A 66993-nucleotide genomic window follows, 5' to 3' on the forward strand; every position below is an offset into this window, starting at 1 on the left:
TCGGTTCTTTTTGATGCAGATCTTTTATTCGATCTCGAAATGAATCCATATATATAGAGAGAGAGAATGTAGTGTTGTCATGATTCGGTTCTGTTAGTGTCCAGCAGGTGGCAGAGGTGGACTGATTCATTCCAGCTGTGCACCTCTCGTCGTGATTGTATATATTGTATCCATTCATCGTAGAAAATGAATGGATGGAATTATAGGCAGAACTATACGCTCTTTCGGTGAAAAGGAGGTTCATGAGAGAGACGTGGTTGAAATTCACTCTTTAATCAGTCAATACTGTGCAATTCAGGACAAAGCGACAATGACTTAAAAATGACGGCATCTTACAAACGACAAGACGACCGGGCCAAAACGAGCGCAGAAGTGGAGCATCGATCTCTCATCCCCGCAATAAATAATAAATAAACAAGGAGCTGCAGACCGCTGGTGTACCTCACATACGGCGTCATTCCTCCGGAGAAACATGCACGCAAGATGACTCCGCTCCGCTGCGCTCAGCACCTGTATGGCAAAGCAGGTTGCCCCATCTTGACAGGGTGGGCAAAAACCCCGCCAAGCAGCACTCTCTCCCCCCAGTCCAGCAGTTTGTTGAGCGTGCAGCTGAGCGGCGAAAGCAGGCCCTGCTCCTTCGCCTCCGAGGTGTGGTGTTTTTCCGGCGAAGGACTCCACATCTCCCCCGCATGCCTCCCCAAGGCCTTTGCCTCCCGTTTTTTTTCTGCCGCCGCCGCCGCCGCCGCTTCCTCCTCGTGGACACCCCCGGGCAAATCGGGACCGTTGGCTCGCGTGCCGTCGCGCGTCGCCGAGGGAGGGCCCGTCCCCAAGGGGGTCAAGGAGAGGCTGAGGCTTTTGCGCCTCTCCGAGAGAGAAGCAGAGACCGCCGCTAGGTGCGATGCGGGCTTTGGAGCTGGTTCAATCAATACGCAGGGACTCGGATCGGGCAGCCTCCGGGGTGTCTGGATTTCCCGCCGGTTGTTATTGTGAGTCCACCGTTTCCCTGACGAGGAAATCTGCCGGTTCCCGTTTGCGTCCGGATTCGAATGTCTCTGCTGACGGAAATTCTCCGGGCAGGTTTGCATCTCTTCCGCCGATCCGTCACTCTTGCCGCTGGCCTGATCATTCGTGTTGGGAATGGCGGCGCCGCGATCGTTACCGCCGTCCGCGGACGGGAGGCCGAAGTTGACACTGGAGGCCTGCCGACGCAGGGTGCCCTGGAAGTGCTGCAATTGACCCAGGAAGTTGAAATTTGGCGAAATGGAGGGTCGGCGCTCTTTCACAAACCTGCCGAGCGAGCGGACACGGTGAAGACGGTCAAACCCAGAGAGACGTCCTTACTGTGACTACAGGCGCATTCACTAGAGCAGCGTTGTCCAACTATTTTATGTTTTGTGAAAGCTCTTAGTTGAAACAACACCACCCACCTCGTTTACAGAAATACGAAACAACACAAGATATCATCTTAATGCACTAGGGTGATGTGTAAAATGCTCAACCTGTACGCGTGGTCCAGATCCATTCCCGAGCTGTACATGATGTAGGCAACGGCCAGGGCCGGAGAGCGAGAGATTCCGGCTGCGCAGTGAACCAGCACCGAGTCGCCGGAAGACATGGCCGCGTCTGCATTCGTTAGGGATCAAAGTGAGATATCGCTGTCCGAATGACGCGGCGTCTTCTCCCGAGTGGCGAGTCCTGACCGATGAAACGTAGAGCCTGAGGGATCCAGGGCAGCAGGTCATCCCACAGGGAGTCATCGATGGGGATGCGCAGGTATCTGGAGCAGGGCAGGAAGGAAGGTCGGGGGCTGCAGCGGCTCACGCTCAGCACGTAGGAGATCCCCAGAGAGGCCAGTCCATCCTGTACGCACAACGACACCATCAATCGAGAACACTTGGACGGTCTTTTTCTCAAAGTGAAAGGCGCTCTTTTGAATGAAGTCGGAGGAAATGTAACGCGGGCCGCGCGGTTGCATCATCGATTGCCTTATTACCTGCGTCACATCGCTCTCTCCTCCCAGGTAGAGCCTTGGCAGGATGATGGACAGAGGAGGACGCTCCGTCTCTCCCTCCGTGGACCACACCATATCTACAACATAATAAACAACACATTCATTTCATTTTACAGACTCTGTGTGTGTGTGTGTGTGTGTGTGTGTGTGATGTGATATACAGTATATGATGTATATAAATAGATAGATGCAGTCTATCCCAATCTCTAATTAGAGAACAGTGTTTGCAGTTTTTCCAAATAAGCTTTTGAGATGAAAAGAGTAATAATTAAATTTACTTGTGCATACATATTTATATAATATATATCTACATTATACATGTTTTTTTTTTCTTATGCATGTATGCATTTCAAAGGGTTTTCTCACTCTTCACCTTTTAATTTAGTGGGTTGTTATGTCCATGTTGTAGTTGAATGTTCGACACAAACAGCAGCAAGTACAAGACATTCATGCTGCAATGAAGCTTTAACGTTTTCATAAAGGGCTTGCATTGGGATTTTTTTCTTCCAAGAGGATATTAGTCATGCAGTTACTTACTGTGATATTTCTTTCTCTAAAAACGGCGTTTTTGTTCCCGTCGGTGTCAGTTGCAGTTCTGCAGATTCTTTCACTCCACGACAGCGACGTAGCGTTCGCTCTCGCTTCTCCTCCAGACTGATTCCAAACGATGAGATCATCCTACCAACAATAAACCTTGAGCGGTGATGTCATTTTCGGCCAATCCGCTCCGCGCTGGACATCCACAGGCGCAGGCGCACAAGAGTGATATGCACCCCCCCCCCCTTTCTCCGAACAGGGATGCCTGCCGAGCGGAGAGTGGGCGGAGCGTGGCAGACTAGTCAGTGCTGCCTCATCACCGCCACTCCGACGTCGATATGCAAATAAGGGCGGCCTTGTGCATTTTCCACCACTCGGCCAATTGTGTTCGAATCAGATGACCGCGGAAATTGCACACATTGCTCATTGCATTGAACGGGTACTTTTGTGCCGCTCAGCAACTGCGCACACGCGTCCACAAAGGCGGAATGTGTTCTCACGCGAGCTCATCAAATTCGCGGATTCAAAATTGAACTGGAGAAAGGATGTTCAAAATTAAAAAATTGCAATTGCAGCTTGCGATCACAGCTGTTGCGTAGATATTATCATCATTCCAAGTTTGTTTCATGTCCAAGTCATCAATGGCAATTGTAAAGAAGGTGAAAATGGAGAAGCGTTTTCAAACGGTGCGCGCACGTATGCCAGTTTGTGCACTCAAGACGCTGCAAAAGTGCGTCCCGTGCCTCCGCCTCAGGTCGCGACGAAGCTAGGCGGGGATTTCATTTTCACCAACTCACAAACTCTGGTGTTGCCTTTATTTTTCTGTTGCTCATCATAAACGCACGTGCGTGTTTTAACACGGGGGTGTCCAAAGTCGGTCCTGGAGGGCCGCTGTCCTGCCCGCTTTCCAGCTCTCCCAGGAGCAACGCAGCTGATTGACATCATCAGGATTGTTCGATTGCTGCTCCAGAGCTGGTTGATGAGCTGATCATTTGAATCAGGTGTGTTCCAGCTGGGAGAGCTGGAAAACAGGCAGGACAGCGACCCTCCAGGACCGACTTTGGACACCCCTGCTTTAACAGGTCGCTGGCGGGAGGTTAGGTGCTTGAAAAGTAGCGCTCGGGTCAAAAAAAGTTGGGCTCCCCCTGCTGTCCGTAGTCGCGAATCACCACAAATGAAGAGTTGACTTCCTAAATACAGTACGGGCTTTGGATGCATCTGAATGTAGGCCCACTGCTGATCTATTGTTGTTTGCCGGTCCTTGACATTCTGTTGCCTAGGACACAATGATGTCATGCTGTAAGAGCGCAACAGTGAACACAGGAAGCGTCATTTTCGATATATGGCGTAGTTTTACTTTCACATTTTTCATTACAGAGTAAATCTTAATTCTAACACAGGTAGTGGACATTTTTTTCTTTTTCAAACATCAATACATGAGGCTGCTTTAGCTAGTGGATACTGCATAGACACGCACACACAAACACACGCTCACAGAATGACACCCCCCGCCCCAAAAAAAAGGATGGACTAGGCTTTCCACTCCAATATTTTGCAATTTCTCTGCAGCCGCATCTCGTCATGTGACGATGTCTCCGAAATGTTTAAAGGATTTCTTCTTCTGATCTGCTTCCAGCCTTGTTCAAATTCTCATACAAACGGGGTCCGCTGTCGTTATGATGTATGATGACAACTCTAATTTAGCCTTCCACGACGTCGCTACCGCCAATAAAGAATATCAAAGCTGTGGATGTGTGACCGAAATATTTGGAGGTGCGTGGATTCACGAAGCTAGATGACAAGGGCCCCCGATTCCTGACTTGTTTGTGTTGCACTTATTGCAACAGCGCACGCCTTCATAGAGAGAATGTTCCGGATGTACTTCGGAGCGGTACATCAAATCAATATCAGCGTACTTCGCATCATGAGGACCGTGTCTTATCTGGTGGCCAAAAGACAGCATTTGAATATAGTATCCTAGGAAGTGAAGCTTTAAAAAAATGGAGAAGGCGTGTCTTAAAAAGACAGTTAGGTCTCACTCCATAAACAATGCTGAGGGAGGCTCGTCGAGCAGCTTTGAATGTTCCAGCTGGACAGCAACTGAGAGAAGTCCTTCTTACCGTTTCAACTGTGAAAAAGTCAACCCCCCGTGTCAGTCACCCGCCGTGCCGTTTGCTGCCATTGGGCAGCCTGGGCTTGATCGTCGAAGCCGATCGCCAGATGGGAATGTCTACAAAAGCAATCAAGTCAAACACTGCCGCATATTTACAGACACGTCAAACAAACAAACCATCTAGGTCATTGAAATGTAGGGTTACTCCTTAGAGAGGATTCCGCCGATTCACACTAATGGGTAGGAAGGGTGGGGGCTCATGCCGAAGGGTCTCACAGAGGATCCCAAAAGCCTTTAAGTGCAACTTGACTGGCCTATGATCATGGGGAATGCTTGAAATGAGAGTGCTGGACCCTCAGGTCTCCCTTCATTATGGGGCCCGACGAGGGTCACGGGGAACCGCTTGTGTCAATGTGAATGAGACGGGAGAGAATGGGGCTGATGAATACTGTCTCCCGTTTGTCTTCAAGGAATGATCTTCCATTTGATGGCAAGAAATCAAACAAACACGCACACGCACTGTACATATAGCATCAGGAATACAGAACAGCCAGGATAAAGCAGAATCGGACCACAGCACACTGTGGGCTGCACGCACGCACGCGCAGTCCTGGTCGCGCACACCAGCTACACAGGTAAACACCATAAAGAAAAACGATAATGTAGCATTATGTTAATCAACAAACTGAAGATGAACTTGAATTAGAATAATGACAATAATATGGTCACCGCTGCTAACAGTGACTGCTTTTTCCCTTCTGTAGGTTACACCTTCTTCTTGTTGTTGTTGTAATAAAGAACCTTATTGTTGGGAGAGGAGGAAGAGAAATGTGGCTTGAGAGGGAAGGGCTCGCCGGTGGGGGGAGGTGGGAGTACTGGTCGAGATAAAGTTCTGCAACTCTGGCCATTCTAGAACTGTTGGGCCAGCAACTCACAGAGGCGCCTCGACACAGAGTCCTTGCTGCAGCGCAGAGTCAGTCGGTACATCTGCGCACACACACACACAGACATTGGATCTATTCAAATGCAACTGCACAAGCGATGACAAAACTGAGGTACAGACAATAAAAGTCGTTGAAGGAAGCAAGCATACAGTGATCTCTCGCCACTTTACTTTTTTCACGCTGAAGCGTGAGAGAGAAGATTTCCCCGCATGCCGAGCAAAAAGCTCACGTGAGCTTTCCACATGGCCACTCAAACAAGGCGCGTGATCGGTTCCCGGCAATGAGAGCGCGGGTGGATCGATGCCGTGATCCGATTGGCTGTGCATCATCAGCACCTTCTCTTCTTGCACGTTGTGTTAGTTTTGACACATTAACTTTTTTTTTTTTTTTGATGAAGTGATTTTGTCGCCGTTGGGGTCCCCCACGGAGACGGCGCCATCAAGTGGGACACATTGCTTCCATGGCAGCCTCATTTTGAAGTGCCAGACGAAACCGTCGGCTCGGTAAGAGGTTTAAGCCTTAAATGTTTTTTTTGAATGAAAGTGCTTTATAAATGTCCAATTTGGACACCCTCCGATGAATTTGTGGAGTCAACCAATAAAAATACGATCAACTTTTGAAAAGACGGAACCGTCACGCTAACCCAATGTTTTATGAACAACTGTAGCTTGTACCTGTGCCTGGGCGTTGGGCTCCAGTCTTAGCAGACAGCCAACCTGCTGACCCTTGGTCTGGATCACTCCAGCAGACACGTAGTTCTCCGGGTTTGGGTCGACATTGTCCAGCAAGGCCGCTCCTAACCCCAGTAGCTGCAAGCAAGCATGAAACTCGATGGGCGCGTCTGCTGAAAAACTCGACGGTGGTCGACAAGTGCTATGGAGACAAAGCAACTCTCATAAGGAGGTACAACGAGAATATTGCCATACCTTAGCCTTGAGTACTTCTGTGTCCATGCTGTGGTTGGCCTTGAAAATCTTTTGTGCTTCTTGCTGAGGCCTGAGGGTCGCAAAACGCGCAAGCTTTACCCGTCAACCAAAAGAAAGAGACAAAAGACCGACTGGCCCCAAACTCACTGGCTAAGCTGTTTCCAACGCTGGAAAAAATCATTGGAGGACATTTCAGTAGGCTGAAAAAACTTGTTGATGGTGACGGGCAGCTTGAGGGTCAAGTTTTGCAGAGCGCCTCCATATCTGTAAGGCCCCATTCAATACAGTGCATTTCTGGTCGAACATATTTTCCAAAAAGTTAACGCGCGGACCGAAAAACGGATGCAGCGCAATGCCAATTCGCAGAGTTATTTGTTTCTTTCTACTGTAATCTGATTCAAATCGTCTGCGAGTGACAAGCGGTAACGTGATAGTTATCAACGGCACATGTTTTAAAATCAAATCACGGTTCGAGTCTTCGCGGAAAGTATTGCGGTCGTACACGGAGGGACCGCTGTCCTTTTCTCACATGGGTTCGCTCACTCCGAATTTGCACTTTGTGCTCACCTGAACTTAATGTTAAGTAGCGGCGCATCGGAAAAGTCAGTCAGACACTCGATGTTGAGGACCTGCTGGATCTGGGCGCCTCCCTCTACCAGTGGTTCCACTGGTTTGGTTTGAACGTTAAGCTGTGGCTTTCTGTCAAGGAACATGAAATGGACGCTGCAAAAGGTGCAAATACATCAGACCGCAAGCTAAGACCAGTTTTGTTTTGTTTTGGTGGGGGGGGGGGGGGGTCGAATCCATGAGGAAGATATCTGATATTCAGCCAAGACGCACTGGTTCGCAAAGGCCAAACATGACCCTGGTGTCCAAATGCAAGCGTTGCATCCATCGAGCGTCAAGAGAAAAGAAAGGATATGGGACTGGAGCTCTCCAGGACAGCTGACTGTGGTGGCGAAGCTGGCAAACTGCACTGACGTCTTGTTGCCATAGAACAAGTACATCCGCCCTATGAGAAAGACACAACTTGTTGATGAACAAAGGGCAAGCTCAGTCTAGAAATCAAGCAGCCTATATTTGGTTTCTGTGTACAACGAGTACAATTACAGAGGGAGTTTGAAGACAAAAGTCGGTCTCTACATGAGTAAATTGACGTGGGGGTTCGGGCCCCATCTTTTGTCTCGAATTTGATTGGCCTGATTGGGGGGGGGGGAATCATACGGCATCAGGCGAGAAAAGAGAAGCAAAGACAAGGGACCCCAGACTGACTCTGACTGGATGCACTGTAGTTGCCCACGCGGCGTTACACGCTGAAAAGTACCCGAGCGCGCCTGGCTCTGACCAATTATCTGTAAAGCTTTGGAAGCCGTTACTCACCAAGATTTTGACGATATTCGGACTTGATGCCAATCTGGAGGAGCTGATTTTCAAACAAAACACCGTTGTTCTTGCACACAAACCTGTTGAACGAAAACAGCTCAAAGTCACTCTTTTGTGGACTGGACAGACCCTCGAAAAACTGATGGATGACATTCACAACGCTTCCCCGTGGACAAGCTCGCCCGGAGACGCTCTCGGCCTTGCGCGCCGCCAAGGCCGAGATGTTTGCCAAGGCCGAGGCCGCTTCCGCACGCCACGAAAACCAAGGGCGGTGTGAAAAGCCCTTCATTCCGCGTGTCCGTCGGCTCGACGTTTTCACACGGTGGCAATCGTCGCGACGCACCCCGTCACAAAGCGAGGAGCACCTTCGCTTTGTCGCGAGGCGATCGCTACCCTGAAAGGCAGCGCCTTTCGGGTTGAGGAGAAGCACACCTCGGCTCAAATGCTTGTGCAACTTTAGCTGTGATTTGTTCGAATGGAATGGGGAAACTCTATTTTAGATCGCATGTGGATGGAGAACCGCTTCAAAGTGGATTTCACAGCCAAGTGGGAAAATATTCTTCCTTGATAAGTCAGCCACACGCAACCCGTTGCGATCACGCAGAGCCCGGGCGCACAGACAAAGCAACAAAGCTTTCGAACGGAGAAAGAGCTTACTTGTTAAGGAGTTCATCGGCCTCAGACAGAGGGGGAGCGGGATCCTCAGAGGGAGGAGCAGAGCTGAAAGACGGTGCAAGGATGTCGACAGCCCACAGAAGAGAAGAGAGGAGTGAGATGTAGGAAGACGAGAAAAAGGGCATCCCATCAACACATGCGCAATGTGGCAATGTGAGAAGAAAAAGGAAAAGCAGATCAAATGCGCAGATGGTTAGTAACAATGTCCAAAGACCGTTTGTAAAAAAAACAACAAGACATCAACAGAAACCAACGCCTGCAAATGGGCACCGCTGATGTAGATTTTTTTTTTTTGTGTCGCTCTAAGCTGAATGGTTGAGCAAGCTACCCATTCACAGAAACATCTATTAACAACACTAGGGCACATTTTATCAATGCCATTATGACAGCATGAAGATGTCATAATTGTGGTTTTCTAGCTGAATCTGTCGTTGACTACAAGGCCCTTACTCCGAGTCACCAGAACCCTCCACCAATAAGGAGTCAGAGGTCTCGGTGGGCTGTTCCAGATCTCTGCCAATGTCCAATCACGGTACAGTATAGGGCAGACATTCAACCAAAACACACACACACACACAGACAGACAGACACACACACATACATACACACACACACACACACACACACAGGAAAAAGGAGAGAAGGAAAAGAGAAAAAGATGAAAGACAAGTCACATACACGGTAAGTTAAAAAAATACATGTAAAGAAAAGACAAGTAAAGAAAACCTGCCAACCAGGGAGAAGAATAGACATGAAGTCTAGCACTTGGCCTTCTTGAAAGTTGCACTTACAGGAGGTCCCCGAGTTGTCCAATTCCAATGACGTCGGGACGTTGTGTTAAACGCAAGCAACAACAGAATACAATGATTTTATTCAATTAAATATAGGTTGAAGATGATTTGCAAAGCATTGTATTCCGTTGCTATTTATGTTGAACGCAATGTCTTTAGAATTGGATTTGTAGTTTGAGGATCATTTTTACACTCGCGTTTCTACCATGAGATAACGTTACCGTGAGGGGATGACATTTTTTTTTTTTCTTCAGCCATATCCCTCAGTCGTTAATCGAATTTGGTCGGAATGAGGGGAGAATTCAACAGCTCTCAATTTTTAAAAGACACTTTCCTCCAGGTTGGCAGGTCCAGAAGACAAATACAGAGTTGAGCAACAGTATGTCAAGCAGCAGACAAGCGCATGTTAAAAAGCGGTCTTTAGGGACAAAGACGGACACAAAAACCAAATCCAATCACGTTAAAAGACAACAAAGTGACAGGCCAATATTTCTTTGGCTGAGAAAACAATGTTTTGTTTTGGGGTTTTTTCTTTTAAAGCCCTTCGGTAACGAAGTAACCTGATGTCACCACACGGCTTGGAAGCAGCATGCCAATGCCATCTCATCAGTACAACTCGAAGGAGGCAGAGGAACATTTCTTAGCCTGCCTGTCACCACTTTTGAGTTGGCAGATGAAAGGAGATCTTTTCAAGTTTTCAGATGTTATTCGTGTGAGCTTGGACTCCATCTGTGATTTGAACTACAACAGGAAATTCAATGAGCCCATAGGGTGTCGGTCATCTACCACCCGTAAGCGTGTTACTTAGGGACACGTCAACGCAGAGAGGGGACAGTCGACCAGACAAGATCGATCTCTTCAATTGGCCAACCGACGGCACACGTTGACATTTGCCCTACAACGTGATCATAAAAACAACGGGGCTCAGGAGCAGCTCCCGTTGGACTTTGGCTAACGGGCACAAATGCATTCTACGTCTGTTCATTAGGATGACCTTCACCTTAGAAAGCCGTCGTCGTGAACCGCAGCAGAGGGTGCGGCGGGCCCCGCTTCAGAGAACACATCCACCAATAGGCTGCCAGCACCGGTTGGAGCGGTGCCAACAGGCGGCCCGGCTCGAATCCCAAGGAGGTCTGCTGATGGTGATGGGGTGGACTGGAAGAAAACGGACACTTTTGCATTGAGAGCCACGAGGGGAAAAGGTGTTTGACTGCCCACGCGCAATAAATGACCCTGCGACGGTCCACTCACAGCATTGGAGGCAACCATCGCTGATGTGTCTGGAGCCCGATCACCACCTCCGTTCAGCTCCCCGGCCTCCCTTTTGCTGTCCTCCAGGTCTGTCACCGACACGGCACCGGGCCCCTTTTTCTTCTTCAGTTTAGCCAGAATTGAAGACTCCCTCTCAGGGAAAGGAGGCATCTCCTCCAGAACAGTGGCCTAGGAGAACAAAAGAAAAATAAATCAATCAAAAAACGAGACAGGAACTACTTTGGGGGTGCACGTATAATTTGGAACAGTGCTCACTGCCATACGAGCCAGAAAAGAGGATCCTCATTTGTAAGAGCCAGAACGACTGATATCGCTCAACACAGCGGAAAGAGCGATTTCTTGTCCCTCTGAAGGCAGCTATGTATTTTAACTGCAGTGGCAATGAGTTACGTTCAAAAGTTATTGCCGGAATTACCAAGACATCGGTACTGGCGATAGAAGAGAGCTTCAAATACTCCACGGCACGCTGCTGGAGCTCCACGTCAGAGTTGCGAATCTGGCTATCGCAGCGAAGAACCTCCTGAATCGTGGCCTTGGTCTCTGGGAACAAGTTGATAAACTTGATGTAGGCTGACAACAGCAGGGCACGAGTCGGCACAGAGCAGAGGTGGAACTTGGAGTGAAGAAGGTTGAACTGCACCAGGGGGCTGGATAAGAGAAGCCAAGTTACTTTGCATCCTGTCAACTGAACATTGGATTGCCTAAAAAAAGGCGCCTACCTAGAACGGGGGTCACCAGCAATGAGGTTACCAAACTCTCCGAGAATGTAGCCTCCGACTTTCACCATGTTCTCATGACAGGCGGGGGCTTGCAAGGCCTGGAAGAAAGAGTAACTCCATTTTTCTGTCGGTATGACTACTAAAATACAGTGCCGAAGTTGAACACGATTCATGAGAAGCAGCGGCAACATTTTAGGACTAAACTCAAGTTGGTGTCATGTACACGCGCTCTGTATTTTTAAGCAGCGACACGTTGTCACTTGTAACACTGTGCATGAAATAATCAATGTTGGGTGAGGTTTCGCAGGGCGGCATGATACGGAGGAGAAATATCAGCAGAAGCGGCAGCAGCGCCAATGTCACAGCAAACTAATTGAACTCATTCAATGCCTGCGGTTTTCCTCAAATTGGGAGACCCGGCGCCAGTCATTTTTCAGCATTTTGACTCTTTTTTGAAGGCCTACAGCAGATTGAGTTCTCTTGGAATATAAGCATTGAACCGACCAAAATAAAGTTTTAACACTTTTCTTCTCTCAACAGGAAAAAAAAGTATATTTCTACATTTTACCATTCTTGAGTAAATTGCAATTTATTGCAAGATAACACCCTTTATTAAAGCCCTTTGTTAATATTTTTGGGGTGAAAAACACCCAAAACGTATTTATACGTTTCTGCACTAAATGATCAGGGGTTTTGCCAACATAGTTTTGTGTTCGCGCTTCAATGTTCACAATGTTGATCAAAGTAGTAGTACCTCAAAGACCGTCTTGGCAGCGTAGCCTTGCACATCATCACGGTTGATGACAATCTGGATGACACGGTACCATACCTCTTCGCTGACATAATCGCCAGCTATGCGGATGAGGTTGAGTATGGTGTCGACGTACCAGGAGTAATCGACAGCATACTTTTCGGCCAGGATAGCTACCTTGAGCACCTGAAAGACAAAAAGTAAGATCCAAGATGGTGGCCAGGTTGGCAGCAGTGGGCAAGTGCTCTTCAAGAGATCTGCTCTTTTTTTTTTTTTCTCGTCATCTGGTGTTCGTTGTCTTTTGTGTGGACACGATCTGGACTCTTTTCAGCGTTTTGGCCACGACACTTGTGGAGGGAGAAAAACCTGTGCTTGGTGGTTGCGCCTTCTCGGCAACACGCGTGCACCAGCACTGATTTTGATTGGGAGGAATGTCGGCGCCATTTGACTGTCGCCACCGAACAGTCCCAGGGCGCTTGTGTTTTATCTTATGGGTTGTGTGATATTATTTTGTTCTTGTATGTTAACTGTTGTGTAAAGTGCTTTGTTACAGCTGCAGCTGTTGCGATTGTATTGTATCAAACTCAGTCATTTGATAAGATTGTTTTGAGAACATGTCTGACTCAAATTAAGATTTTGTTTTGAACCCGCACATTTGGATTTGAGTCAACATAAGTATTAGAAACGAATGAATTGCTATGCCTAGGACGGATAGATGCATCCGTTCGACGCTTTCAAACGGGGGCGGGGGGTGTATTCCATCATCAACTGCAATTTCCCCACGATGCAAATACGGAGCAAAAAATAAACCGAAAGAAGCACATTATTCTTATTCTGTCAGTTTCACACACCATCTCTTCCCTGATGGAGTAGTCAGCCGTCTCAAGGTAGCTGAGCATCTCAGCTACAATCTGCTTGGCATTGCTGCGATCACACATGGCGTACAGCAGATCTGCTGCCCTTTGTCGAACACTAACATCCCGCTCAGTCTGCAGAAAGAACAACGTTGGGGGGGACGGACAAGAGATGAGAAAAGGGTGGAGACTGAATTACAAAGGTGTATTAGCACGCGTGACTTTCAATATTGCTCAGAGTTGGTTATATTGCGTTGTTTTTAAAAGCAGTTGCGCACTGATGGGAAGCGAAAAAGTGGTTTCAACCGATCAAGTGTGCGATCAGTCACCTTGAGCGCGTTTATGACAGTCTCAATGTGCGTCTTGACTGCTTCATGAGAAAACTCCGAGCTGGCCAGCGTACACATGCTTTCCAGAGCCAAGTAGCGCAGGTTCGTCTCTCTGTGCTGCAGGAACTGACCCAGCTGGTTACAGGCTCGCACAAGCAGATTTGGCTCACTTTGGAACAAAACATACGCCAAGAAATATTTCCGCCACATCAGTTTGAAAAATTCTCATTGAAACGATGTCCTCGGGTGGCTGTCTGTATTTGATTCCCCGGTGACGTCGAGCGGAGGCTCCAGTTGCTCACCTGTCATAGTGGATGATAAGGGAGATGGCCTCAAAGAGGATCGCGTTCTTGGCATTGGAGTGCTGTACTTTCTTTGACTTGGGTGGCTCCTGCGCCTTGTTGAGGATGGTCTCCAAACACTCCACCAGACGGCCCTTCACCGCACCATCTTCAGGAGGAGGGTAGCACTGCAGCAGGCGCAGCAGCTTGCAAGACAGCCATGGGGCTGGGACAAAGTAGTAGGTGTAGTCTTGTAGGTCGGTGGAGGCTGATGAGACAATCTAAAGAAGCGCAAGGCAGAATGTCAGAGGCTCCCTTCATCTGGGAATGTCAACACACACAGAACAGGAGTGGACAATGTTATTGCCTGTGAATTACATTCCAATTCTTACATTGGTTCAAACAAATCAATTCATCCATCAGTTGTGCTGGCGAATGACAATGACGGGAAACTTGAGAAATGGTTGGCGTTCCAGTTTGTGCCAATTACTCACCCTGCTAAGTCGAGACACTGCCAAGGAAACGCAGGTCTTAAACTCATCTGGATTCTTCTGGCTCAAACAGGTGATAAGAGAAATGGCTGCTGTAACCACACCCTGCAAATATAAAAACATGGAGAGAATGAGTTCACTTCTGTGTTCTTTGCGGGGCAGATGACAGAAGCCACGATTTTAGCAAGAAAAAACAAACATGGAACAGGCCAGCCGCTGATGTGAGTTCAATGTAGCTCGAATGAAATCAAATAAAAGAATCCAGATCAATCCAAAATGCACTTCGCCATCAATTAAGAATGAAACGGTTCGCCGCTTCACTCAACTCTGCTCTTACCATGTGTTGGTCGTTCAGAAGGTGCACCACGCGAGACGTCCATTCCCCCATCAGCACCAAGTCCGGAGAAGTTTTATAGAGCCGCAGCAGACACAGGGCGGCTGACTGCTTGACACTGTCCATCGTATCCCTGTGGCGGATGTGAGCATTTCCATCACCTTCAGTGGACCCCGACGGTTACGTGGCCAAATGGAGTAAAGGGCTCAAGCAAAGTCACGCTCACCCAGCGACCAAGATGCGAGGGATTTCACTGGCAAAGGCCTCCGCCATCTCCCGGCTGCCCACGTTGGCGATGCAGTGAAGCGCCAGGCACATGAAGGTGGGGTTGCGGCTGGACAGGTCATTTTTGATGGCATTGTTAATCAGGCGGATCAGTTCGCTGTTGCTGTTCACCAGGACGGAGATGAACAGGTAGCCCTGCGGACACGGTGAATCCATTGAGAAGGAGGTCGCGGCGCAGTAGCACACAGAAATATTGCCGCTATTCCAACATTTCAGATACATCGATCCCTCGTTGTCCCCAGAAACCGCCGCCGCAAAAGGTGAAAACCGTGAGGTCGGACTATTACTCTTGTCAAAAAGTAGGAGCATGGCAAGATAACCACCATGGGTAGCGATTCCTCGTGCGTGGCGGTTAAAAAGACACACGATGCCACAAGAGAGAGCTTAGTGAGAGGAGAGTGCACCAAAGAATGGCACTTTTTTGTTTTGTTTAATTGCATGTAGATCTGACAATGAAGGCAGGGACTAAACCCATCAGGTTTTCTCAGAACCTCTTTCGACTTGGACCGAGACGTGTGGAAACCAGCGTGAACTCAAGTGGTAAGCGGTAGCCAACATTTCTTTCGAGGAGATACATCATGGAAAATGTGGTTTTTAATGTTTGTTTACAAATTTGATGAGATTCGGGCAGCCCTTCCGTCAAGAGGGAAATTAAACTGAAGCAGGTCACAGACTAAAACCCTTGGCCGCTTTAATATCGAACGCTGCTCAAGTCGCACTTGGTCGAGTTCAACCAAAGAGGACTCTAAAAGACAATGAACGTGCATGAGGTCAAGCGACACGCGGGCATTTGGAATCAAACTGTCGTGAGCATCAAAAGGATGAACTCTTATTTGTCTTGGTTTCTTTTGTCATAGCACCTGTAATCACAGAGTGGGGAGCCAGGACTATGACCCTAGAACTGGCAATTCAAATATTGCAAAAAGCAGCCCTCGTCCCTGCTCGGACTAAAGCTATGTAGACTATTTATAATCGATGAGGAAGAGCTGAAGATACATAGCGAAGTGGACTGTTTTAGTGTTTCGGTGAGGCAACCTTCATTCTTCGACCGTTCCACTCGATCACCATTACTGTGCTTGTCGCACGTCGCTCAAAGTGGAGTTCACATTTTCATTTTATACCTGATAGAAAAAGTGGTTGACGCTTTCTTAAAGTATTATTATTATTATTTTACACATGAATGACAGTTGAGGATGCTAAAATGCTACTTTAATCATCAGAATATAACTAAGAAAGCTTTTACGACACCAACAGTCCCAAACCCTGGCTTTGATCACCTCCCTTATTTTTGATGGCATTTTAAAATATGAACAAATCTGAGCTGAGCTGACCTACGGTTAAAGTTTCTCAAGAATGTCCACAGTTAACAGTCAACTGTGACCGCTTCCAAAAGAGACTAATGACTCTCTGATTCTGCTTACTCAATATTTCCTGTTCCTGTGACGACGGTCAACCAAACATTCAATGTGGAAATGTTAAGCCGACTTAAACTGCATGACGGCCGACAGGAAAAAGAAGGAAAACTGATCGAAAGCACTGGCTTGCGCTTGATAGTCAAGTCTGATGCGAAGTGAGGTTACGAGTAATAAAAGTAGATTCAGACTGCGAGACCGCGACGAAGCCGTGTGTGGAAGCTAACACAAAGGTCTTTGATCCCCACTTATGTCAACACAAATGGTCCATAAACGCTTTTTGGTGTTGGGGGGGGGGGGGGGGGGTGTTCGGTCAGGCTTCGTGTCTACCTTTCCTGAAATTCTGCACTGCGGAAAATCAATTTGTGCAATTGTCTGATGTTAATTTTACATTTGGGCCGGAAAAAAGTGCTTTTGATTTTACAGCGGCACAAATTGGAATCATTTCCAACACAACCAAAAAGCCCAGCTTGGTAACAAGTCATTGGGATAATTGTGTACAGAAATATGATTCTGTTACCATATATGCTGTAGATACAGTGGATATTTTTTAAAATCTATACACACACACACACACACACACACACACATTGATATTTTTGTGAAAAATGCTTCTTGACGGTTTATCCCCAGCGGGGGTCCATTGTCTTTCTTATTTCCTCCAGGAACATTTGCGCCAAATCGGAGGTCAATCTGAGGTGCCACTGGTTCCGAAAACCAATGCTGACGGGAACTTACAATCTGCTTTTCTGTATATTTGTTGGAACTCAGCAGGTTGACGGCCTCCATGTGTCCGAAGTCAATGTCGTGGCCAAGCAGAAAGATGAAGAGCAGCTTGCAGACATATTTCTTCTTGCTGTAGCCATCAAGAGCTTTGTCCCCTTTGAATTTGGAGCGAATGTTGGCCAGCTCTTTATTGATCCTCTTGATCTCCGCTTCCTTGCTTTTACCTGGTGGGTGAAAGATTGATTATATGGTAGCATGATGGCCTTGACCATGCAGGTAAAACAAATACACAAATAACAACCAAAAATGGTGTCAATGCTGGTGACATTTGTTTCCTCTCGTCTTTCTCACCGTCACGCTTTGTTTTTTTTTCCAAATTTCGGACACACGGTAAAGTGCAAAGTTCTTAGCAACCGCTTCATTATTTTTATGTTTGGTTTTTGCAATTCCAAGACGACCATCAACCAAGGAAACGTCAGTGACGTCGTCGTGTTTGTTTGTCATCCATTTGCGAGATAGCTGGCTGCTTCCTGGTTTATTAAGGATGATGGCCGGACTGGCTGCACCATCATGTTCCCAAGGGATGGACGGTTTCACCATTTATGTAGAGCCGTTCGAAATGTAGCGAAATCATCCTTTCCCCATGACCCTTCGCTCCAACAGCTTTGCTGGTTTTTTTACTGCTTTTTGGGCACTCAAGAGGGACCTTAAAGTGGAAAGCAATACCATATGATGATTTCCAGGGATGAAAATAAAAAGCAGTGACATACAATGGCTGCTTTGCAAGAGGTTTAATGATTGGAGTAAAATAAGTGGTGCATTTCCCACATAGCTGACCTGCTTTTCAAAGAAATTATATTAAGCGGACGGTTTGAACAGTCCCAATCTCCTATTATCCATTCAGATTCTATAACACTTGTTCTCTTAAAACTCATTCGATGCCAACCCTCTCAGTTACAATGCATATTTGGCGCCTACAGTTTTTTTTGGGGCAGTGGAAGAGTCGCAAGTGATCTGGAACCTATTGCAGCTGACAATGGGCAGGACCTTAACAGTCAAGTACAGAGCAAAATGTCCAATAAATAATCAATCAAATTGAGAATGATGTAACCACAAAGAGTGACTTCAACACACTTGGCCTATAATGTGTAAAATAAATTGTCCAACTGCACACCGTTTAAGACCTGATATCTTCTCGGGCGTTTCTATGTTTAAAAAAAAAATACAACTAAACAGTTGGATTGGTATTTTGGGGTGTATGAGGAATACGTCTATTTTTGCAACATTAACAAACGACGTCTTTTGTAGAATTTTACAGTAACCAGTCCCAAAATACACCTTGGAATGTGTTAATATTTTTCTAATTGTGGTATGACACCAAAGTGGAAAGGTTGATGTCTGGTTTGCTATTCTGCACTTAAATAAACTGCAAATTGCAACAATGCAACTGAAAAACTAGGGGGAGGGATCTGTTTGCCAAACTATACAAACTTTAAACCGATGGGAGTGGAACATGTTACAACCAGAAAACAAGAGAAACGTCGAATGATTTTATCAGCTTTGGCGGAAGGCTGCCAACAAGCGTGCCCAAAAAAAGATAAGAAAGAAAAAGAAAGGTCACTTACAATTCCTTATGTCCGAAATGAAAACGGCTAATCCGCGCATTCCATCTCCTTTCGACACAGCCGGCATTTTTGCAGGTTTTCACTCGGCCTGAAAGTAAAAAATATCCGCTGTTGGTCAGCTTCTTCGATGAAGAGGACGATGGGCAACTTGGAAGTGGAGGACGAGCTAGCTACTTAGCGCTGTCCGTCGATCGTTAAAAAAGAGAAAACTTTGTGATTTCGTGTTTTCTGGTGATGTTGCTTTGAGTATGTGGGAGGCTAGATGGCATTGATCATAAGGTTCGCTGAATGGCGGCGAGCAAGGCGAAGCACGGTAAATAAACCTCCCCGTTAACTGGCACCTTTACGCTGGCTATATGTCAAGCTATTTCATTCAATCCTCCTCGAGCGAGGATTAAACGCGAAGAACACGACACACGGCTACGGTAGGAATGTACTCGATATTTAAGACTTCGCGCGGCCTTGATGCCTTGCGGACCAGCGTAACAATTGCAAAAACTGGGGGCGTCGATGAAAATACCGCACGAGAATACGCCGTTAAGTTGTCCTCGAGTCACAGGCGGCGTACGGCTAGCTGAAGCGCGAGCTAGCTAGCTAGCTGGCTTTTTGGTTGGCTGGCTGGCTGGCTGGCTAGCGATAGCGTTCAAATGCTGCAATACATCAGCGGTTGAGCGAAACAACAACACTTTACTGTTTGTTGTCAGCCTACCGATACAAAGCGTAGCTGTGGTGTTTTTTTTATCGTGCGGCAAAAGGAAGTACAGTATAGCTTAGAATTTCCGCGTGTTGTAATTCTCCAGGTCTTTTACCCTGCTCCCTGGGATCAAGCTCGTGACAGCAGCAGCACTACAGCGTGACCGCGCGACGCACTCGTGCACGCGTACGCTCCCTCCACTATCTACCCGTCGAACGCCAACGTGAAGTCCCTGTAAAGTGAACATAAAAATGAATTCTAAATTCGACACACTACAGAGAAGAGTGTTCTTAACAAACCTGTCAAATATGAATCGATAAAACATTCGCCAATTATATAAAGAGACAGACATTTTTTTCCGACAGGATACCGATAATTTGTTTTTAAAAGATTACCCCAAAAATACATGCTAATAACCGTTAATTTAATCTCTTTTGGTCAGCAAAATCGGTGTCAAAAAAACGTTCCTACGTTTGGAAGGACGTACCTCTTCATCCTGTCTTACCTGATGGTGTTTTCCAAAAAAGGCAAGGGCAGGTAGGGTAGTATGAAGGTTAAGAGATTTGACTTTCGCAAGAGGGTGGCACAGTGGATGCCTGGTTTGCACAGCTCCCCACAGTTCAGAGGTTATGGATTGAAATCTGGGCTTTGGTCTTCTTGTGTGGAGTTTGGATGCCCTCTTGCATCTGGTTTTGTTTACGACAGTTTGTCTGGTTCTTTCTCCCACATTCCACAGCTGACGGACTCTAAATTATCTTTAGCGAGTGATTGTTGTCTATAACTGCCCTACGATTGGCTGGCGACCAATTCAGGGTCGACTAGGGACTTTCTGAACACGGCTCAACCATTCACTCTGTCACCGACGGCTATTTAGATGTTTCACTAACTTAAAACGCTGCTCTATTTTTCTAATGCGGTAAAGAAAAAATATATATATATCACCATTTAATTTGACCCAAAATGCATATTTTTCGAATGTGGAAGGAAGCTGGAGTATAATAAAATAATTTTACAATAGAAAATGATGGAACTAAATGAATGTCTCTTTAATTTTAATCAAAGTTACGACAAACACAATCATTTTATTATATGTTTGTACTCATCCATACCTAATGAACATTTTAAGTATGGTCGTTTTTTAACCTAGAAAATAAAAAGTGAGCGTCAATTTGCCAACCGCACGATCAAACGATTCACAGACATTATGTAATTTACATCTCCGAACAGACGACGGTGCTAGCGTACCAAAACAACGGGTTGAAGTCCCACTCAAGACGCAAGGTAAACGAAGAAGAGTGTAGCCGCTTTCTTTGGTTGCGCAAGGTAAGACTGCACTCTCTATTCGGTTTCGCGCAGTCGGGCAGAAGATCGAAATGGCGGCGCCAGCGGAGAGGATGGAGGTACGATTTCATAACTAATAATATTTTCAAGTTCTCGTTTTTATTGGTTTTCTACAATCGCAGTCTCCTATCGGCTTTTGGTGTGAGCAGATAAACAGATTGTTAAACTTCCTAACGTGAAGGTCTTTATCACATACGCATCAGGTGAATCGTCCATTTTAACTTGGATCCCAAAACCTTAAGAACCTGTTCTGGTTGCGTTTACTGACTGTAAACGGTCTCGCGTTGTCCTTAAAATATGAAGCGCCAGATCCTCCGGGCAAACCCGCTGTTCGCTTTGGTATCTTGAATTGTCTTTTAGACCGCGTGGGGACCAACATGTTAGCTCCTCGGCTAGCTAGCTATCAGCCACGGATGCTGATTCATTCTCTTATTAGGTGTGCTACGGCTTGGGGTTGTCTTTTAAAAAGCTTTGAAAATGGCACGCTTGCTTTCGGTGTCGCTTCGGAAACCCTTGTATGATTTGCCGCCCTTTTTCACCCCCGTTCACCGATGACCGGCTAATTAGTAGCACGCACTAGGGAACGGCGGGGTGTCCAAGCCGTACAGCGCGCTGGCGAAGCTGTGCGTACACTACGTGTAATACACACAGAGTAAAGGGGAGCGAACGCGTCAATGGCTGGCAATCGTTTGATGCGACTTTTTAAGCCGTTCGCTTTTGTGAACTTTCCATTGAGCGCCTGCGTGAACAAGGCCAAGATCACATCGCAGTACTCCAACCATGTGCTCGCATCCTTTGTGCAGCGAGTCAAGCTACACATTGCACAGTGGAGTAGATTGCTACGTTTTTGCCACGAAAACGCTGTTTTGAAGGAGAGCAAACGTTCATCTTTTCAAACGATATAAGCCGACGGTGTGGTTTTTAACAAAATCCAAAAAAAACCCATCTGCCTGCGTCCTGACATTATAAACGTATTTTATGTCCGCAGGAGTTTGAATGCAAGTTCCCAGTTAACAAGGGCCAACAGGTGTCTGTCCTCTATCAATGTCAATAAACAAAGAGGCTAATGATGTGTTGCAAAGCTGCATAATTCTGCAGAGAATCTCAGCAACTGTGATCACTTAATTTTAGTGCAACCGCATTTAGACAAATTAATGTATGGCAATGCAATGCCTAGCGCCGCTGCTGGCTCTCGGCTTCATCACTAAGACGGAAAACAACCGTTATCATAATGCCAAGAAATTCTTCGATACAAACTTGCGGATGGATGGGTGGATACCTGCCCCTGGTGAATCACGGCCACCCCCGGTCCTGTGAAGAGCAACATTCTCATTCACTTCTGACCTCTGTTTAGAATAAATAACTTGCCATTTCTGGTTGCTCTGGGAATCCGCTTTGACAGACAGATACCAGACAGATTTTCCAGAACTGCACCAAAATCAATACCCCCCTCCCTGAAATAAAAGATAAATTGGTATTTGTTTAGGAGTTTACACTGTGGACTTAATGTAATTGTGTGCGTTATTGTTGAGATTTCTCAGGGGGAAAACGTGGCAAAGCCTGCTGCTGAAGATATGACGTCAAAGGATTATTACTTTGACTCATATGCCCACTTTGGCATCCATGAGGTAATTTAAAAACGTTTCCTTTTTTTTTCTCCCAACACACACACACTGTGTGTCCAGTCCTTTTTGTCGCACAATTTGAATCTTGGCTTTTGTCGGCAAATGTTGTAGGAGATGCTAAAGGACGAAGTGCGGACTCTGACCTACCGCAACTCTATGTTCCACAACAAGCATCTCTTTAAGGACAAAGTGGTGCTGGATGTCGGTAGTGGCACGGGCATCCTCTGCATGTTTGCTGCCAAGGCTGGAGCCAAGAAAGTTATTGGGGTAGGTTTGTGTTTGTTACGCCCGACAAAGTGATTGTTTGAATCAGATGGGAACTTTAAATGAAATATTGCCGTTGTGTATTTCTGTGTAGATTGAATGTAGCAGTATCTCAGATTATGCTGTGAAAATAGTGAAGGCCAACAAGATGGATGATGGTGAGTGAACTCATGACTGGGGGAGATGCCGCAATGATTTGGAGAGGGGACTGAATGAATGTATTTGCAAGGATGAAACAAAGGCTTTTTTTTTGTCTACAGTGGTAACTATTATCAAAGGGAAGGTGGAAGAGGTGGATCTCCCTGTGGATGGAGTAGATATCATCATATCTGAGTGGATGGGCTACTGCCTTTTCTACGAGTCCATGCTCAATACAGTCATCTATGCACGGGACAAATGGCTGGTATGTGAAAAATGGACGGTGGACCGCAAATGGCCCGCGGGCCGTGGTTTGGGCACTTTAAAAAATCGAAATCCAGTCGTCATGCAGATGATTTTGACTCCCCCCAACCTCCTCTTGTGCCCTAACAGAAGCAAGATGGACTCATTTTCCCAGACAGGGCAACGCTTTACGTGACTGCAATTGAAGACAGGCAGTACAAGGACTACAAAATTCACTGTGAGTGGCAATGATGAATTACTGTTAAAAAAAGGGGGGGCCATCAAAAATTCACAAGGTATAAAAATGGTATTTTTTACATGTTGCACTCTTTTACCCCTTTCCTACCAATTTGAAAGTGAAACATGAACAGACCCGCTGCGGGAGTGAGCTTGTGTCCCCGTGTGTGTATTTCAGGGTGGGAGAATGTGTACGGATTTGATATGTCGTGCATCAAGGAGGTGGCCATTAAGGAACCCCTGGTTGATGTCGTGGACCCCAAGCAGCTGGTCAGCAGCGCCTGCCTCATCAAGGTGGGAGAACAAGTCACATTTTCTCCACAGTCAAAAGCATTTTGTGTGCGTCTTTTGGCTTTTTGGACTCTTGCTCTTGGTGCCTTAATGTCTTCTTTTTGTATGCAGGAGGTGGACATCTACACGGTGAAGCCGGACGACTTGACCTTCACCTCCCCGTTCTGCCTGCAAGTGAAGCGCAACGACTACATTCACGCGCTTGTTACCTACTTCAACATCGAGTTCACCCGCTGTCACAAGAGGACCGGCTTTTCCACCAGTCAGTCTGCTTGCCCTGCTTCTTATCGTGTAGTGTTGGTATTGTACAAAATACGACACCGGGTCCTCCGTTCACTGTGGAATTCTCTTCCGATGGGGGTGACGTAACACTCCGGAACAGCGGTAAAGTCATAATCATCGCAATCGTGTATGGAACAACAGCTGGAGGCCGCGAACAAGAAACCCATTGAGAAGCAAAGCAGGGCAGTAATTGAGCGTGCCTTCGCGTTTTGACAACGGATTCTTACCATGGTTGATTTGAACAATGGCCTCGACCATTGCCCTCGTAAAACTGAAAAAGATCAAACGTGGTGCAGGCATAACTGACACCGTTATGCTAATGGCAAGTGGCATCGTATGTTAAACAGTCTGAAATTTCCAATAAAACATCATAATTACGCAAAACAAACTGCCGCGTTATGATCTTGCCATCACATGTACTCGCGGACAAGAAGGAAAATCGGATTCGGTGTGGTCTTCCACATCTGTAAACAATACACCAAACGGCCACAGGGGGAGCTCTCAGGCTACAAATGAACCGCATCACAACGGGTAGAAGATTGGACACGGCCGACTTCTTGGCTAACGGTGGTATCAAAACATGTCTTTTTGAAATGATACATGACGCTCGATGCGGTGGTGTAAAAGAAGACGTTGTCATGTGGCACAAGACACGCTCAGTTACTGCTGTATTGATTCCGTTTTCATGTCTTTGTATTTATGGCCCGAGTGTTTTCCATAAATAGTTGACTAATTCTGGTTTTGCTGCTGTGTTACTGTGGGCTAGACTTGTGCTGCAGTTCGTCTTGTGGGCAGCAACACAGACAAAACTGTATATTGAGTACACTACTTGATTTGAAATGATTGCCTCAAACTGATAGAAAGTTGAAGCCCATATCGCCAACTACCAGTGGTCATATTTGGCAACATGGAGGCTTTGCAAATTGGAAGAGGTGTCCGGAAAGGTCGTCGGTGCGCTTTGCTTGAAATTGCAAATGGCATGCCATTTAACACAGTGGCTGTGTTGTCCCCGCGCAGGCCCAGAGTCCCCCTACACCCACTGGAAGCAAACCGTCTTCTATCTGGATGATTACCTGACCGTCAAGATCGGAGAAGAGATCTTGGGCACCATCAGCATGAAGCCAAATGTCAAAAACAATGTAAGCGTTTCAACTGCTTGTTTTAATACAGAGTCGAAGGAAGATGAGTGGCTTGTGTCACTTGCAGGCTTAGTTTTGGAAGGTTCTCATTTAGACCGTCGAGAGGAAGTGAAGACCTGCAAATGAGCGGAATTTCTTGAACTTTAATGAAAACAAACGTCCAACCCTGCGGACTTGTGGTCCCCTGGCACCTTGTCTCCTTAGGAGTCGCCAACTTGGCTCTTAAACCGGACCGACATATTGGTGCCGTTGTCAAATGCAGCTTCCATCTTAGACGGCCGGCTAAAGTCAAGCCTCTCTTTTCTCTGGTGAGCGCTTTGGAACAGTCCTTCACGCCTTCGTCACACCACTGCCGGATGACTGTCACGTACTTGACTTTGGAGTCAGCCACTCCTCCATCGAGCGTTTCCAGTCGCTCCAGAATGCTGCTGCTTGCCTCTTGAGGGAGCACCTGACTCCTAGTCTGGCATCCCTTCTCTGGGTCCTGTCTTCTTTTGAAGATCCAATGATTTGTTTTCCAATCTTGAAATGGCCTGTCCCCACCGTCCCTCTCTGGACCCCCTGCCCGGTGCCTCTGGTCTGCGGACCGGACACGAGTCGAGGTAGCGAGAACTAAGCGGAGGCTGAGAGGTGACTGCGCCTTTTTCGTTGACGCTCCCTTTCTTTGGAATGAACCTTCGGCAGGCCCCCTGGCTTGCCCATCTCAAAACTCGTTTTTCTTCTTTGGCTTTGGAGTCCGCTTGAGACTAAAGTTTGACCGTTTCTGCGCTTTCTACTGTCTTTGTTATTTTATCGTTTTGTTTGTTGTCTGAATTGTTTTTGGCTCCATGTACGGCACTTTGTATACAGCGGTGGTGGTAGTTTTGGCAGTGCTCGAGAAATACCGTCGAGTTTAAATTTTTGTTGAAAAAAATCTATACATTTATTTATTTATTGCCCCAGGGCAACATTTGGGTCAATTCAGAACCATTGCCTTGTGAACTATGGATGGCATTCTTCCTGACCTTAATATAAAATATATAACAGATCGTCTCATTGATCAATGAACACTCTTCATGACAATGGCTTATGATGTCATTTGAAACGGAATCCTTATAGTCTTGAGTAAAGGCCAAAGTAACGCAGTCTACTCCACAGCACTGCTCATTCCTCCACCTGTGGTGATTGCATGTCCCCAAAACGTGCCCCAACATGTTTGACAGGCAAATGCCGCTCAAATGGCTCATTCTTGGGACTCATACTGAATGCGTCTTTGTCCGCAGAGAGACCTGGACTTCACTGTGGATCTCGCCTTCAAGGGCCAGCTGTGCGAAGTGTCCAAGACGTCGGAGTACAGGATGCGCTAGCGGCCTCTTATTACCGACCCCACGCCCCCGTATAGCTTGTCTTTAGAGGCTGACATGTAATGGTTTGACCAAGAGTATGGAAACCGTTAAAATAGTCCCCCTGCAGCAACTTTTTTTTTTTTTTTTTTTTTTTTTGCGGGGGGGGGGGGGGTTGTATAATTTTCTTGTTCAAATATTTGCCATGTATAAATGTTTTTCCAAGTTTTGGGGGGAGTGAGTTGGCAGTGAGACTCGTTGAGCAGTAGTCAACCCTATGCATGTTTTGTCTCCATCATCCTTCTTGTTTTTTTGCACATGCAAGACCCCCAAAACGCACGCTCTCTCGACGGAACAACTTGGACAGTCGCTTGGGCCACTGCTCTCCTTGTTTCTTTGGACTGTGTAGAAGCTGAAAACATGTAGGTTCTTGGTCCGTCCGTCCCCCCTCCCTTCAAAAGATGGCTTCTTTTAAGCCCAGTGGGGGTTCAGTTGGGACTCAAACTAAAACGGTATTAAGATTTGAAAATTGAACCCGAGCTATGACTACCATCTCCATTTTGGGGGGCACTGTTCTTGACTGAGAAGGTCAACGCTTGCAACTTGTATTTTATGTGTCAAAAACTTGTGCTCCTTAGTCCCGTTACGATGACACCAGGTCACGTGAAGTCTCCCCCCCGCCGAGTTTTCTTTTAGCAGCTCAAATCGTTTGACATTTTGAGAGCCAATTGTCACCATCCAACGTTCAAGTTTTTAGTGTTTAGCGTACCGCCGGTGCTCATTGCTGCTGGGCCTGAGGGAGGAACAGAGACTGCCTGGTTCCAGCTGGTTGCACAGCTCCATAGGTGTCTTCTTGGAGCACCTGTGTTCAAGTATGCCTTCGTGTATTGTCTGAGGCAATTTGAGTCGGTCGAAACTGAAGTAACCGTGTGGGCACATGACTCACCACACTGACTTTTTTTTTTCTTTTGTTTTTTGTCTGCTGCTTTTTTTTTAATAGTGAAATTAAAACTGTAAATTAAACTTTTTTTGGTTTGTTTTGCACCTGCTCCATTCATTTTGATTGCTTTTATTGTTCCAATAACAATTGTACACAATTTTTACTATTTATAAACAAGCAGTCCGTGGTCATTTATGGTTGCAAGTAAAGGTCTGAGGAAAGTGAAATTGCTGATTTTATTTTTTATGCTGTCCAATATTGTCACCCTTCTATAAAAATGGCCCAAGAATCTAATTCCGGTCGGATTATATTCAATTGTGGAATTTCGGGGTGGAAATTAATGATCTGTTTGACAAACAAAATTTGGCAATTTATTGAACAGACTTGTTTCAGATCACACAGCGTAATTTGGGTGGCATTTTATTTCGTATTTTTAAATCATTTTTTAAATTTTTGACAATATCTATAAATTTAGTTTCCTGCTCTTAAACTGAATGCATACTTGATGGTTTTAAATGCTCCTGAAATGAAGTGCTGCTTGACGAACCAATAATGTATGTGACATCACTGAAGGCCTAAGATTGAAATGCACGGCCCGCCACTGCCCCGGGCATCGAATCGAGGAGGAAGGAGGCGCGCGTTGTCGGTCAAGTTGCTGAGGGATACGTGACGTCACGGCCGGGGCGAGGCTTCCCGAGTCCCTTGGCGGTGTGCCGCGGACTGAGACAGAGACGGGCAGACAAGAGAGCGCAAGGAGGCAGGATGAAGAAGAGCGACAAGGCGGACAAAGGCGGCGGTCGCGGAAAGTCGGAAATTAAGGGAGAGAAAGTTCAGGTACGCCACCCGACCACCTTGACAAATGATGCCACTCGGTTGGAGCGTGCCGCTGCTTTCTTTGCGTTCTTTTTCCCTGAGCCAACACAAAACTGTTGGGACATCTCGTCGCTCCCCCATAAAAGCGCGTATGCAACGTGACATTCATTTGATCACTTTAAGAATCAAATATAATGCGATGTGAATATTCCAGACGGCGCCTTCCAAAACACAAATCATGGCACGTTTTGTGTGCGAGAAGCGATAACCACTCACGTTTGACTTTGAACCTCGGGCAGGTGGTGATTCCAGCCTGCTACAGAGCAGTCACATAAACAGTTTGGAAAAGCAAAAGGAGCGAACCGGTCGAACCAGTCCTCATTCATCGAGAGTCCCAATGACTAACCTCTGCTTCGCAGCTTCTTGATCAAACCCACGCGCAGGCGATATTGTTGAGAGGCATTTGCACTCATGCCTCAACTTGAAAGACGTTTTCTTAGCGCACTGGTAGAAACCCAGCAGAGACCAATCGGTTGGACTTTGGCCATGAATTACTCGAGAGGTTGAATTGGGCTGTGATAAAAACAGGATTTATTGTCACGGACTCTCGCGCGGCGGTCCCCAACCGCCGGTGCGCCGACCGGTAGTACCGAGCCGCACGGAGACAGACCTGCGCTTTCCACTTCTCTTCTCTGATCAATTGATCAAGATCGTTCTTCTGCTCAGAGTTGGATCCCGAAGATCATCAAGAAGCGAGTGTGCACCACCTTTGTTGAAGATGCTTCCAGGTCAATATCTCTTGATAGAAACGCAACATAATTGTCATGAAATTCTGATGATCTGCCTTAGACAAACACCCTCAGCCCACCCCCACATTCACACATGCACACATCCATGAATCTGTAAAACACACTTTCCAGATGTTCATACCTTAACCTGTCAAGCTTTGAAGACTTTTTTTATTTTGTAGCTTAAACATGAACCCCGATTGCAATTGGTTGGTTGAGAAGGTTGCCAGTGAGGTCAAGGAAAGGTTATCCAGCATTTGTGATACTGTACTAAGAAGCGAGGAATAACAGAATGTGTGTGTGTGTTTATGTCAGTCATGGAGTACTATGTCAGTGCGGTCATGTGCGCAACGTGCATAACGTCTTGGAGCCAAGGGACTCCGGCGACGGTGGCGGCGCCGCCGAGTGGGACAGTGGGCGGCACACCACCGAGTGCACCACCGACGCCTTTGGAGAGCTGGAGTTTGCCGGCGCTGCACGTCGACACAGCTACGTGAGTGGCATCGCTCGACTGACACGGCGACGACGGAGGCAGCGCAGCGTTTGGCAGAGTAGTCGCCGTTTGAAGAGACTGCCGAGCGTAGCGATCCAAACTCGCACGATGGAGGCCCACCTTTTGTTCTTATTAGCACTGTTGGCAAGCCGGCGGGCCGGCGCTCAAAGCACGGGGCCTCACTCATGCAGTCGCATGGTTAACGGTGGAGAGCCTCCTTCAGAAAAATGCGTGAAGGGCCGCTTTCAACTTCAATTTAGTCGTAGTCGTAGTAGGAGTCGTCCAAAGTCGTCTCCATCTGAGTGTGACGCAACAAGCCCGTGAAAATAAAGGCAAAATAAGACAGCGAATCATGTTTTGAACTCACAATTGCGGAGGCCCGTTTTTGATGTCTGCCCATCAAAGTATCTCATCACCATTTTGTCTCTTTGTCCCGTCAAGTTTCTGCGGCTGTCATGCGACACGCAACCTGAGCTCATTTACAACCTGATGACAACCTACTGGGCTTTGCCCTCACCCAACTTGGTGGTGTCAGTGGTGGGCGGCGAAGGCTGTGAGAATATCGCAACGTGGCTACGAGAGGTCCTGAGAAACGGGCTGGTTCGGGCTGCGCAGAGCACGGGTGAGAAAAGTTCACTGGGAAATGACCAAAGAAGAGCATGATGGGGTTTTTTTTTGTTTCTTGATTTGCCTACATGTCAGGCGAAGAGCACCCACACGGGTCAGGCTTGGTACGGATAAATCAGACCGACCCGGCAGGCCTTCAATACCGAATTTGCGCCGCCCTTGCTGTGCAGTGACGCATTGTTGCGGCCAGCCCAAAATTTTCATCGCAAAACCAATTCAACCAGGCAGTCGAGAGCCCGAGTCTGAAGCAGGCGCAAAGTTTTGATGGGAAGCCGCGGGTTACGGAACCGGAGGCGTGTGAGTACAGGCAAAGCTGGTTGAGCTCATTTCGTGCCAGCGGCTGACTGGTCGAACGAGGCACAGGAACAAATGAGAGAAGTAGCAAATTAACAGATACCGGCACAGGCGTGGTGAATTTGCAGAGGAAGCCGCCGGAGTAACATTTTGAAAAGTATACAAACACGTTCGGAGCTAATGTGCAACGACATGCATCCGCAACACAATTTAGCAACGATGAGCAGCAACAAACCTTTGTGTCAACCCCCTCCCAAAAAAAATCATAAGTAAATATATATATACATATGAGAGAGAGCTAGATCTATATATAGATATATATATACAATATCTATATATATATATTTATTCATTTTCCGAACCGCTTAATCCTCACAAGGGTCGCGGGGGCTGCCGGAGCCTATCCCAGCCGTCTTCGGGCAGTAAGCGGGGGACACCCTGAACCGGTTGCCAGCCAATCGCAGATATATATATATATATATACACACTATTTTATTAAATGACAAATTCTGCTCAATTTGTTGCAGTCTTTCAGTCGACAGAAAGGAGAGAAAGAAGACATTTTTTAAAAAACCCTACAGAGGACAAACATAGACAGCGCAACACCCAGATGAGATGTCTGATGAAAAAGGAAATCGAAAGCACGAACAAAGTCCTGAAAACCTCAAAGGAACAACCAAACACACCACTATGAGAAACGAAACAACCATGACAGTCAACGATGAAACAAAGCCAAACGTAGACCAAAAGACAGTCATGACAATGTAACTGTCATTTTTTTGTTTTTCTTTTTTCCATCATGAACCCGCGACAAGCAAATGCACTTGGATGGAAGCCATGCATCTCCTGTCATTTCACCATCCCCGCTTTGAAGAGCCCGCTTTTCACGTCCGATCTCAGCCAGTTGCTCGTCTGTGTTGTCCAGGGGCCTGGATCTTGACGGGGGGTCTCTGGGAAGGCGTGGCCCGATGCGTAGGGGAGGCGGTGCGGGACCATGACGCCGCGGCTCCGGCTCTCTCGAAAAACAAAGTCATCGCGGTGGGACTCGCGCCCTGGGGCGTCGTGCACAACAGGCAGCAGCTTGTCAATGCGCAGGTACGCCTTCATCAGCGCCAGTTTCGCTCGTCCTTGGCACGACCCTAAACATGTTTTCTTTTGAAGGAGAGGTCAAAGTCAGGGTGGCTCATGCGACCGGACTAAAAGTCGACGCTCCTGATTGCAAAATCAACTCTTGTGTCTTCGAAGGGAAGCTTCCCAGCTCGCTACTATGTCCAGAACACGCCGCATGACAGCTGCTGCCTGGACAACAACTACCAGGCTTTTCTGCTGGTGGATGATGGGAGCACCGGCAGGAGAGGAGGAGAGACGGCCTTTCGAGCCAATCTGGAGGACTACATTTCACATCAACGCACTGGCATTTGGGGTGAGTCAACCGTCTCCATTCAAGGCACTAAGACTCAACTCAACTCAACTCGACGGTACTTCTCGAGCACTATCGAACAACCGCCGCTGTGTCCAAAGTGCTGTATGCGGAGCCAGAAGAACGCAGGCAACAACAAACGATAAAGCAATCCATTCATGAGCAGCAGCAGCATTCTGGAGCAACTGGAGACGCTTGATGGAGGATTGGCTGACTGTAAATTTCAGAAATCAAAAAGTTCCACAACTGTCACTTGCGGCCGCTGATGGCTTTGGATGGAAACCGGCAACTGCAGATTTCTAACCCATGTCAGTGTGGCCATTTTTCTTGGCGAGTAAATTCCCATTGTGGGGTCTTTTGACCACAAGTGCAAAGACAAGTGAAAGCCCGTTTGGCTTTCTGCAACGGGAGAAAATCAACAATTGACGTCCGGATTTGTCCCGCTTGAACCTGCTATTGTGTCTCAACAGGTAGTGGGAGTATTGAAATCCCGGTGCTGTGTATGCTCATCTCTGGGGATGCCCGCATGCTAGAGGTGGGAACGCTACTCGCATGGTAACGGTAATCTCTACCAATGGCTGTTTTCTGGCGTTTTGTACTCACTCGGGGATTGGCCCACCATCCAAGGTCTCATTGATTTTGCGCGTCTGTGTTGTCCGTGCAGAGAGTCGATACGTCTCTGAGGAGATCGACGCCCTGGCTCGTTCTTTCCGGAACTGGTCCGGCTGCAGACTTTATCAGCGAACTTCTCTTGAGTCTTGCCTGCAGCTCCATCAGTCAGACATCCCCGTCGACAATGGGCGAGATTGCCGAGTATCTTTCGGACATCCGTGAGCTGGTGCGCGACAAGGTCAATCGATACTTCCAAGGAGAAGATGACCTGGAAAAACTGGTGGACAGTGTAAGTTTGTCCGCATTCATCATTTTCCGCCGGTGGCTCGCATGGAATAGTCGCGCGTGTGCTCATTCCACAGAAAATTCTTGAAATAAGACACGGCGTGACATTTTTGCTCTTTAAAACCCTTCCCGGGCGTCCCAAACATTCTGATGAGGAAAAATGACTCACTTGTCACCTTCTGCTTGTAATCATTTGCTTTTGGGAGGGAGTGGTTCCGTCTCATGCAAATGCAGGTACGAGCCTCGTTCCCTTGACGAGCGGGGTGCGGTGTATCTTGTCCCGAGGGCGACCATTTTTTTAGCTTGTGCTCCCGAGCCGCCCCGTTGCTCCCAAGCGAACGTTTCCGGGGCGAGGCGTGACTTTGAGTTGGAGATGGGACAGGCCGCGCGGGGGACATTAAAAGCAAACGCCGTGCCGAGTCGATTTCATGAGGCGGAGGCGGGATGTGCGCTAAACTGCACGGAGGATCCGCTTTCGCTCAAAACTTGACGTGTGGACCCGATGGAAAAAGAACATCTTGCGTAACGTGCGCCCATTTGAGAGACCTCACTCGCTTTCAAGACCACTGCCATCGAACATCGCTTGAGTCTTTTCCTTCCGCTCCTGCTGCGTGTCCAGGCGCTGAGCATTTATCACAACCGAGAGCTCATCACTGTTTTCCGTGGGCAGCAAGAAGGACTATATGATTTTGATACCGTCCTCCTCAAAGCCCTCGTAAGAGGTATGTGCACGGCTTACTTGAAAACGCAAGCTTCATTGTGAAAAAAAAAACAAAAAATGTCTTCGCGGGGACCCGTCAGTGTTAGCGTGACCTTTACCTCCATTGCTTGCTGTCTTTTTTTTTTTCTTTTTTTTTTTTCTGAGTCAAGCGAGTAAACGTCTGTCGAGCGATGCCAGTCAGTACACCCAAGAGTTGAAACTGGCCGTGGCCTGGAACAGAGTGGACATCGCCAAAGCGGAACTCTTCGCTGGAAACATCCAGTGGACGGTCAGAATCAATCTCTCATCCCCCGAAACTTGATTGCTCCGTTGACATGCTCGACTGGGGATGTCTGGTGTCATGACCTTGCAATATGTTCATCCTAACATCGCCTTCGTAAAAGAAAAAGAAAAGAACGGGGTCCGTCAATGGACCAGAAAGATGAGAATGCAATGAAAAAAAAAAGCCCAAATTGATCTTGAGTGGCCTGATTCAAGGTGATCTCTCTCTGGACCGGTCGAGGGGCAATTTAGAGTCTTCAATTCACCGAGGAGACGACTGTATTTTCAGTACGAGGACCTGGACGACTCCATGACGGACGCGCTGATCAATGACAAGCCCCAGTTTGTGCGCCTCTTCTGCGAGAACGGTCTGAACATGGTGGACTACCTGACGTACGAGCGCCTGGAGAGCTTGTATCGCTCGTTCTCGGACAGCACGGTGGTCTACGCTCTGCTTCGGGAGCATCTGAGTGACCGTCTGAGCCTGTCCGCGTCGCTGGCCAGTCTGAACGCGGACGGAGCGGGACAAACGGCGGCGCCCTGGCCCGCGTCGGCGCAAGAGCTCAGTCTGTTTGAGGTGAGGCCAACGGCGCGGACGTCGGAAACCGTCTTGTGCGGAACTCGCTTCTTTGATGGCGGAAGGGATTCCCATCCATGGTGCTCAAGTGACTCGTCGGCGTCGGGCAAACGCCGGCGGTGGATTTGGCGAACCGAGCCGGCGATGGTCACGCCGCTGTTTGTTGTCGTCGATGATGCAGGTGTCACGCGTGCTGTGGGACCTGCTGGGAGACGTCTGTCAGCCTTTCTACTATGAAGTCCTGGGCCTGGACCCCGAATCCGGCCTTCGGAACGCGCTCCGAGTCCGTAACCGGCGCTCCCTCCTCGCCGCAAGCTGTAGCCTCTGGGCCGAGGGGGCTCCATTTGAGACGACCGACGCGTCCGCTCACACCCGTGTCCTTTTTCTTTCCTCTCAGCAAGTCATCAAGTTGTTGCGGGGGAAATGCGCATACCGGGACAAACACTGCCAGTCTCCCTGGGCGGCGCTCTTCATCTGGGCCGTCCTGCAGAACCGCAGCGAGATGGCCGTTTACTTCTGGGAGATGGCGAGTCTCCCGATGAAACTCGCCCCTTTCGCTCTCGGAGCGCACCGTTTGCGTCGGGTGGCCGCGCGGACGGTTTTTGGTGATCTTTGAGCGAGCGTACCTCTGTTCCCGTTCAGGCGGGCGAGTCGGTGCTGAGCGCGCTGGGCGGCTGTAAGCTGCTGAGGGAAATTTCTCAGCTCGAATGCGAGACCGAGAGCAAGGTGGCCGTGAAAGAACTGGCGCAGAAGTTTGAGGACCTCGCGCACGGTGAGATCCGGCCGCGTTTCCCGTCGAGCGCGGCTTGCGAACATTGCGGCCGATGACCCTCCCGCCTCGTCGGGATCCTTTTCAGACGTGTTTGGAGAGTGTTACCGGAGCAGCGAGAGGCGCTCGTTCAACCTCCTGATACGAAAGTCTCCGAGGTGGCCCGCCAGCACGTGTCTGCAGATGGCCACCGCGGCCGACGCTCGCCATTTCTTCAGCCACGATGGCGTTCAGGTTGGCGTTCGGGTTCCTTCTTTCCTCGGTCCCGACCGACGGCCGGCAATAACGGCGGCGAGCGCGCGCGGCGTCTCGTGAGCTTGCCGCGCCTCGCGTCAAGCCGCCGCTCTCTGCCGTAGGCGCTGCTCTCCCAGATCTGGTGGGGCAGCATGGACAGAAGTACCCACGTCTGGAAATTGCTTGCCTGTTTCTTCGCGCCCCCCCTCATCTACACGGACTTGATCGCTTTCAGGTCTCGTTCTCCATTCTGCGACGGTTTGCGAGCGGGGGGGGGGGGGGGCAGATTTGAACCGCCGGCTGTTTTGATACAGGAAGGATGAAGAGGACGCGGCGCCTCCCGCCGAGCTCCGCCGCATCGAGACTGACGACAGAGACGCAAATGATGCGACCGTCCTCCCCCTGGAAGACATGATCCACAAGTAAAGGCGCGCATCCGTTCGTCCGTCGGCTCCTTCCGAAGCACGGGCGGCTTTGAACTGCCGATTTCCAAACTCTTGGTTCTTTGTTGTGCGCTCACTAGCGACGGTCACGCCGAGGAGGTCCGGCCTCTCAAAGAACAAGTCAAAGGTGGGTCTTCGGCACGTCTTCTTTGGTAAATTGACGCCCCCTCCTCCTTGATACGTCATCAAATGGCTGCCGTATACACGGAAAGGATGTTTCGATCCGAGGTGGTTCGTTTGCGCGAAGATGTCAACTTGAGCCGTTGGAGGCGACATTGACGTCCTCGGTATCGCGGACTTCGGTCCAATGCGATACGACGCGCGTCTGGTTTTCAGCCTCCTTTTGCCGTTGTCCCTTTCAGCCTCCAAAATGAGACGACCCTTCACGGTGTCGCAGTGGAGAAAATTTTGGTTTGCCCCCGTCACCTCCTTTCTGGGCAACGTGCTGATGTACTTCCTGTTCCTGGTCTTGTTTGCTTACGTCCTGTTGGTGGACTTCAAGTCCCCATCTCAAGGCGGCCCGTCCAAGCTGGAATTTGTGCTCTACTTTTGGGTTTTTACCTTCGCGTGTGAAGAGTTTCGACAGGTCAGTGGTTCCGCCGGCAGCTCGGAGCGCTCGCGATGAAAATGGGATGAAAGACTCCCGAAAGCCACGTCAAAGTCTCTGCATCTTTGGTCGACAGAGCTTCTTCATGCCCGACAACTTCCTCCTCCAGAGGCTGAAGAGTTACATCCAGGATAAATGGAATAAGTGTGACCTCACGGCCATCGTCATCTTCATTTGCGCTCTGTGCTGCAGGTGAGCCTGCCGCTTTTCTTCCACATCTTGGAGTCCGACTCTCGTGCTTCTCTTTCATCAAAACGTGGGCAGTCTATGCGCGCGGACACTTTTGTGACGCGGACGTTTTGCCGGTTTCATCAAAATCATTCCACGAAGACGAATTATAGTCGACGCCCGACAGCCGATTTCCCCTCAGCTGCCCGAGCAAGCCGCGGCAGTGACGTACGCCACTTTTCACGCCCTTTTCCCCTTCCATTTTTATGGACGTGGCCCTCCCGCAAAAACGGTTGGCGGACACCCCCGGCTTCCGCGTTCGCCCCGCTCACCTGTTTTAAAGCGCTTCACCCTCAACCCGAGTCGACTCTTTCCGTGTTTCAAGACATGGATGAAGCGGACACGAGAGTTGTTGTTTTTGTCTTTCAGGATGTTTCCGTGGTCCTTCAAGTTTGGGCGCGCTCTGATGGCCGTGGATTATATCGTCTTCGCGCTGCGCCTGATCCACATATTTGCTGTCCACAAACAGCTTGGGCCCAAGATCATCATTGTCGGCAAAATGGTAAAAGATGCCAAACGGCAGCGAACGCGACGCGCTCGCCCAAGAATGAAAAGATCTTGAAGCCACTCGGTCGCGTCACTTTTCTTTCTTTCTTTCCGCAGATGAAAGACATTTTCTTCTTCCTCTTTTTCCTGGCCGTGTGGCTCGTGGCCTACGGAGTCGCCAACCAGGCGCTTCTCTACTCGTACGATCCCCGACCGGATTGGATATTTCGCCGTGTCTTGCACAAACCCTACATGCACATTTATGGACTACTTCCCATGGAAGAAGTGGACGGTGAGTGGTTTCGCCCGTCGAGGGCGGACGCCAAGTCAAAAGTCTTCTCTGCCATCGTGCCGTGTGCCCCCGCGTGTCGAAACTCATCATTCTCATGAAGACGGACTTTCCGGAATGAGAATGAATCCGAATCGAGCGCCGGCCGTCGTCTTTTTGTCCTGTACCGCGCGTCAACGACCTCAAAGCGTTGCAAGCGTCACGTGAAACTCGGGGAAACGGGTGAGCCGTGACCGTCGCGAGCCGACGGCGGGGGCGGTCCGATCAAAGGTCAAAGACGTATACGGAGAGGTCGATATCTTTTATCTCCAGCTAGCTCATTATTATTGTTATTATACACCCACCATAGTCAACCATTGAACTAACAAAGACTCACAAGGGTCGCGTTCCGGAGCCCATCCCGGCCGTCTTCGGGCAGTGGGCGGGGGACACCCCGAACCGCTTGCCAGCCAATCGCAGGGCACACAGAAACCAACGAGGCTTGTGCTGAATGCGCTCCCATTTCGACCTTTTCGTTTCTTTTCCACGTAGACGAATTATTTCCAGAAGTCAACTGCACCGACAACAGGACACTCATTCAAGCGGGAGCAGAGCCCTGCATGAACACTTACGCCAACTGGCTGGTTATCCTCCTCCAGACCGTCTACCTTCTGGTTACCAACATCCTGCTAATCAATCTCCTCATCGCCATGTTCAGGTACGCTCGGAAGGATTCATCGCGAGCGCGTCAGTCCGGCTTTCCGACGCGACGCTTTCATTTCTTTTTCCTTTGCCGGCCCACAGTTACACTTTCAACAAAGTTCAGGACCACAGCGACACCTATTGGAAGTTTCAGCGTTACAGCCTCATTGTGGAATACCATTCCAGGCCTTGCCTGGCCCCGCCGTTCATCATCATTTCACATCTGAATGTTTTCATCAAGAGATACATTCGACGCATCCCCTCCGAAAAGAGAAAACACTTTGGTGAGAACGGCACAAAGCGCAGTTCCAAAACACGAACAGCTCTCCGAAACGAGGATAGACGACCTCGCGCTACGATTTGGATGCGGTCCGAGCGGACGTCATTTTTCACTATCTGCCGCCAAATTGTCGTTCTGCCTGACGCCTCCCGGATGCGCCAGAACGCTAAAGCATAGCGGGGGCGCCGTGGCAAATTGGCACAAGACTCGAGAAACACCAACCGTCGAAGAAAATAGAGGAGGCCTTTCTTTCTTTCTCCCCCCCTGCTGTGTTCCGACGGTTGACTGCGACATTCTGCTCTCAGTTTTGGAGCTGCAAGGCGTGAAGGCCAGCCGACTTAACATGTGGGAGGCCATCCAGAAAGAGGATCTCCTCTCTGCTCAGAACAAGCGACAAAGAGAGAGCGACACGGAGCGGCTCAAACGTACGTCCATCAAGTAAGTACCACACTTGATGCAATTGGATGGATGCAAATATAGAGGATACAAGGTCAGTAATCGTCCTTTCTCATAGAAGTCAAAAGTCCAAAAAAAAGAAATACTGTGTGTGCGTATATTTAGAGCCATCTAGTGGTAAACTATTAGAATGCAACGACCTAAACTCGAAGCGAGGGCATTTGGAGCACGCGCACGGGAAGGCGGCCAAGCGTGCCACCTTGACTATATGGTGCGGGTGATTTATGGGAAATGAATGAAACTCCACCTTGTGTGTGTGTGTGTGTGTGTGGAGGGTGGACAGTATGCTGAAGCACATGGCAGAGAACCGTGACCACGACCGGCGTTTGCAGCTTCTGGAGACAGAGGTGAGCCTTCCTCAGTATGCCCGATGCCTACCACAGCCAAAATAGGCAATTAGTCGCTTCCATCAAGCATTCAGAGTCCACTTGTTATCTTGTCATCAGTCACATTTGGAACTACAGTATTCTCAGTGTTGCAGTATCCTCTCTCCCTCCCTCCCCCCTTCCCCAGATGGAGTTCTGCTGCAACGCCCTCTCCTGGATGATGGAAGCTATGTCTCAGAGTAATTTGATAGCCACCGACCGCAGCCCTCCAATCCTAAGAGGTACCGTATACTGAACGCCCTGATGGAGGAACTCGGATTCACCTCCTTCAATCACAATAGCATCACTGAGGGGATTTTGATTGTCTCTTGATGAGGTGTTCGTTCTGTCTTTTTGTCGTCGCCCGTCGCCCCCCCCCCCCCCAACTGTTGTAGATCTGTCGCCAAGCTGAAGTGCCCGACCATGGTTCTTTCTCTCGCACACACAAACATGCACGCATCCGTTCATTCACACGTTGGTTACTCAGGGGAAGAGTTTTGTTGTTGTTTTGTTTTCGCTATCAATTTACTGACTTACATTTCTTGACTGGGTTGATGTTTATGTAGAATTTCATTTTTCTTAATTTCAACTGAGATAAAGTACAATTATGTGCACCTTTTGGCAGCCATTTGAGAAAGAGTTGTTGAGCGGATGATTCTTGGTGAACTTTTGTATTTTATGAGAAAATAAATTCTTCACCTAGAAAAAAAAAGTGGAATCAAAGACAATGTGGCATCAAGTGAAGTTTCTGTTTTGTGTTGTTGTTGTTTTTCTGAAAGAGGTGCCTTCAAGTCCATCGGTAGAATCCACTACTCGACATTTTCCTGACAAAACCAAGACATCCGATTGATCGTGAAAAGTATTTCTGCGAAACACAGAATTGTTGGCGGAGTGGAGTGGCGTCGGCGTCCCGACACGGCGCTCTCATGAGCCGGGCTCAAGGCTGGCTGGCCCTTGCTTGAGGCCGGCCGGGCCTTACATGGAAAGCGATGGGGCATGGGATCATATTGACGCGAGCAAACCAACGCGGGGGAGGGGGAGGGGTCGGGTCCGCTTGACCAACGGGCTGATCCAGCGCACTCTGCTGTCATCTCGTCACCACGCGACACCTTGCGAGACTGTTTTTCTTTTCTTGGATGGATAAATTGAGGTGCATGCGTTTTCCCAATCCGGTATATCGGCACAAAGCTTTCCACCTCATCTAAAACGGAGCCCCAATGGATCCGGTGATATTTGATGGTTTGAAGGATTATTTTTAAAGCGGTTCTACATAACTAAGCCAGAGCCAGTGGCGCAAGAAATGTCTCGGGCATGTCTGAGCTCATCTCCACTTTCACCCACTTTGCAGTCTTCATCTCGACGCCACCTCCGCTTCCAAACTCGGCCGCCTCCCACCGCCGCCCGTCTATCTCGACGGCCGGGGTGACGCGCGACGAGCCTTACGGCCGCTGAGGCGCTGACGTGAAATTCAGAATGACGAGTTTAGGTTTGGCGCGATAGCCCAACGGTAGAAAGTTAAGACACGCCGGTCATGAGCGATGTTGCGTTTACGTCGATCTACTGACAGTCCTTGACCTTTCGGCTGTAACGCGCTTGACTTTGGAGTCGTCCGATCCTCCGCGAAGCATCTCCAGTCGGTCCCGAATGCCGCCGCTCGCCTCTTGACCGCTACTCGTCAGAGGGAGCGGCTGACTCCGACTCTGGCCTCCCTTCACCGGCTCATTTGCGAGCGCTTTCGAAAATCCCGTCATTTGTTTTCAAATCTTGAAGTGGCCACGCCCCATCTGACCTCTCTTTCCCTTGATCCCTTTGAGACATTTTCATCTGCGAAAGGGTCATATTTGTTTGTTGATGTTCCCAACTCCTCATATCATGTCAGTCCATTAAATGGACCGTGAACTCACATGTTCTGTACGCGTGCGTCGGTATGAATGTGTTTCCAGCTTTCTGCCATCGAGCCCCCTCTGTCACAGTGAGACTTGACGGAGACTTTTTGCTGCTCCCACCCCACCGCAGCTCAGGAGGCTCTCATTACACTGACTGTGGCGTTGTGTGGTTTTTAAATAGTTCGGTTGTCAACTCCCCCTCGCGCAAATCCGTCTATTTTGGGGATGGTGTGCAGGGGGGAGGAACAGAGCAGTCGACGGTCAGCGCCTGGGCTTGCTCGAATGCCCCCCTGACTGCACTCGGCGTGATGGTGGCGTTGGAACCGCGTCGCCTTATCCGGAGCATATCGGAAATGATCGGCTATCTCGGAAAATGTCGGCCAACGATTTGGGGCACAGCTGGCAAAAACGCGATGCATCACTCGTCATCACAGTACACTAAACCTTTTGAAATGAGCTGCGAGTGCTTGTTGACGACACTCGGCCGCAGCAAACGTGGATAAGCGGGTCCCAGATACCCAACCACGGATGTGCCCGGCTGATGTCGTGGCCGTCTGTGTTGTGGGAGACTTGGGGCCAGTCTCTCTCGGGAGATCTCCCGATGAAGCCATCCATCCATGTTCTTCTCCTCACAAGGGTCCCAATGTAGCTCGTATTGTCAAGTGCAGTGCTGTGGAAGTGACTCGGGGCCTGGGCTCCGGCCCGGGATCCAAAATAGCTGGCGCTAAATGACCTGGCCTCCACGGTTAGCTCGGCTGGAGGTCATTTCGCAGATGGCCGGCAAGGTGGCACCTCCAAATGGGTGGTTTGCTCTCTTGTAGGCATGAGCGCCGTCGACCTCACTCGCCTAAAGGACTTTCTGCCACCAAATGGTCAAAGAACACGCCCTGGCTACATTGGAATGCCCTTTGGTGGTCCATCATAACAGTGAAGTGCTAACGGTGGTTTGTGGCCACGCATTACTTTCACAGCGAAGGATGACACGGCCCATCGCGGCTGTCGAGGGCCGCTACCCTGCCGCGTTTTTAAGATGTTTCCCTCCAGCGACGCACCCGAGTCAAATCACCCGGCTCGTTATCCGTCTCCTGAGGGAGGCCTCTCAAACATGCGCGATGGTGGAGGACCGCAGTTCGACACCGGTGCAGGACGCACTGAAAAAGCTGGATTTGATGAGGTGTATGAAAAGCGGTCAGCTTCACCTGTTCCTTAGGAGCTTCCCTTGAATCCGTCCCTTTACCCTTTTCTGAGCGCAAGCCTGCCCGCCAACATTTGCCCCTGTCAGTCAGTGTTAAGCACCCCCCCCCCCCCCGACCCCCCGCCAAGCCTGTCTTATCATCTTACCCCATGGGTTGCTCTCACACTTTTTCACTCAACTTCTGCCGGTGGCCGAGGGCTCTCGTAAAAGTGAGCGCTGAGAACCGGGTTCCGAATCGAGGACTTTTTGGTGACTGTTGCTTGGAAACTGGGAAGACGTACCTGGAACTCAGCTTGGAATAGTTTCCGTTCACAGGAGCCGAGGGGGGGGGGTGGTGTCATTTCTTCACTGTGTAAGTGGGCCCCAGAGCGGCTTTGACTTTGTCGTGCGCGTCCCTGTTTGCGGGCCCCAACAACACTTGCGGACTCCCGTTGTGAATCCGGGTTTATCTCTTCTTGGCCGGCTCAGTTCTGTCTACGGACATGGCGTCTTTAAGAAGTCTGATTCTTGCGCTGCTGATGGCGCTGCTCTGCTCCTTCCACGCCCCGTCGGCTCCTGCGGCCAAAGCGCAAGATTTGCCGTTCCGCTCTGAGCAAGGCCTGGTGGCCGACGACGACGATGATGATGATGATGATGATGGAGATGATGATGATGACGACGATGATGATGACGACGATGATGAAGACGACGATGATGATGATGACGACGATGATGACGATGATGATGATGACGACGACGATGATGACGATGACGATGATGATGACGACGATGATGATGACGACGACGATGATGACGACGACGATGATGACGACGATGATGATGATGATGACGACGACGACGACGACGATCATGAAGGTCAGTTGATGTGACTGTGCACGTAAGAGCTTTGATGTCAACGCGCTGCCTTCCAGCCGGAGTTATTTTCATGCTACGATAACTCCGGGAGGAGACAGCGAAAAGGCGGCATGACTTCATTGTCACACCGCCTTCATGCGTTTGTGTGGTCATGATTTGTTGTCTCTTTGTGTTAGCGCGTTACCCAGACTGCTTGTGCCGCCGCGAAAAGAAAAGAAAACCTTGAACGACAGCATGCGGCGTGTTCCGAGTCGATCCGTTTGAAGGCGGAAAGCAAAGGCCCCATTTTGTTTCGCCCGAGTGTCAAATTCAAGTTTGACGTAGCGTAGCAAGGATCTCGTCGCTGTTCCGTCAACCCGACCGCGTCTATGCGCTCGTGTTTTCCAAGTCGCTCTTCCGCCACCTTGGAGCTCACCAATGTCCCTTTCTGTCTCTTCCACTGTGTTCTTTTCCCGACTGAACTTATAGAGTTATGAGCACTTTGAAGTGGCCCGCCTGAAGCCCATCGGTCCGAAGTCCTTCGTACACGCCACACTAGCTAGGAACTTGGAGACTGCAGAAATAATTGCGAGAGAGGGAGAGCTTGACGGCGCAAAAACACCATTTCCTGTTTTGGACAACGGGCGCGGCGGGCTTTGTCTTTCAGTCTTTTGATTTGGTTTCAGGATTGGAAAGAATGATTCCTCCTCTGGGAACATCCTTTCTGATTTTTATTTGTAATTTTTTTTTTCAATTGGATTGACCTGCATTTGTGTCTCGTTCATGTGAGTCTACAGAGAAAGCGAGACTGATCGGAGGTCGAAATAGGCCGAGGGAGACTAAAGCTTGAGGGGCGGTGCAGGGGGGGGGGGGCCACTTTGGAAATGACGAGAATTTTCAACAAGAGTCATTACAAATGACAGACCGGATCGTATCGACATGGAAAAGATTTTCTGGCGCTTTCCAACAGTCCATAGGAAGTTTCTCTCTTTCTTCAGATCTCTGTATCTCTCGCTTTCTCTGTAGAACATCTGTTCAACAAAGAGCCCTTTTTTTTTTTCAAGCGCTGGAATAACAGCCATTTGTAATGCAAACATGGAACCTTTTATTGGAGGGGCGGGGGGGGGGGGCTTGCAATAATTGAACCCGTTTCAATGCAGTACATTTGTGACCTCAAAATGCTTGTTTGGCACTGTAATAACTTAAAAATGATTTTAACGGCATGTTTTTTTTTCGTTCATTATGATCGATGAAAGGAATTGCTGCCCGGCCTTTGGGGAGAGAGTATTTGGGAAAAGAGAGAAATATCGAAATGTCAACTTGTCAAGAGATGATTTTTGGTTCTTTTCCTCTTCTTGTTCTTTCTTAACGAACCACTTTGGTGTCGAATGTGAACGCGCGTGGTCGAAAGAGCCGTCGCCGCTGCCCACACGTCTTTAAAGCCACTTGAAATCAATCAATAAATCAAGTGCACACAAATGCAAAGGGTGACAAAGTGCAGCATTTTTATAGCACCGCGGCCTGTCATCGTGCGGTTCGTCCGACTGCGGCTTTGTCAGACGTGATTTGTCTTAACAGCTGTGAAGGCGCGACTCGCCTTTTAATTGTGCCCTCATAAATTCTTTCGTGTCATTTACAAGGCGCTAGATCCGATTACAATCAAGGCAATCGCCGAAGAAATTCAAGGTGAGTTGTGCACATTGGACAAAATACTCGCTGCAAGTGGAAAACTACGGAGCCCCAGAGGTAAAGATTACTGGGGGGGGACGATGAACTCGCTTCTCGCTGACTTCGTCGGTGCCTCTAAAACCCCACGAATGATCGCATCTAACGTGTTTTGTTTGTTTTTCATTTTATACCAACATTACGTAGTGAAAAGTTTTCATCTGGTATGCGTCCAGCGTCACGGTTGCCGCATAATAAAATGGAGCGCACCTCCGCCAGGGAAAGCGAGCTGGCTTTCAAAACAGCCTATTCCAAATGTTTCTCGCCGAAAACGATTCCGCACCACGTCAGGCTTTTCATCGCGTGCTTGTAACCCACAGGTGTGAAAGTCAAGGCCCGGGGGCCAGATCCGGCCCACCACATCATTTTATGTGGCCCGCGAAAGCAGCTCAAACATGTCAACTTACATGATCCTTTCTAAAATCTCTGCCAAAATGTCAAATTCTCATATGTAATACATAAGAGATCTATCTAAAACGAACACCATGCACATCTGATCGTAGAAATGTTCATCCGGTAATCGTCATGCAATACGATTTCGCCTTACGGCCACGGACGTGTACTTTCGACTTGAACGCGATGCGCGTTATGTGCAGCGTCAGCTTGAGGAAAGCCGCCGGCGTTTGCGTTGATCACCGGAAGATTGTGTGCTGTATGCCGACCACGCTTGCAGACGACGACCGCGATGACGACGACGACGCCGATGATGACGCCGATGATGATGATAACGACGACGATGATGACGACGATGGTGATGATGACGACAACGATGATGACAACATCAAAGATGGCGATCACGATGACGACGACGACGGCAAATACCACAGGGGCTCTGTCTGCGCGTACTGCCAAATCTGCGAGGTAAGTCCACCTCTGACAAATACGCAAATAAACAAGCCACGTGGCACCACTTTTAAAATAAGAGTTGACCACAAATGAAAACGACAAATCGCATTTATCCACTCGAAGACTCAACAGTGGGGATGGGCAACTGGCAAGCTGCCAGACTTTGAGCGGCCCCTTGATTCGTTTTCAAAAAGAATCATCTCAAGAACGTTTTTTTCTGACACACCCAAAATTGTGGGAAAAAAAGGTGACAAATCCAAACTATTCGCCAATATTAAAAGAAAAGAAAAAGAAAACATCTGCCAATATGCAAATCCACGAGTGCTGAACAGCGAGTAGGCGGGGGTCGACTGTAGCTCGAAGTTGTCATATCGCCAATCACCACTAGATGTCAGAAATGTTTCGGTGGCATTTCGGCTCGGTCTTCTACTGTCCCCGCGCGACAACGTGATTTAGCCGACTTCTCTCGTTCTGTAGTTTTGTGCCACGCTTGAATGGTCATTTGTATGCAAGGCGGCCCTTTGCACCGGAAAGAAATGTGCTTGCTTCGAACCATGTGACTCTTTGGCGCACGTTGTCTCCTTTCAGCGCTGCGACAGCTGCGATAAATGTCCTTGCGAAGAAGGAGACAAGTCGGAACACTGCGATGACTGCAAGGTGAGACACTTCCGCTTCGCGGTGGGTGCCGGAGCCCATCCCGGCCGTCTTGGGGCAGTAGGCGGGGGACGCCCTGAACCGGTTGGCACGCGCAGACCGACAGCCATCCGCAGTCACGCTCGCACCGACAGACAATTTAATTTTAGCGTTCAATCGGCCCACACGAACGTATTCACACGAGGCATCAACTCCATTCAGATCCCCCCCCCCGACCCCCCCGCAATTCCCATTAAACCCTGTCAAAAAGATCCCAGTGGAATAAATGCGGAGGCATCACAGAAATCGACAAATCAAGTCCCCGAGAGGTGGGATTTTTTTTTCATTTCATTTTGTTGACACCCTTTCACTCTAGACACTCTAAACTTTAAACAGTTTGTGACGTAGCAGAAATAAGAGTTTGAACGTGTGTTTTGCACGGGAGAGGGGGAAAAAGTCACGAATACGTGTTTATTGTTTTGTGTTTTTTGTTATTGTAAAGTGTCCTTGGGTGTCTTGAAAGGCGCTTATAAATAAAATGTATTATTATATATATTATTATTGACGCAAACTAGATGTGTGAGATTCGATCTCATTTGTCTCCATCAGTTTGGGGCTCGGACATCTTGGGTGGCGGCGCAGCGCATTGCAACGTCACTGTTGATTTGGTTCATTCTTTTCACAGATGTGCAGTTTCTGCCACGTGTGTCCCGCATGTCGAGCTCTTTGCCAAGCCGGTGAGTGACTATAAAACGGACCCGGCTCACTTTTCGAAAGAAAAACAAAAAAGTCCAGTTGAATGTTGATTTGATCTGGCGTCACAGCGAACTGCCAAGGCCTCTTCCTGTCGGTCATTGTTTTGTTTCCATTCCTCTGGACGGGTCGTAACTGGCAAAGTAAATTCCTGGTGTGTTTTTTTTCCATACTTGGCCAATAAAAATGTGATTCTAACTGTGATCGGTCTGATCAAAGAGGAAGATCTTTTCATGGAGCAAGTGACATGATGTTCACGGTAACGCGAAGAATTCTGTTTCCTGCAGGAGGCTTCCTTGACAAAGTGACCGGGTCAATCTACAAGTAAGTCATTGCAGTCTTTTCGTATCAACGTGCAATGACCTCATTTCCAAATCGCATTGATTGTTGCGCTTCAATCCACAGGACCGTCGCCGATGTCTTTGAGGAGGATGACGGCAACAACTGACAGCTGCCCTCGTGTGGCTAATCGAAGTGTCATCTTCACCTCTGATTGCTTTTTTTTTTTTGGGGGTGGGGGATCACTTACTCGGGAACCTCACTGGTGCCTTAACAGAAATTGTGAATGTTCATACTGTATTCGATATCGTCGTTGGCGGCCATTTTATCAGAAACGGTCACAACAAACTATAACGTACAAATTTGCGACGTCGCTCGAGGTACATTGTAATGAGGTTCGGCCGCGTGTGTTCCATTTATTATTTGGAGCACTCAAATATCTGGTGATGTGTTGAACAGTGAAAAATGGAAGGCCACTGTTGAAATTCAACTTTTTGAAACAGGCTTGAAGTCAGTCAAGAAAGCAATTCTACATCGTTTGTATTGTCTCGTTAATTTCGTCAACTTTTTGTTCAAGGTGTCAAGGCAAACAAATGTCATTTTTTGTTTAGTTTTTGTTTTTGGGCCGCTGAAAAATGGAGGACGGGCCACAAATGCCCCCGGGCCTTAGGTTGAATATTTTGTTCGGGTTCAAGGGAAAGTTTCATTTCCATGGAGTGTATTGTGAAAAGTCGACGCTCACGTGACCACAGCGGTACAAAGATGCAACCACCAGAGGGCACCGGAGGACAGTCTTCAACGTGGCATACTATGCAAAGTAGAGGCGTCGCGTGTGAGAGGGACAATCAAGTCTTGTTTCTTGGTTTTTGTCACTTGGGTGTCTTGACCAAAACTTGTTTGGCGAGCGGGAGTCCCAAACCAGGTGGCTCGTCCTCCTCAAAACAGCGCCGCCAGGATTGAAGCACTCATCAAGAGGTACAGTGGCACAGTCGGCACGGCAGCGATGTTGACAGCCCAGCGAGGCTCGTCGCGTGAGAAGCTTTGAGGAAGTGGCCGCTGAGAACGCCGCCGCCGCCGCCGCAGCCCTGCGGCGATCGGCGTCATCCCCCCCTCGCCCGTCGTTTAATTCCACCGCACTTTGGTCACGCGGGCTGCTGGTTCTCGACCTGTTTTTCAGCGACATCCCACCCGTGAAATATTTTTTTTCAGCCAAGTAGCCAACCCCCCTAACCAGCATAGAGGACAATGTTGTGTCGTTCTTGTCTGATCGACTTAGCAACTTTGTCGTCGTTTCTCTTGAACGAAATACTGTAAAAAGAGAGAACCAACAAAAATGTGTGCACATAAAATGATCAACACAAATGTCTTCCCCCGGAAGCGGAGTAAAGAAATCGTTCACAAATTTCAAATCAAGTTTTCAAGTGATTGACAGCTGATGCCCCGAAATTGAATCGCCTACATAATATCAAATCATTTAATTTCCTGAAAAGTTTACACAATTCAACAGTAAAGGTTTTTCAGTGGATGTTTTTTGAATCTATTTTTGAAACCTCACGTAGCCCCTGCAGTGCCTCCCCCTTCCGCCAGGGCTAAACGTCGCTTTCTGACAAGATTTGGTCCAGATGGGGGATAGCCTCAAAAACAAGAACAAGTTCAAGTGTCAGGATGGCGGCACCGGTGTGTGTGTGTGTGTGTGTGTGTGTCTGGGGTCCAGTGAGTGAAGCGTGATGGCAGAGAGCGCTTCGTGCAACGCACATTTTGAAGGGCTCGCAAGGTGTGTCAAATCTCCATGGCGAATGGAATTAACACAGCGACATCAGGATTATTGAAATAAGACTGTGTTCCACAACACACGCGTACACACACACACACACACACACACATAGGCCGTGGCCAGCAACCGACTGTAATCCCGATTGACAGCTCGCCTTCACGCTTGAACACACCCCGACTTTCAAAATGGATGCAGAAGGAGAGTTTTACGCACACCCCGACTAAATGGAGTCTCGTCGAGTGCAGCTGAGAAGAGCAAATGTGAAGCGGGGAACTATTAGGAGGTGGCTGAGGAAGTAGCATGTGGAGGAGTCACACACATGTTCACAAATCTCCAACCATTTTGATCTTCTGACGCTAAATCAGGTCAACATTTTCCTCCTTTGGGAACTGCTGTTTTTTCATCAAATGATTCGACTCTTTTCTCGTAAGAGGTGTGACTTTTTTTTCCGGACAAATTAGATGGGTGTGAAGTCGTGTTCGGGGGTGGGGGGGGGGTGGAGGCATCGCGGCGCTCTCTTCGCAAAGATTGAGTGTCGTTTAATGCGAGTGGAGAAATGATGGCGCGGCCGCTCGCAGGGCAGACCGTCGAGGCGACGCATAGCTCCTAAGGACGCTGTCGGCGCCGAATGCCAAGTATGGCGTTCACGCGCACCGAATACTAACGGCCAGTGGCGGCGAAGAGCCGAGCCGGCTAATGAGCGGATGTCGCCGTAATGGCGTGTCTCCATGTCGTTGCTGCGCCTCAGCGGGACACTTAACTCTTCATCGCTGCGGCTCTTCTTCCACCTGCCACCGTGCGACCTTTCTGCCGAGGCTCCGGGGGGGGGGGGGCAAAAGCCATTTCGCTAATCGTATTCTTCTTTACGGCTTTCCATGTAACCCTGAAGCTATGCCATATAGTGACAGATTGGGGCGTTTTTTTGAACACCCCCCCCCCCCCCCCCCCCACCGCAATAGAGATGGCTCCCGTGGATACGACTGCACGCATTCAGACCGAATGGACTCCCGTTCTTTCCGAGATCTTTTCTCGGTCCACAACGCGAGTGCGAAAGCGGGAAGCTATCTGTCATCGACGCGGCGGCCATTAGCCCAAAGACATTAGCCGCGGCCATCATGCCAGCTATTAACTTCTCTTTCGGCTAAAAGGCAACCGTCCCTCACAAAGAGTCATTAAGGTGAGCTATGGCGAGATGCAGCGATGGCTGGAAAATGAAGATAAGAGGGAGGGGACCAAAGATGGCCGCGAGAAATGCAGAAAGACCCCAAAGAGAACACGCGCCCGAGACTGCCAAGGAGGCCTTCCATCATTCTAATTGTCGGCCGTGTCATCTCCCAAGTTGGAAGTAGAAGCGATAAGCCTCTCTCCGGGAAGCGGCGCTTCGTGCTCATGAGATGACGGCGCTAGAAATCGCGTCCGCACGAATGGGACGGGATCCCTGCAACGTCTGGCGGCTCGCCGAGCTCATCTGCATCGTCGTGTTTCGGTCAATTCGATGTCCACGCAGAGCGGGAGTTTCCAAACGCAGCCAGAAAAAAATGGAAGGATGAAAGGGCCAAGTCTTTTGTGAAACGTCAGTCAAGAAAGCGCTTCATAGATATTGTTTGTATTGTCGAGTTCATTTCATCAGTTTTCAGTCAGAGGTGGGGAGGCAAAAATTTTTTTGGGGGGGGCCCAACAAGCCTCTATCTCACGCAATAGATCAGGCTCTGCATTGAACAGCAACCGAACCCCATCTCCACATTCAGAACACCCCGATGCCCCCCCCCCAAAAAAAGAACCAACTGTGGGTAGGTGATGTCTTCATAAATCAGCCAGTAAGCACAAAGTGGTGGAAAATATTTTTGTGTCTACAATTGAAGCCGAATTTGGCTTCTAAAGTCTGCGTTGCACGTTATGCAAAAGTATGAAATGATTGGCGCGACGATCCGTGAAGCTCCGTTCATACTTTGAGGAATTTCGATTCTTTTCGCCGATCCCCAAGTGAGCCACAGAATGGCACACACACACACACACACACACGCCACCTCCCAGAAAAAGCCCACACGCGGAGCTGGATGTCAACAGGATTATTTGGGAGCCTGCGTCGCGCGGGTGTTCGCTATGTAGGCCAGGGGAAGAAAAAAGGCAGCAAGCGAGGCATGTGCCTGTTTTGTTAATAATTCAGCGTCTTTTTTTTCTGCCTCCGTCTTGCATGGATGACACAGACTTGAACAGAAAGAGGGGGAAAAAATACAACCTGGCCCCAAATTTCTCCAATGTGGGACACATGAAGCTTTTCTTATCTGGGATAAGCTCTCACTTGTATGTGGCAAATTGACGGCCACGGAAAGAGTATTTTCCGTGAGGAATAAAAGGCCGACAATTTTGCAGTCCTGTTTGAGGAACAAGATGAAAAGAGGAAGCGTCGATGATATTTTGGAGAAGGACGCTCATTCTTATTGACTGCCGCCCAGACGCGTGGGCAACACTTGCGCAAGCTGACACGTGTCGTAGTGATGTGCGCGTGCCGTGCCGTCAGTTCTCATTCCAAATGTGTCTGCTTCTCACTCTCCCAATTTCAATCTTACACGCGCGCGCATAGGCCGGTGACACAGGATTTCCTGCTGCAGGCGTCAGAAAAGGGAAAGAAGAGGAAGTACACAACCTGCAGAGGCTGATGGGAATTTTCAGTTTAGATTTCTTAAAGCAAAGAAAGATATCATCCGGACGCTTTGCTCTTCACTCTGACGAACTGAAAATCGGAACAATAAATGCATCCTCTTCATGTGCAACCATGATAAGCCGCACATAAGAGGATTAGAATAAAGAAGGGCTAGCGCGGTGGTGGGCAAGCTACGGCCCGCGGGCCGAATCCGGCCCGTCGGTCCTTTTAATCCGGCCCGCCGAAGGTCGGTCCGCAATTAAGGTTCGATGTGAATGATTGCATTCATTTCAATTGGACTTGTAATGACCGGCATTGCACCGCCAGGTGGCGCATTGACTTGAAGTTGCAGAACACGGGGAGGGGGGGGGGGCGGGGCAATCTTTTCGACCACCTAGGACCTCTGTATCGCTCTACTTCTACCGGTCTGATCACAACCCATCTGCAGCGATGCACAGGCTAAAATAGGTCATCAACAACACTCTTGTCATTTTAAAAAAGTATATTAATACCGTACTTTCATGCTTTTGTTCTGTTGATGTTTGATATGGACTGTCAACAAATGCAGTTTGTTTGTTTTTAATGTACCATAGCTCGTGCTGACCTGGCCCTTCTGTCAAATTTTAAAAGTCAATGCGGCCCCCCAGCCAAAAAGTTTGCCCACCCCTGGGCTAGTGTTTTGCCAATGGACAGTGTGCACATATAGATAGGTAGGAGACAAGTGGGAGGAGGGGCGTCGGGAAGGAGGCGGGGATAAAGAAGCCGCGTATCTTAAAACAATGGGCTAGCTGTCAAATCTCGGGATTCCCCAACATTTCCCGGTTCGGTGAGGCCCCGAGGTCCGCATTGACACAACATCGCTTGTTATGTACAGCAAGCATGAGACCTTCACGCTTTGGTCTGCGTCGACGGGCTTTATTCTAACCGCAGCCATCGGTGCAATGATGCCACAAATCATCTGCGCGTCAACTTTTTATGCCGCATGGAGGGTCCATGTTAAAACCGCCATTGATCCGAGCTGCGGACGATTTTTGGAGCGCGCTACGCGGGGTTGTTTGAACTTCAACGATAGACCAAAATGGTCACACGCTGACACGCGCGCGCATGCACAACAATGTCATGTCATGTTTTTATCCACATTATTGCCAGCGCACATCACTTCCACTGCAAGAAATGGGGTCACAGAGCGCTTGCCGGGAGCTTTGTCTTTTGGCCCGTGGACCCAAATTCTCTGCCCTCCTTTTTGTACGGCGTTGCCTCTGTTTGCTTGGAAATATTCATGTCAAATGCAAAAGACACTTTGGATGTAAAAAAATACAGAAGAATAGATTAGAAAAGGGACCCGTACGTTTTTAAAAAAAAAATCTGTATGCTTTCATGTATCTCTCTGTAATTGCAATGTCGTGTATCCGGTTCCATTCTGACTCATTGGAGTCGAGTGCAGTTGCTTATTCCAACCGCTGGATGGCGCATGTCGAGAGAGAGAGAGAGAGGGAGGGAGAGGAGGCCTACCGCAAAGGAAGAACCAAGAAATCCATCACAGGTTGGGCGAAACGAATATTTTAATTGATTGATTGATTGATTCGTTTCTCGTTTGAATCCATTGTTTGCGCTTCATGTGCAGCGCTTTGCGGAGAGGGGCGGTTGTCTGAAAGCGCCGAAGAAATCCACTCGAGTTGAGTCTGTTCGTAACTTGGTTTCAGGAGTACGCGGACGACATCTGGACATGTTGCCGTTTGTGGACGTGGAGTCCTTTCCGGACGAAGTCGCTCATCTCCGTCCGCAGCGGCAATCGGCGACCGGCCGCACCTTTCTCCGTGATGGAAATGATTTCAAGTGCCTTGCCTACGGGGTCGCTGTCGATGCGCGCCGCTCTCTCGGCGTCGCGTGAGATCGCCGATGTCGTGGGTGATGTTGTGAAGTCAACCGTGGAAGATTCTCGACATGCCGATGCGCGTGAATGTTGTCCGTTTTCTTTTCATTTGCACACCCGTGCGCACCCCCGCTTGATGGAACCACCGCGTTGCCTTTTTTTTGAAAAGTTGAACCTGGTTGCAGCACAGCTGTGTGATGAATAATAGAGCACTGACGGTTTCTCTCAGCGTCAACTTCCTCGCCGCGCCGATCGCCTTTGAAGCGTCACAAATGTTCAGTCGTTGGATAGGTCACCGATGGACGTGATCGGGCGCCCGTGTCGAACGCGAGGCCCGCGGGCCAAAGAGCGCCCTCCCCCTCATTCGATGCGACTCCCCAAAGCGTGACCGCCGAGACCGCCAAACCAAACGGGATTTTCGGTCCTACCAATAATAGCTAGCGAGCGAGAGAAATACAAAAAAAAAAACAGCTGGAATGACTGCTTGCCGTGTCTTTCAATCGTGTCAAGTGATGACATTTTCTGGCTTGTCTGTTCACGCCGCCCTCATCCACGTCTTCGTCTTTACGCCGATTGTTTCCAGTCCTTTTGCTTGTTTTCCAGCCCACACTTTCCCTCGTGGTCGCCATCGATTTCACGTCGGCATTGATGAACGGGCATCGATGAATGTGATGCGTTTCCCCTTTCACTGCTCATATTTGAACCAGCGGCTAATCAATAAAGGGAGGCCTCGAAGCAAGAGCATTGATTTTTTTTTTCCATTTGAAAAAGATTTGAGGCTGTATTTGGCTTTGTGCGCGTGCGTGTTTGTGTGCGCGCGTGCGTGTCTTTTCTTACATCGTGAAGTGAAAAGGAAGAACAATTTGACAACGTAATGAGAAGAAACGAAAGACATGTTTTCAAATGAAAACGTCATCAGAAAAGGAATTCACAGCACGGATACTCCAAATATTTCTGTAGCATAGTTCAGTTCGAAATGTTTGTTGTGTTACTTTCCACCACTGCTAATGTGTTACTAAGCTAAATTTAGTTGTTGACAGTGGCGGATGGGTGGCGCTCGTGTTCAGCTGATGGGGGGGGGGGCAGAGAGAGAGGGAGAGAGAGAGAGAGAGAGAGAGAGAGAGGGAGGGAGGTGGGAGCGAGAGGGGGCGAGGCCAACGAGTACAGGCCGGGGGTTACCACAGGACACCGCCGGAACGCGAACACAAAAAGACGTCAACAGGGCGAAGCGTGCCGACTTGCGTCGGGCTGGCCGCCATTGCACCGCGGGACCAAGTGGCCCCCATTTGACGCGTCGCGGCGGTTTGAAAGTGCGACGGCGCGCGGGGCTTGCGGGGCTTTTCCGCGTGGACTCGTTGAACCGGAGCGAGGCGAACGGCTCGCGCCGCCGTGACTTCGGAGCGGTCCGTGAGCCACTTGGAGCTCCCGCGGGCGGCCTCGGATCGAACCGCCCGCCCGGGGCTCGCCGCGTTTCGAAGTTCCGGGTTAGAGGAATCGACGGACGGACGTTTTTCTTTCGCTCTTTCCTCGATTTGCTTTTCAAATCGGAACCAGGTACGTTCGGACTCCTTATAAAGTCAACACCCACCACGTGCGTGTCGACGCGTAACGCCATCCCGATCGGGATTTCATTTTGGCGCTTTCGGAGAGACGTCCTTGAATTTCCAGGCACTTGTCGCACGGTGAATGTGAGAACAAGTCGAAAGAGCGAGAATGAGGTCGAAATCGGCGCCGCGATATTGTGGGGGAGTTTGACAAAAAGCGCGCTTCGCGGAGGGTCGAAAGGACGGGTCGTTTCACTCCGCCCCTTCCCCCCCTCTCCTTCGCCCATCGGTGCACTATGAAGATGTGAAGTGCCGTCTCCCTCCCTCGCTCGTCGGCTTTCACTCTGGGTGTTTCTTCCCTGCTAAAAGACCGAGAAAGCAAAGCGGCGGGGATGTACGAAAGCGTGGACGTTGTGGGTTTGAGCCCCCGCAGCCCCGGCGGCGGCTCTTTCCTGGGCACGGACTACTACCACAGACCACCGGGCTTGGAGCCCGAGCAAGGACTCCTGGCCGGCGTCGGGGGGCTTCAGAGGCCGTTCGGCGGGTCCCTGGTGAGCGGCAGGCACTGGAGCGGATCTTGCCACTGTGAGTCGCCTTCGTGCTTTCTTTTTTTCCATAATGACAGGGAGACGTCACTTTGTACTTCTTAATGGATATTTGAGACGGTTGAGTCTGAAAAGGTGTTTGAAAGCGTGGTCTTTTTCTTCAAAATGAATGATGACGGCGACAAACTCCTTTCCGGACTCAAGCTCTCCTGTCCGGAAATAAGCGATGTGTATTTCACGTTCAAGCGGATGGAAAATGCTTTGCGTGCTCTTGAAAACTAGCATTGACAAAAGGACTTTTTTTTTTCTTTGGGGCCTTTTTCATGATGGAAGCATCTTTTTGTTGACGTCGCCAAAGCACCTGAGCCGAGCGCCACCTTGCGCGGTCAATGCATCGTACTTGTAGTTCGCCAGCGCCTTTTTACTTGGTCACTCGCTCCATCACTTTTATCTTTATTGCACTTGTCGATGTTCTAAAAGGGACGTCGTGTGCCGACGAAGATTATTTGCCTCTGCGGGCAGGCTGTCTTTCGCTCAAGTGGCCTTTTTAGTTGATCAACAACCGCCCGCCCTCAGTTAGCGCCGCGTCGAGCGCCAGCCTGAGCGCGACTTGGAGTGATTTTCCAGCAAAGGAACCCTCAATTACTGTTCCGCACACTTCTGTTGAGTTTTCACATCAGGTTTATAAGAACCACGGATCTCGAGTGATCTTTTGACCGAGATCTCATGTTTTTTTTTTTTCCAAATGTAGGACTGGAGTAGGCACATTGGGCTGGTCGGTGGATGGGGAGGTTTGCCTCCCGAGTGTGTGTCTGTGTGTCTTTGTGACCGGAATGATGAGCATCAAACCGGTTCAAAGGTCAAAAGGCCAAATGGACACAGGCGCATATTCGTATGTGACGACCGTTCTTGTAGTTTGCAAGCAGTAGCTGCTGGCCGGTACTTGGCTTTGTGTGTGTGTGTGTGTGTGATTCAGAGCAATGAGTCACCGACAATTGGGAAGTGACCTACATCTCTCCCTCGCTTTATCCACCTTGTATCTGCCTCCTTTCTTTCCTGTGTCAGCTGCCCAGTCATCAGTTCTCCGCACTGAATGACCCCCCCCGCCCCCCATTCTGCTTGAGGCACAAAGGGGGCGCATGTACACGGGGATACACGCACTACATGGATCCTCTCGCACTCGCAGTTTGCCCGGGAATGTGAAACGACACCGACTAGGTTTGACCCCGGTGTGCGAAAAGGGAGGAGTCGAATAGTTGCGTGTCGATGTGGATGTCAAGCGGGCGCATTTGCAGTGTTGTGGAAGTGCAAGTGGGTTCACGCCGCCGTTAGATTCGTCGCAGTGCCAGATCATCTCGGCCGCGGTTTTGTCGTCGGCGCGGTTTTTTCCCCTTTGCGGAAACGAGCGCTCTTTCTGCCCGAAGACCCGTTGATTGATCAACGATTCTTTTCAATGATCTCCCAAGTCGCCCGGGCCGCACGTGCCACACGATGCTCGTTTATTTGGGGTCTCCAAATAACCCATCTGTGCCCTTGCAAGACACTTTCCGTTGCCGAGGCCAAGGATTTCCAGCCCCAAGTGATCAACTCCGTTCACGGTCCGCCCGTCCGTCTTGTAATCGGCTTCTCCTCGCGAGGGGCGCGCCGGAGCCTATCCCAGCCGTCTCGGGGCAACGGGCGGACGGGCCGGAGGACAAGAGCCTCAACCGGGCGCAGGGCACGCAGAGACAAACGACAACCGTTGGAGCTTTTCTAAAATGTATTTTTAAACCTCACATCCTGCACAATAACAACAGGATCGGGTTGCTTTGCGATTTGATCAAGTTCAAGATGCCCACTCGCGCTGGCCTGAACAAAAATGGCATATCCAAAATGATGCGCGGCGCGCCAGTATTTGGTCGCGACGCCAAGTAAAGAAGGAGTCATGGCTGCATGTCCCCCCCCCCAGCTCATGCGGAGTCTGCAGGTGTGGCTTGAAAATCCACTTGAAGCCCGTTCAAGGTTTCTCCCGTCGTTGCGCCGGCAGCTTTGGAGCTTTAGCAAGAATGCCGCTTCTTTGGAAAGCGTTGACTCGCGTGCCAGGAGCACACGGGCGCAAATACAGTGCGAAGAAAATGTCGGTTGGGCAGCCGGCGGAACGGGAGCTCGCCCGCTCGGGATGTGGGGGAGCCCCCGTTTCCGCGTCTTGTTCCTTTTAGCTTGAAGAGAGGAGATCAAGGGAGGGAAGCTCGACCTCTCTATGGTGGAATGTCTGCTATGGTTGCCGAGATAGGGGGGAGGGGACGAGCGTGTCAGGTTAGAGGTTAGTGCAGGCGGAGGCGCGGGGAAAGGGATTGTGTTTTTAATCTTTGGGGTCATGACCTCGGAATGTGTCCCACTCCGTCACTGCCGCGGCTCCCGACACAAAGCAAAAGGCCGCAGAGGGCGGAGACAAATTGTACGTCGGCTAGGAAAAGTTGCAATCCGTACGGAAGCTGCGCGTTGAGTCAGAGTCCCGCGACCGAGAGCCCCACCAAAGGTTGACGGCGACGAGTGCAATCGATGCTTCCAAAGTTGGGATTTTTAGTCTCGTCTCGTCGAGTTTCCTTCCGCGCATTGCCGAAAACGTTTTTGCGAGCGGATTTAACGCGGCCGCAAAATCAGACCCGTCCGCGTTGGATTTTTCAATCGATCGCAAAGCGCCTAATGGAATCGGCGTCACGCTCCATGTTCTTGTTGACGTCTCCGCAGCGCTAGAAACGGAGAGCACGAGTTCCGGAGAAGATTTGCTGGTCACGAGCCCCCCATCTCCGCCACCCCCGCCGCGCATCTACAAGCCGTGCTTTGTATGTCAGGATAAATCCTCCGGATACCACTACGGAGTCAGCGCATGCGAGGGCTGCAAGGTACGCCGACTCGCGCCATCGCAACGGAGAGACGACCGACGTCTCGGGGAAGTCGCTCACGCCGACGTCGAGTCGACGGGGTGTTTGCACAACGTGTCGGGGCGGAGGCCGTGACCTTTACACCTCCCCGAGGATCACTAATCCTCTTTGCTCTATCTAATCCAATAAACAGACGCACACAATCGCAAACTCTTTCCACGCAATTAGTATTTACTTTGTTAACCATTGAAAGTTTTCGTTGGTCTCGGGCCACGCCGGCGTTCCGCCTTATCATCCGCACAGTTGCGCGCATTCCAAATACAAAAACGGATTGCGGGGCTCGAACGTAAAGCGGAGGTCAAAGGTGACGCTACCGTCTCGAAAGGAATTGCTGTATTCTGTCATATGTGTTTCAGGGATTCTTTCGAAGGAGCGTCCAGAAAAACATGGCGTACACCTGCCATCGAGATAAAGTTTGTGTCATAAACAAAGTGACACGCAACCGCTGTCAGTCCTGTCGCCTGCAGAAATGCCTCGATGTCGGCATGTCCAAGGAGTGTGAGTTTCATCGGGAATGAAAAAAAAAAAAAAAAAGATGCTTAAGACAAACTGTAAAATGTCAGCATTTGGAGTTTTCTCACCGTACTGGCAGTCAAGTCCATCATCGTGCTCGGACTTGAGAGTCGTTGACTCAAAAGCGTTTTAGTGTCGGCTTTTGTCGCCCTCCGGTGGCGATTTATGCTCAACGCGTTCACGCTGTAGGACTTGAGACACTGCGGAATAAAAGCCGACACCGGCCACATATCCGTCCACCGTTTTACCGATATGGCATACAGGAGGACAAAAAAAAAATGACACGGTCATCCGGTTTTCATCAAACAACCGGCTCATAATTTGGGTTGTCCTTTCCAACGGTGGACAATTGCGCTCCGTCATACAAAAAGCGGCTTTGAAGATTTTGGCTCCCTCGTGTGGCCGCCAAAGAAACTTGTCTCAGTGTGTCGCAGTTAACTTCGACGCCGCTGCAAACGATCGGCATCGTCGTCAAAGTATTGTCAAGTTCAGACGCGGATCTCCGTGCCATTAACGACCGATCCGGCCCGCCGCGTCTCCTTGCGTTTGGATCCAAGACCGAGCTTTTTTTTTTTTTTTTTCTCCACAAATTTACGTCCCGTGACTCGGCCTCTGTGCTCAGTGGTCCGAAATGACCGGACAAAGAAGAAGAAGGAGGAGAAGAGGCAGGCGGAGGTGGAGCTCTACGTCTTGTCGGCAGAAACGGAGCAGATGATTGAGCGAGTTCGTCGCGCGCACCAAGACACGTTTCCCTCTCTCGGTCAGCTGGGCAAGTACACCACGGTACTTTTCTCCCTTAAACCTTTGCTTCGTTTCGGGTTGAAAGTTGCCCCCCTCCCCATTTTGTGAAAGTATCATCACTAAGCACCTTTCATTCGTTTTGGCTTCCGGTGCGTCTCCTTTTCCCGGCCGCAGAATAACAGCGCCGAGCATCGCGTGCCTCTGGATATCAACCTGTGGGACAAGTTCAGCGAGCTGTCCACCAAATGCATTATCAAGACGGTGGAGTTCGCCAAGCAGCTGCCCGGCTTCACGACGTTAACCATCGCCGATCAGATCACTCTTCTCAAAGCGGCCTGCCTCGACATACTGGTGACGGCGGAGCCGCGCGAAAAAATCTCACCGCAGGAATTCCGATCGGAAAGCCGCCTTACCGCTTGACCTCCTTTCATCCCAGATCCTGAGGATCTGCACGCGCTACACCCCGGACCAGGACACCATGACCTTCTCCGACGGTCTGACTCTCAACCGCACGCAGATGCACAACGCCGGCTTCGGGCCGCTCACCGACCTGGTGTTCTCCTTCGCCGGTCAGCTGCTCCCCCTGCAGATGGACGATGCAGAAACTGGATTACTCAGTGCCATCTGCCTGCTGTGTGGAGGTACCGCAGCTGTCAAATGTGGGAGACGTTTAAGTTCCGGCAAAGGGGAGGGGGGGGGTCTTCTCAATTTGATTCACAGCAGAAAAAAAGGGAGGGAAAAACTAACAAAACCTGCGATACGGATCATCTCGTGATCTGTTCACAAAACCAATTGGGGTGTTTTGGGTGAGGCGGGGGGGGGGACACATTCATGCCATTTGAGTTTCATTTCCATCGGGCAGTGATGAAAGTCCTCCGGATTTTCACATTTTCATGAAAATTCCTCCGGAAAATTGAGGAAAAATCGCCGAAAAGGAATCCGGATATTAGTTGACGACATTGAACGAACGCGCGTTTCGAGTTGGTTGTTTTGCTTTCACGAGCGTAGCCGTGTTGAGGCGCCAACACTAGTAACAGTTTTCGGCATTTGTGTTCGGCCCGCAGACCGTCAAGATCTGGAGGAGTCGGACAAAGTGGATGTTCTACAGGAGCCGATGCTGGAAGCTCTGAAGGTTCGACGTGCCATTTGGGATACGCTATAGGCACACGTTCGTATCCGCTCACGTCAGCGGGCACCCGTCGTCGTCGTGAACGCCGACAAAGTGTGGAACAGTGTGACCGAATTACAAATCGGGTTTTCTGACTGAGCTCGTCCCATTTGAAACATTGCTCTTGATTTATTTACTTACTTATGTTTACTTATATTGACTTTGCCGAGGCAGCGTTAGTGACTCGAATTAGCGGTAGAGGGAGAAAAAAAAAAGTACAGTCTTTTGCTCAACATTCCATCAACTTGTTTGATCAACGGGCTACAATGACAAATTCAAAACTCGGTATACTTTTGTTGTACCTCTTATTTGTGTAGCTCTATGTCCGGAGAAGGAGACCTGACAAACCTTGTATGTTCCCCAAGATCCTGATGAAGATTACGGACCTCAGGAGCATCAGCGTGAAGGGTCAGTATATCATATTAGTAGTCAATATATATATATATATATTTTTTTTTTTCTTTCTGCCTACATTCTTGCTGCCGGAGGCTGTAAATTTCCCCAGTGTGGGACAAATAAAGGATATCTTATCACGGTGTTATTTCCAAAACACATTTTCATGTCAAGCCCCAACGTTTGCAGTCGACGCGGCGAAAATCAAGGAATTGACCTCCTCACCGTTCCAATACAATCGGAGAGGATTAGAAATTCATCTGCGGCGGCGGCGGCGGCGGCGGCGGTTTGTTTGAATGCAACCTGTCGGCCCCGCAGGAGGCACTCCGAAAAATAAGGCAACGTTAATGGAAAGCCTCGCGCGAAAGGCGAAAAGCGCCAGCTAGGAGTTGCCAAAGAGAATGTTTTCTCAGAAATTGCCTCACTTAGCGAGCCCAACTGCACTCCCTTGACCCCGACTCAAAGAAGAGAAGGGCTTTAGGAAACAAAGCTACGAACAGGGCTTTGAATATAAAGAAGTGGCTGACTATGTCGTGGGCTCACAGCTGTGCGACAAGCTTTTTTTTTTTTTTTTTTGACACCTTGTTCAACTTTTTGGACCCCCTAGGAGCAGAACGAGTGATCACACTGAAAATGGAGATACCGGGCTCCATGCCGCCACTCATTCAGGAAATGTTGGAGAACTCCGAGGGACTCGAGGGCCAAGGGAAGGGCAGAGACGGAGGAGGCGAAGACGAGCAAACAAAGCGGCAAAATTCCAGCGGCCCGTCCCCGATGTCCGTTCCCTCGCCCGGCCGCAGCCCCCCGGCCAGATGCCCCTCCCCGTGAGCGCCCGCTCCTCCTACCTCTGCATTGCACAACGCGGGGCCCCGCTCCAGCGCCGAGACGGACGTGGATCAACTCTACATTTCATCGATGGAGTCGGAACGTTTGAAGCCATAAACTTCAGCGGCGGCTGCGGATCTGATGCGTGACTCGTTTTGCCTGCCTAAATTATGCGCTTGCAAAGACGCTATCGTGAGCGCTTGGTCGAGACGTGACCGCTTGATGCATTTCGTGGAAACTACCCGTTCACTTTTCAACAATCTTTTTGTAAAGATCGTATAGTTTCTTTTTATTGTTTTCCGGACAAAAAGAATCGGGCTCTATCGCCGCACCTCTCTGACTTCTCGGTCACGGGACATTGTCAGTCAGATATGAACAGATTTGATGAAGGATTATGGGGTTAGTCTATATATAGATGATAACCCTCTTATGCATTTTTCTCTCGTGAAAAGCCATGCGCGTTATGCAAAATCGGGGCGCGTGTTTGGATGTAAAAAGATGCTGCGGCAGACTGACAAAACATATTTTCTTCAATTTACATGATATATTTTGTCTCCTTTATCTCCTTCACCCCATCAGTATTCCCCCTTAAACTTCCCATCTCCCACACCCCCTAACGCACATTGGGGGGGGGGGGGGGCCAGGGGGGATCAAGCGTGAATCGATTGTGCAGCCTCACTGAAACGAATATTGCCACTGAGAGCAAACATAGTTCGGAGCATCTGTGGGAAAAGACAGCGTCTGGGTTGTTTTAAAATGGTCAACCCGTAGGTGGGCACTTTAATCGACTGCGACATCATGAGTGCGCGTCAAGCATATCCGAATACGTCTACTTGTCCCACTGTGTCGCTGTTCACACTGCCACTGGCTCACTTTGTATGCATTGCTACTGCCGCGCGCAAATTGTTTTACAATTCCACTGTTGACTTTATACAAGGGGACCTATTTTTTTATGTTTACAGCTCTGTTGTCTGCTGGAGTCGTAATCCACAATTTACTCTTTGGAATCCTGTTTTTTTTAAATTAATTATTCAACTGTCATTCTCTCTTTTTTCTTTGCCCGAATTCCAGTTCTCTCCTCCCATAAGGCTGCCAACCGTCGTGTGAATGGGTGAGCTGGGCCCGGAGTAAATGACCGCATCAAGAGTTCGGCTGCTCAAAATTCAACGTGACATGTTATTGTCATGAATGCTGACTTCATTTTGGAGCGCCATTATTGTCTGGGCTTTTTACTTGAAACTGGTCGTTTTCAACGTGGACACCGGCCGTTGTAAAATGATATCGCCTCACCAACAGAATTGCAACGATAGGTTCCCTTTAATATGTGCTGTAGTCAAAGTCAAACGACAGCGATAAACGCGAGGGAGTCGATAAAAGTGTGTAGGTGTGCATGGAAGCTAGATTCTGCATTGGATACCCCATTGTTATTCGGCGCTTCGGTGAGCGCCGACGTAAGCGGTGACGTAGGACGCTTTACGATGACGCAATGACGTAGGTCTTTGCCGATGACACTATGTAGCACGGTACAGTACCGTATACTGTACTACCCATTCAGTAGATCGTGGGCTACCAGGAACTTGCAAAAGGGTGTAAAAAAGTGGCCATCGCCGCTGTAATAGTTTATTTTTCTTACTTAGTGTGATACCGCTTTGCAGATGAAAGCCATACATAAAATCATGGCAAATGGACAACGGGATAAATTAAACATACTAATACGTTTATCGTCAGTGTATGATCAAATAATAATTTTGGCAGAAACGGGGGAGCCCAAAACAAATTTTCTAAGGGCACGCGCGGCCTGACACAAGCGGGCAGACTCGGTTCACTTGGTTGCTTTCGATCTCTGGCCTAGCGACAAGTGTTTTCAGACAAATATCGATTCTGATTATGACTTCACTCGTGCGTTGGCGTACTTTGGTGATCGACTCCGGCGCGGTCCTATACTGTGTTTACTTTCAGGTTACGACGCCACCGTGCTAAACCGAAGACCACCCGAACTGAGACGAATCCATCGCTTTGTTCTACTTCGAACACAAGGGGTCCCCCCCACCGACATCTGCTGGTGAAGACCACCGAATTTGTCGTCGGCACGCGGGAGTAGTGTAGCGAGCCGACGCGCGCACGCGTGCGCGAGCATACTGGCCACACCCCTCTCATGAATAATTCATCACCCTCCCGGAGACCGGAGGCGACGAGTGCCAGAGAGGCTTCCTCGACGTCAAGCGGTAGCCTTTGCCGGTAGGGAGACATTCGGCGTTGTACTATCGCCACTCCGTTCTTGACAAGGACATGAAAATACCCGGCCATGACCGGGGCGTGGAAGTCTTGCTCCGGCACAACGGCTACGCGGGCTTCCGCTGCTTTATTTACAGGAGAGCACACGTCGAGGGCTTGATATCGCCCCGACCGTGACCCACCTATCATCTGCCATTCATGACGCCATTTGTACCTCCGTTCAGTTGAAGACAAATACGCAGGTGACTCACTCGCGGTAGGCTTGATTGTCCTATTTTTTTCATACTGCGAGTGTGTGCGTGTGTGTGTGTGCGTGTGTGTGTGTGTGTGTGCGTGTGTGTGTGCGTGTGTGTGTGCGTGTGTGTGTGTGAGAGAGCGCGCGCGTGTTGTATTGAGTCATATCGCTTTCCAATATAGCATAGCGGTGCCATAAAATGAACACTTCCGCTTTGGATATGCTTTGTTGTCATTCGTAATTGTTGCAATGATGTCGTACCGTTGTTTATATTCTATTTCACAGAAAAGGAAAATACACGAATACATTACCCGCTGTTTGGACTGAATAACTTTAACTTTAATATCTATGTCGATTAACGTGACACAGTTTCTCACTTGTGAATGCCACCCGGACAAAGACACGGGCGTTTAAATTGACGACAATAGTCGTTTCTAATTTAATTATCGTGAACTGGTTGCTAATTCTGTGTTTGTGAGAGAGAGAGAGAGAGAGAGCCCACGAGCAATTGAACTCTTCCCATAGGAGATAGATGGTGGCAGGCACTTGTTTTGACACGAGACAAATCCTTCGTGGAGAAATGACGGGATTATCGGACACATGACAACATAACTCACCCCCCCCCCCCCCCTTCCTTTATCTTTACCACAAGGATGACTCTGTATGTTTGGGAATGTTCTCGCTCTAGCTGCCTCTCCTCAACAGTTTTGTATTCCATCGTTTTTCTATCTCACTCTCCAAACCCGCACCATTCACCCATCCTGACATCACCAACTGTCAATTCAAGCAAACGCATAGATGTTGGCCAAGAATACCTGGACCTGCTGGATTCTATCACCCCCCCGCCCCCACCCATCTTTAGAACATAGTCTTTTCAAGAGTCAAAAAGAATCGAAACAAAAGAACTATTTCTTTGACGTTGGCTGAAATGAGGTCTAGAGCGGTTTTCACAAAATGTCGAGTTTGCACGGTTGAACGCGAAGGCAAAAGGTGGCCCCGAATGCAGGGAAGCACGAAGGCAAGCCCGGTGAGCAGGAGTTATTTTAAAACGTGTTGTTTTTGTCAAAAGAACCAAAACTGAACGACAAAGTATAAAAGCATGGTTCGAAGTAGCAAAGAAACACAGGCAATAAACTGCCTTGAAGGAAAAAAAAAGACTGTAGCTCGACTCGCCCGATTTTACACATGACGGCAAAAAATGAACACATAAAGACTTAAGAGTGAAACGGTTCTTTGCAATACGTTGTGTGCACCTCCACTGGTTGAAACATGACGTTCCGAGTAATATTCTCACTGCTATGGGGATGATTGTCTGATCCTTGATCGCGATGATCGAGGCGAGACGCAGCAAGCGCACGGGTTGTGATTTCCCGCAGACAAAACGGGACGTATCTTTGCGATGTTGCAAAGGTGCGCGCACGTGTGCTATCGACCGTAAGCTCTTCGGCCACAATCTGGACGAGGAGATGTTGTTCTTTGACGTGTTTTGTCCCGTCCCTCCCACCGCTGACTTATGTTCCTCGACAGTGGCGGCGCAGATGGATGTAATCCCAAAATAATCTGACCAACCTTGTCGTCTGTAGTCTGGGTTTAATGAAACTCTGATTAAAATCCCCCCCCCCACCGTGACAGTCAGTAGTTAATTAGATTAGACTAGCGTGGGCTAATTAAAGTGACGAGGCGCAAAATTCTTGAAGCCTTTGTCATTTCGGGAGGATTTGATTTGGATTTGTTCCGCACTTTGAGTCCGACTGGTTTTGTTTTAGCATTTGCCGTCATAGCCGTGCGGCCTGATAGCAAAACACGGTGTTGCGAGCAAAGTTCGCTCACGAGCTGGAAGCGGGACGGAGAAGCGAATGGGCGGCGTGTGATTTAGTGCCGCTCAGGTGCGGGTTTCCGGACGGCAACGGAGGGAGAGTTGAGCGCGGGTCGCTTGACTGTCGTCCTTGATGATCTTTCCAGCTTTCCATTTTGTGGAGGCTGAGGTCCCGCGACGCGCTCATGTGTGCACGCTGTGCATTTTGAAGACGCCCTTCCACGAGTTTACAGCCCTCAACTGTCCAGTTGTCAGGAGGTCGCCACCGCATCTGCGGATATCTCATCAACCTTTCCCACCCGACAAGCCTTCCCCAAAAAACTTGGCGCTGGTTCGGCTCAACGGTTGGTGCGAAACGTCTGTGCGTCCAGGGAGTCGTTCCTCTACATCTGCCATTGTCAAATTCATTATGGCCAACGTTTCCGAGTGCGCCGGAAAACAATTCATCCGGTTGCACTGGCGCAAGCGCAGGTTTTTATGCTCCTCCTGGTACTTGGGGGGGGGGGGGGGGGATACAGTACAGCAAAGGCGGCCCCGACTCCGTGTCCGTCTGTTAGACTGCGCGCAGACGGCGGGTAAGCCCGTCTGTGCTTAAATCCTTTCGTTGACGTTGTTGTTTCAAAATTCGAACGGGGAGTTCCCACGCCCATCGGCGTGTCTTAAAATGATCAATGAGAACTTGTACAAGCGAATCGCCGCCACGACCTTTTCCAAAGTTTCAAACGAACGGAACTTTATTTCATTTTGAAAGCAAAGCGCACTCCCATGCAGCAAGAAATCAGACCGGTCGTAATTGTACGGACGCTTTACGGAGAAGGTGGAGCAGATTTCGCCTGTTCAGCCCGAGTTGAGCGTTTCTGCGAGGACATGAAGCTCATTGGGCGGTCAGTTTTGCAGTGGCTGCGATA

The 66993-nt window shown here is 49.2% G+C and overlaps 7 protein-coding genes and 1 long non-coding RNA gene across 20 annotated transcripts in view; 6 read left to right on the forward strand and 2 right to left on the reverse strand.

Moving 5' to 3' along the window:
* Positions 1–254: 254 nt before the first annotated feature.
* On the reverse strand, positions 255–2689 carry LOC147192256 (uncharacterized). The gene is made up of 5 exons (XM_086134128.1): positions 2549–2689; positions 1994–2088; positions 1701–1860; positions 1500–1623; positions 255–1287 (listed from the first exon to the last, which is right to left on the reverse strand). Exons 2-5 carry the CDS (start codon positions 2084–2086, stop codon positions 504–506), a joined length of 1161 nt encoding a protein of 386 aa, XP_085990254.1. The 5' UTR covers positions 2087–2088; positions 2549–2689; the 3' UTR covers positions 255–503.
* A 1191-nt stretch (positions 2690–3880) lies between these two features.
* ap2a1 (adaptor related protein complex 2 subunit alpha 1) lies at positions 3881–19346 on the reverse strand. Of its 5 annotated transcripts, XM_086133685.1 has the most exons (22): positions 18460–19308; positions 16847–17058; positions 14638–14831; positions 14415–14544; positions 14081–14182; positions 13608–13867; positions 13306–13474; positions 12974–13111; positions 12126–12308; positions 11372–11469; positions 11068–11299; positions 10632–10820; positions 10381–10535; positions 9040–9102; positions 8572–8634; positions 7912–7994; positions 7459–7543; positions 7099–7230; positions 6679–6795; positions 6532–6601; positions 6280–6414; positions 3881–5648 (listed from the first exon to the last, which is right to left on the reverse strand). In XM_086133685.1, the coding sequence occupies exons 1-22, from the start codon at positions 18524–18526 to the stop codon at positions 5571–5573; spliced, it is 2955 nt and encodes a 984-aa protein (XP_085989811.1). In that variant the 5' UTR covers positions 18527–19308; the 3' UTR covers positions 3881–5570. The 5 variants fall into 5 exon arrangements, with proteins under 5 accessions (XP_085989811.1, XP_085989812.1, XP_085989808.1 ...); XM_086133686.1 differs by lacking the exons at positions 8572–8634; positions 9040–9102 and having other exon boundaries at positions 7099–7222; positions 7454–7543; XM_086133682.1 differs by lacking the exons at positions 3881–5648; positions 6280–6414; positions 6532–6601; positions 6679–6795 and having other exon boundaries at positions 7167–7543; positions 18460–18547; positions 19269–19346.
* A 1065-nt stretch (positions 19347–20411) lies between these two features.
* Positions 20412–27079, forward strand: prmt1 (protein arginine methyltransferase 1). Of its 2 annotated transcripts, none has more exons than XM_086133688.1 (10): positions 20412–20553; positions 22027–22122; positions 22231–22386; positions 22478–22541; positions 22644–22786; positions 22915–23002; positions 23180–23295; positions 23404–23554; positions 24592–24713; positions 25976–27079. In XM_086133688.1, exons 1-10 carry the CDS (start codon positions 20527–20529, stop codon positions 26057–26059), a joined length of 1047 nt encoding a protein of 348 aa, XP_085989814.1. In that variant the 5' UTR covers positions 20412–20526; the 3' UTR covers positions 26060–27079. The 2 variants fall into 2 exon arrangements, with proteins under 2 accessions (XP_085989814.1, XP_085989815.1); XM_086133689.1 differs by having other exon boundaries at positions 20433–20553; positions 22036–22122.
* A 604-nt stretch (positions 27080–27683) lies between these two features.
* LOC147192259 (transient receptor potential cation channel subfamily M member 4-like) lies at positions 27684–39432 on the forward strand. 3 transcript variants are annotated; one of them, XM_086133680.1, is made up of 28 exons: positions 27684–27809; positions 28515–28576; positions 28892–29069; positions 29511–29691; positions 30916–31085; positions 31236–31413; positions 31881–31945; positions 32075–32311; positions 32927–33029; positions 33178–33296; positions 33579–33866; positions 34048–34149; positions 34264–34392; positions 34509–34638; positions 34724–34869; positions 34992–35104; positions 35184–35291; positions 35393–35439; positions 35675–35898; positions 35996–36111; positions 36517–36649; positions 36751–36925; positions 37454–37619; positions 37706–37887; positions 38189–38321; positions 38614–38686; positions 38853–38946; positions 39100–39432. In XM_086133680.1, exons 1-28 carry the CDS (start codon positions 27738–27740, stop codon positions 39114–39116), a joined length of 3741 nt encoding a protein of 1246 aa, XP_085989806.1. In that variant the 5' UTR covers positions 27684–27737; the 3' UTR covers positions 39117–39432. The 3 variants fall into 3 exon arrangements, 2 of the variants coding, with proteins under 2 accessions (XP_085989806.1, XP_085989807.1); XR_015103262.1 differs by lacking the exon at positions 39100–39432 and having other exon boundaries at positions 38612–38686; XM_086133681.1 differs by lacking the exons at positions 27684–27809; positions 28515–28576; positions 28892–29069 and having other exon boundaries at positions 29546–29691; positions 31241–31413.
* A 2534-nt stretch (positions 39433–41966) lies between these two features.
* LOC147192260 (uncharacterized) lies at positions 41967–47537 on the forward strand. Its single transcript, XM_086133112.1, has 6 exons — positions 41967–42640; positions 45018–45205; positions 45779–45847; positions 46509–46560; positions 46864–46900; positions 46982–47537. Exons 1-6 carry the CDS (start codon positions 42268–42270, stop codon positions 47022–47024), a joined length of 762 nt encoding a protein of 253 aa, XP_085989238.1. The 5' UTR covers positions 41967–42267; the 3' UTR covers positions 47025–47537.
* A 66-nt stretch (positions 47538–47603) lies between these two features.
* LOC147192261 (uncharacterized) lies at positions 47604–53885 on the forward strand. Its single transcript, XR_015103233.1, has 3 exons — positions 47604–47830; positions 52708–52816; positions 52977–53885. It is a non-coding gene; the product is annotated as an uncharacterized LOC147192261 (long non-coding RNA).
* Positions 53886–54308: 423 nt separating this feature from the next.
* On the forward strand, positions 54309–62840 carry LOC147192262 (retinoic acid receptor alpha-B-like). Of its 3 annotated transcripts, XM_086132996.1 has the most exons (10): positions 54311–54700; positions 55060–55275; positions 57966–58120; positions 58516–58657; positions 59295–59455; positions 59588–59764; positions 59850–60054; positions 60478–60545; positions 60899–60989; positions 61582–62840. In XM_086132996.1, the coding sequence occupies exons 2-10, from the start codon at positions 55083–55085 to the stop codon at positions 61800–61802; spliced, it is 1413 nt and encodes a 470-aa protein (XP_085989122.1). In that variant the 5' UTR covers positions 54311–54700; positions 55060–55082; the 3' UTR covers positions 61803–62840. The 3 variants fall into 3 exon arrangements, with proteins under 3 accessions (XP_085989125.1, XP_085989124.1, XP_085989122.1); XM_086132998.1 differs by having other exon boundaries at positions 54310–55275; positions 60947–60989; XM_086132999.1 differs by lacking the exon at positions 61582–62840 and having other exon boundaries at positions 54309–55275; positions 60478–60581.
* Positions 62841–63921: 1081 nt separating this feature from the next.
* LOC147192263 (protein TANC2-like) overlaps positions 63922–66993 on the forward strand; it is a 30410-nt gene continuing 27338 nt past the window's right edge. The window contains exons 1-2 of one of the 4 annotated variants that reach the window (XM_086132991.1): positions 63922–64037; positions 64172–64290. The gene's annotated coding sequence lies outside the window, so the exon portion shown is untranslated. Of the gene's footprint in view, positions 64291–66993 lie in introns of all 4 variants that reach the window. The other 3 variants (XM_086132992.1, XM_086132990.1, XM_086132995.1) reach the window with 3 other exon arrangements.

This window comes from Hippocampus guttulatus, chromosome 16 (assembly GCF_054856545.1).
Source record: "Hippocampus guttulatus isolate MCC_2025c chromosome 16, RoL_Hgut_1.0, whole genome shotgun sequence".
Lineage (NCBI taxonomy): Eukaryota > Metazoa > Chordata > Actinopteri > Syngnathiformes > Syngnathidae > Hippocampus > Hippocampus guttulatus.

Bases quoted from the DNA above. Each gene is read 5' to 3' on its own strand.
- LOC147192256 (XM_086134128.1), bottom strand. From the start codon at position 2,086: ATGGTGTGGTCCACGGAGGGAGAGACGGAGCGTCCTCCTCTGTCCATC. The intron at 1,624-1,700 runs GTCAGGACTCGC...TAACGAATGCAG, and splicing joins TCAGGCTCTACGTTTCATCG to ACGCGGCCATGTCTTCCGGC. The intron at 1,288-1,499 runs GTTGAGCATTTT...CTCGCTCGGCAG, and splicing joins GATCTGGACCACGCGTACAG to GTTTGTGAAAGAGCGCCGAC.
- ap2a1 (XM_086133685.1), bottom strand. From the start codon at position 18,526: ATGCCGGCTGTGTCGAAAGGAGATGGAATGCGCGGATTAGCCGTTTTC. The intron at 7,544-7,911 runs GTGAGTAACGGC...TCTTTCTCATAG, and splicing joins CGAATATCGTCAAAATCTTG to GGCGGATGTACTTGTTCTAT. The intron at 5,649-6,279 runs GTACAAGCTACA...GTGTGTGCGCAG, and splicing joins AGCCCAACGCCCAGGCACAG to ATGTACCGACTGACTCTGCG.
- prmt1 (XM_086133688.1), top strand. From the start codon at position 20,527: ATGGCGGCGCCAGCGGAGAGGATGGAG. The intron at 22,123-22,230 runs GTAATTTAAAAA...CAAATGTTGTAG, and splicing joins CCCACTTTGGCATCCATGAG to GAGATGCTAAAGGACGAAGT. The intron at 22,787-22,914 runs GTATGTGAAAAA...GTGCCCTAACAG, and splicing joins ATGCACGGGACAAATGGCTG to AAGCAAGATGGACTCATTTT.
- LOC147192259 (XM_086133680.1), top strand. From the start codon at position 27,738: ATGAAGAAGAGCGACAAGGCGGACAAAGGCGGCGGTCGCGGAAAGTCG. The intron at 32,312-32,926 runs GTAAGTTTGTCC...CTGCGTGTCCAG, and splicing joins TGGAAAAACTGGTGGACAGT to GCGCTGAGCATTTATCACAA. The intron at 36,926-37,453 runs GTGAGTGGTTTC...TTTTCCACGTAG, and splicing joins TCCCATGGAAGAAGTGGACG to ACGAATTATTTCCAGAAGTC.
- LOC147192260 (XM_086133112.1), top strand. From the start codon at position 42,268: ATGGCGTCTTTAAGAAGTCTGATTCTTGCGCTGCTGATGGCGCTGCTC. The intron at 42,641-45,017 runs GTCAGTTGATGT...CCACGCTTGCAG, and splicing joins CGACGACGACGATCATGAAG to ACGACGACCGCGATGACGAC. The intron at 45,848-46,508 runs GTGAGACACTTC...TTCTTTTCACAG, and splicing joins AACACTGCGATGACTGCAAG to ATGTGCAGTTTCTGCCACGT.
- LOC147192262 (XM_086132996.1), top strand. From the start codon at position 55,083: ATGTACGAAAGCGTGGACGTTGTGGGTTTGAGCCCCCGCAGCCCCGGC. The intron at 59,456-59,587 runs GTACTTTTCTCC...TCCCGGCCGCAG, and splicing joins AGCTGGGCAAGTACACCACG to AATAACAGCGCCGAGCATCG. The intron at 59,765-59,849 runs GTGACGGCGGAG...CTTTCATCCCAG, and splicing joins CGGCCTGCCTCGACATACTG to ATCCTGAGGATCTGCACGCG.